The sequence below is a fragment of the Rhineura floridana genome, chromosome 3 (genome assembly GCF_030035675.1).
Source record: "Rhineura floridana isolate rRhiFlo1 chromosome 3, rRhiFlo1.hap2, whole genome shotgun sequence".
Lineage (NCBI taxonomy): Eukaryota > Metazoa > Chordata > Lepidosauria > Squamata > Rhineuridae > Rhineura > Rhineura floridana.
In genome coordinates, this window is record NC_084482.1 from 69,999,233 (window position 1) to 70,071,321 (window position 72,089).

General features: G+C 42.9%; 1 protein-coding gene across 2 annotated transcripts; it reads right to left on the reverse strand.

Moving 5' to 3' along the window:
* Positions 1-14,294: 14,294 nt before the first annotated feature.
* Positions 14,295-43,868, reverse strand: TEKT3 (tektin 3). 2 transcript variants are annotated; one of them, XM_061621842.1, is made up of 9 exons: positions 43,759-43,868; positions 34,663-34,710; positions 33,218-33,830; positions 31,124-31,207; positions 25,046-25,116; positions 22,015-22,158; positions 20,214-20,436; positions 17,191-17,345; positions 14,295-15,327 (listed from the first exon to the last, which is right to left on the reverse strand). In XM_061621842.1, the coding sequence occupies exons 3-9, from the start codon at positions 33,794-33,796 to the stop codon at positions 15,111-15,113; spliced, it is 1,473 nt and encodes a 490-aa protein (XP_061477826.1). In that variant the 5' UTR covers positions 33,797-33,830; positions 34,663-34,710; positions 43,759-43,868; the 3' UTR covers positions 14,295-15,110. The 2 variants fall into 2 exon arrangements, with proteins under 2 accessions (XP_061477826.1, XP_061477825.1); XM_061621841.1 differs by lacking the exon at positions 34,663-34,710.
* Between the last annotated feature and the right edge of the window lie 28,221 nt (positions 43,869-72,089).

Here is a 72,089-nt window from a genome sequence, read left to right on the forward strand (position 1 = left end):
CAGTCATTATCTTTCAGGTTAACCTTCCTCACAGGGTTGTTGTAAGGCTGAAAGGAGGGCAAACTATGTACAAAACTTTGATCTCTTAGGAGGAAGAGTGTGATATAAATGCAATTAATGAAAACAACACTGACCACTGTGAATGATTAATGGTGTGTTCCAAAAGTATTTATTATGAGAACTCAAGTCAAGGTAACTTAAATTTAGATTAGACTAAACCTTTCACTCTTCTTAAATTTTTCAGAATGCCAGCTTTCAAAAGCAGCGAAGCACTTCAAAGCTGACAGAAAACATAAAAATAATTTGGACAATTATTTATTTATTTATATATATATTTGCAATAGCAGGCAGCATCAACCTCTGTGATCGTTGTTGTTATGTGTGTAACCAATAAAACTACAGCAAAAATGAAGTTGATGCCAACTAATGAAGAGAAAAGAGATGGTGGTTTTCCATAGTAAAAGAAAAAACTTACAATATTAGGAAAAGGGGTAAGAAAGTGTCTTTTAGGGACAATGAGAGGGCAAGGGAGCATGGAATAAGAGAAGAGGAAATAACTATTAGCACACACACCCATTGTGCATGGAAGATGAAAAGTGAGGCTGTCTGTGTAACCTGCTCCTCTGTAGCTTAGCTTATCCGAGGCAAACGCCTGCTGAATAGATCTTCTTAAAAACAAAACATGGTGTATGGAGTTTTCTTTGGCAACTTGGCATGCATGGTGGTTTCAGTTAGGACATCACCTCAAAAAAATAACTAAATAGTTGTTTCTCAGTCGTGCCAGTTTGACTCCAGTCCTGTCAGTGGTCAATCAGCTGAGTTTGCTATTACAAGGAATGATGTCTAGGACTGAGTTCAACGGAAAATGCCTCAGTTCTTCTGCCCCATCCCTCAAAGTAACCAACTGGTCAAAAACTAAGCAGGTGGCAATCCTAAGTATGACATACTCATTGTATCTTTTTAAATAATAGCACCTATAATTTTCAGATGTTCTTTACGAGCTGTGGTTTCTATCCAATTCTCTCCCTCAATTTCTTTTACGATATCCTGAGCATATCCATAGGCAAAGAAGACTGCAACCCCCTTTCTGTTTATATGTGGCTTTGGGATCTTAGCCTGTGTATTCTTATGTGCCCAGCACATTTCAAACAGTTATCAGAGGAATTTTCTTTGCTCTGCTCACTATATAAAACAACAACAACAGTACAAGAATATACCAGAATGACACACAAAATATGCCAGCAGGAAGGGTGGGGATATTGTTCTAGGGATGAAAGGGAATTTCCACAAACTAATTATATCATCCTGGCTGGCTATTGAGAAAATTTACTGTCCTAGTGGCAATCAAAACAGCCTGGGAATTCCAGGAATTATGGCAACAAGGAAAACAGGAAAGATTAAAGAAAAGAGTTCTGAATGGAGAGGGAATGTAGAAGATCTGGAAAACTGAGCTAGGTGTACTTGAGGAAACATGAATCAGCTTAGCTTTTCTCGGAGTTGTTTGGGGACTAATCAACATGAGGAAACAGTGGTCAAATAAACACAGCCTAATTACTGAGAGGATGGCAAAGCAGATCTACTAATTTCTTATTTTCCCCTCTATTTATTTATTTCTTATTTTTCTCATTTTCCCCTCCATTTATTTATTTAATAAATTGATATCCCACCTTTCCTCCAAGGAACGCAAGGTGGTGTTCATGGTTTTCCTTCCTCTTCATTTTATTCTCACCACAATCCTGTGAGGTAGGCTAGACTGAGAGATAGTGACTGGCCCAGTGTCACCCAATGGGTTTCATGACTGAGTGGGGAGTTGAGCCTGGTCTCCCAAGTCCTAATCTTAAAACTCTAACCACTACACCACATTGACTCTCCATTCCTTCTTCCTCCATCCTTATTTGCAGTTGCTGGAGTGTGTGTGGGATGGTAGGTTGTAGAGATATGCTATACACCTCAGAGGATTTGGACTATGTTTACACTGGTACATGCTCTTCCTTTCCTAGAAATTGTTTGAGGATGGAAGGTGAAGTTTGGAAATGGGGTGTGAGATGTGCTGAATTTGTACTTGCAAAGTTTTAAAACTATCAATATGCAGTTTTTTAAACAAAAAGGTAAATAAAGATTTAAGGTATATGGTGCACAGGAGGGACATTTTCCCTTCCCTCCTTCCATAAGGTGTTTCTTCAGAGGATTGCTGTATCCATCACACTTCTCAATGAGTGGGATGTTTTCTAGGATTGGTGGCCCTAGGGTATGGTCTGAAGGTACACAAGGCCACCACCTTGCTGACACTAAGCAGGTCTGGGTCTGATCAGTGCCTGGGTGGGTGACTAACTAGAGAACTACATGTACACCACCTTGGGTTCTATGAAGGAAGAAAGGTGGGATATCATTGCAGAAATGTAAATAAATTCCAGGATCACAATGCTTACCTAGGTTTGGTTTCCCTGGGAAGAAATTCACTGGAGGCTTAGAGCATTTTGTAATATCTGAGGGTTTTTTGGTTTTTTTGCAAATATACAGGTTGAGCATAGGTAAAGGCAAAGTTTAAACACTCCAGCAGACAGCCAAAGTTCACTGTTTTCAAAGTTCCAGAGAGGGAGCCAGCACACCAAAAGATGGTTTTGGCTTATAGAGCCCAAGTCGGCTCTCTCTAGCCCAATCCAGGTATTCTGCTCATGTGTATTCCCTACATGTGAGCAAGGCAAGTGGGACTGAATGAGCTAAGCTCCATCCTTGTACCACTGTCCCCATTGCCCTTCAACTCATGGTGGGCAAAGTCTGAAGTGGGGAACTTCCTCTAATTGTGGAGGCTCCCTGTATGATTTAGAAGCCTGAATAATTGGAATAGTGATATGAGGGTGGAGCTTAGCATGCTCATCCCTGTTTGCCCTGCTCACGTGTAGGGTTTCAACTCATCAGAAAGCCCAATAAAGGGTTTCTGTCTCACTTAGGGTTCATGTACATGGTAGTTTACTGTGTGTTTGATGCTACTCACATCTCCTTTAAATTTGCATAGTTCACATGATGTTAACGGCAAACAGAAGCTATCACACATTTTTCCCTGTGTAAATCCATACTAACCTAATCCACTGATAATGCAAAAAGGGAAGGAAAAAAGTCTTCACTCCATTTCTCTAGTGCTTGCAGATGCTTTGCTCCAATGCTTTTAGGTGGGTGTGTCAGTCGGTCCCCTCTGTGCCCACTATCTCTTCCTCCCTTCTTTCATTTGGTTTCCTGTAGGCTGACAAGCAAGTTCCAGCTACTCTACTCCATTCTACTGGCCTTTTTCATGCTGCTGCAATGGTGCCTTTATTTTCTTTTTCCCTTAACTTGTCCACAAAAGCATAACACTGCTCAAACAAAGATTTGTATTTCAGCTGTATCCCACCAGAGAAAACACAGATATTCACACTTCTGTTGTTGTTTTTTAAAGGAACCTACTGCAGTTGGTTGAACAGACTGAGCATGCTCGGTCACCTAGAAACCAGAGGGATGGAAATGTATAATTAGACCGAGTGGCCACAAGAAAAAAGCAAGACTAATCCTCCCCAGAGGAATGCCTACTTGTGTGAATGGGAAAAAACAATTGGCAGCTAATTGCAATCAACCCACCTACCTAATTCAGCCTTTCCCAACCAGTGTGTCTCCAGATGTTGTTGGACCACAACTCCCATCAGCCTCAGCCAGCATTGCCAATGGTCAGGAAAGATGGGAGTTGTGGTCCAACAACATCTGGAGGCACACTGGTTGGGAAAGGCTGACCTAATGAAAGGGATTCTTGGCAATTTTGCCAGGACTATTACAGGAGTCTTTAGAAGAATGTTGGGCTCCACTAACCCTCTCCTGTTCAGACACCCTATCTCACAACCATGTGATTCTCACTTAAAAATAATCTGTCATATGCTGTTAATCTTTCCCTGCTTCCAGCATAGGCTATGACCCCATTTATAGACATCTAGTGGCATGGAAAGTAGCATAGAGAGGGAATGTACTGGTAGAAAGAGACAGACTCGACAAGTGATTGGTCCTAACCATGTGGTTAGAGTATTCACACACACTTCCTTAGAGTGTAGGATCACACCACAGGGAAAATGGCTGTTATGCCATGGAGTGACTGTATGAAGGAGAACTATTGGCCTCGAAAATGATAGTGACTTGGATTCTACATTCCCACGAACTCAAACTAAATGGGATACTCCTCATGGAAAACTCATTTTTTGCTGATTCCTTCTTTCCCTGAAGCCTTTTGTGCCCTCTGAAAATCTTCTCTGGAACATTGTGCAGGCCTCTTCAGAACGATGTGGTAGATCACTGGGAGACAAGGTAGCAGGACTTCTTTAGAAGGTGGTAGATTCTCCTTCATTATAGATTTTTAAACAGAAGCTGGATGGCCACCTATTGGGGCTGCTTTGGTAGTGGGCTTCCTGCATAATGTGAGAAATCTGCTCTGCTGGCAAGATCTCCCTTTGTTAGTCTAATAGAGTGGCCAGGTGAGTTAATGGGCTATCAAATGCCATCAAGTGCTGGGTGAATGAGCAAGGAGATCCTATTGTTATTGAAACTCTTCAGGAGAGCCCCCTCGCCTTCCTGAGGCCAAGAAGAGGCTTGCATTTTTAGTTGAGTCAGAAAAAAAGGCTGGGAGCTGGAGGCAGTCAGAGAGACTGGCTCTCTGCACCATGGCTTTGGGGTGCCTCCTGTAACCCTGGTGGAAAAGCTGGATATTGGACTGCTGATGCCTTGAACCCCTCCATCCCAAGCTCAGGTTGGAATGTGTGTAAATAAACAAACCATATTTCATAAATACACCACAGTCTCCGCTGACCTTCTTTCCAAGGAAACCAAACCCTGGGCGAGTGCAGGGACCCCTGGAAATCTCACTGCTCAGAGATTGGGGTGGCATGTAACAGTATGAATGCAAAGGAAAGTAATGACAGGATGATGGTGATTTATTTTTTAAGAGCATGGCTAGTGCTAAACCAAGAGATTCTGGCTTGGAAGGAATGTGAAATTCCCCCAAGGAATATGTGGATTTTATAATGGATGAGACATCTGCTGGAGAAAAGAGGCAGAGAATATTTGACAGAAGCGTGGGAGAAGATCACAAAAAGAAATAGAAGTGAATCTGAGAGCAGTGCAATGCAAAACATTTAAACAAGCATGAAGAACATTTGCTGCCATTTTGAAATCTTCAATTAGGTTATCAATCCCAGCTGTGAACAGAAATGGGGCATTCTGGTAGTAGCACTATCAAATGTTTAGGACGTCTCTATCACTCACTCATCCTGGAGAAAACGGGCAGGAAAATTTTACAGCTAGATAACCAGGACAGGGTTATTTGAGTTCACAATGATGCTAAAAGGAACATGGAAAGCTGCTTTGTACTGAGTCTGGCCCTTGGTCCATCTAGTTCAGTATTGCCCTCAATTATTGGGAGCAGCTCTCCAGGATTTCAAACACGGGTTTTTCCCAGCCCTACTTGGAGATGACAGGGATTGAACCTGTGACCTGCATACAGAGCATGTGCCATACCACAGAGCTATGGACCTCCATGGAGCATGTTTTCCAGGGACAGACATCTTGTTGTTCAAAATGGGATGAATAGCAATAGGGAAATGTACACTTTTGCACCCCTTTTCCCAAATGCTGGGGAAATTTCAAGGGTCAGCTTCCTTTGAAGATGTAGGGCTTTGTAGGGAGAAAGTATGATGATGAAAAATATATTTATTTACAAATGTATAGTTATTGGGGTTTCTTTAAAAAAAAACACCTATGGCAGTTAACACAAGTTCTGAAGTAATCTCAGAGGAACTCAATGAATGACAACGGACAACCTTTGCCTTCTGTGCATGTTCTCACCTGCTCAGTCAGATCAGGCAACAGTTTTCAGCCCTGTCCCCCTCCCCTACCTTGTGAGGGACTGTCAGGTGCAGGGAAGTTCTCTGCATTTCAGATGGCCAGGTGGTAGTAAGGGTTTCTTGTCAGAAACTAATGGTTCGCTTCCTAAACTGTAATTGTCCCCATCAATTAGAGCAGGCCTCAACCCCTTTTTCTGTTAGGGGCTCCCTTCCCTCAGGGTGGCAATGGGCTCCATTTCTGCAATAATTGGATTTGCCATCAAATTAATTATTATTTCTGATACTATCTATTTTTGCAGAGAGAAGCTTGAAGTAGCAACTCCCCATGCCTGGTTTCTGATTCATTCTTCTTTTTCCCCCTATTTGTTTTTTTAAAAAAATCTCTTTGAAATCATTGATAGTGTGAGTGATACTTTTATCAATCTGCTTTCTATATGACCTCTTCAAATGTGTATTCCCTTTCACTGATTTCATTGAAGTGTTGATTGTAACTGACAGATAAGCAGCACAGGGCAATGAGGTGTTGATTGTAACTGACAGGCAGAAAGGGAGTATTGATTGTGAGCAGTGGGGGGGGGAATGAGGTGTAAGCAGCAGGGGGGAAGACACTGACTTGTTTATTTGCCTTAATCTGCTCAATGCATTTGAAAAGGAATGTAAACAGGCAATCATTACAGAGTTCAGAATAAAGATCAATACCAGTGGAGACTCATGAATAAATAGTGATTATAATATTGATAATTCTCTGCAAAGCAAAAAATTCTTTTTGGAGGAGATTGGAAAAATGAAAAGATATCACAGGAAAAGGGAATCAGATTGTTAACTACCACCAGGGGGCCACACTTAAAAATGTAATGTGAAAAAGGAGAGGATTCCACCCCTACTTCAGGTGTAATTAATCTGTTGCAGGGGGAGTAGGCTGGAGTTGGGCAGGGCCAGATCTCTCTCTCTCTCTCTCTGTCTCATTACCACTCCAGTCTCGTTCTCTTTTTTCACACTTCCTCTCTCTCACAAAACCTCCACCCCATCTTTAGGATAGCCAGATGCAAAAGAGGACAGGACTCTTGCATGATTCATAGTTAAATATAATGGTGCTGCTTCCAGAGTGTCACTATATTTAGATGGGAACAGTGAAATTCAGGTTCCACAATTGTAGTTGATTGGGAGGTCTTGTGCAACAAACATGCTTCCCCCAAATATTGGACTTCTTGTAATAAGGAAGGTGATGGGTAAAATGCACTGGAAATGTGAAGTAACACTTGCTTTGACTCAGTATCATTAAGGGTAGAAACACACTCACTGTTCTGCCGGTTCCACCTCCCTCTTCTGAAAATGGGAGCACATGACACTAGTCAAACCCCACCCCATTTACTGTGAAACCTGGTGTGAACAGCTGGAGTGCATTTTTTTAAAATTAGCTTCAAAGAGATTTCTCAACTGATCAGTAGATCAACCCATGCCCCCTTCCAGGTGTGACTAATAGAAAACTGTGCTCTGGCAACTAGTGTGTTTACAGCCCTAATATCCCCACAAATAATTCAGAGTGAATGCTCATTAAATAGACAACAGAGGCTGTGAACGCACTAGTCACCAGAGCAAAGCATTTCCATTAGCCACATCTGGAGAGGGAACATATTCATCTGACAATCATTTCTGAAATATCTTTGAAGCCTATTTTTAAAAACAAAACACTGAAGCAGCTCCCACCAGGTTTTACAATAAAAAAGGGTGGGGTTTGACTAGTGTCGTGTGCTCCCGTTTTCAGAAGAGAGAGACGGAGACGCACTGGAATTGACAGAACAGTGAGTGTGTTTCTATCCGTATCCTAATCTCCCAGCAGACAAATCAGGATGAATGCTCAATAAACAAGGCACCTGGAAGTGCCTAAGAGGGAATTTCAGCAAGTCATACCAACTATACCAGCTGAAATCCCTCTTCTACACAATTATTGAAAGTTCTGAAGCTACACAGCAAGTGGATTGGACTATGAAAGACCAACCCAAATGGTGTTTGCATTTTGACCAATTTGTAGGGCAGTCCAATATCTCAGAGAGGAGGTCAGGTGTCCTGCTCCCCTGGTACATTCACTATAGTGCCCAATTTCCCTGCTTTTTAAAGTTTGATAGAAATAGCTGTGAGCTATAGGTACATTCTTAAACTGCAAGGTTTTTTGCCTATTAGTGAATTTCCCTGCTTTTTAATCTGGGAGGTAAGAAATGGGATCCTGTGCAAGTTAGCACCAGCAGTAACAGAAATAGTTCAGCAGTATATTTTAAATGTTATATTACCATCAAGAATGCCTTTATTTTTACAAGAGGGTCATCGCATCTCTCTCTCTCTCTCTCTCTCTCTCTCTCTCTCTCTCTCTCTCTCTCTCTCCCTCTCTCTCCCTCTCTCTCCCTCTCTCTCCCTCTCTCTCTCTCCCTCCCTCCCTCCCTCCCTCTCCTGACCATCGGGCTCTCCATTTCTTCCCTCATGCTTCCTCACACAGAGCATGAGGGAAGAGCAACACTGAGCAGAAGGCCAGTGTGAGTCACATATCTGTTGCCCACCAATCACAGGAGCAGAAGACTTCCCCTGCTTCAAGTAACTGGAAGGAGAGGGGGGAGGGCGAGTGAAACAAAAGAACTCCAGGTTTCTACTGCCCTGCGTAACATTATCATTCACGGTAATGCATTTTTTATCTATTAATTAAAAACAAACCATGCCGTTTTTTTACTTCAGACTTACTGAAGATGAAGCTCTATGTTTGGGACAAGCTCAGGGATTTGATTAGAGATACCTTACAGTCATCTCCAAGTTTTAATGAACATCAACAGATTATGAGAACTTCTCAACGAAAAAGTCAGAATGACTTCTTGTTTTTCCCTCTCCTGTTTTTCACTTTAACCTGTGAATTCTCCATGGGGGGGGGGGGTTGTGTATCACCAAGAAAACTTTCAGAGTTGTAGAGCAAGAGATTCTGAATCCAACAGTATAAGAATTGTAAGTTTTTGTTTTGAATTGGGACTATACAAAGCACCTGAAAGTTGTGTGTGTGTGTGGGGGGGTATTTTCATTTAACATGGTAGAACGTGAAAAATCCCTACTGGCTATAGTATACAGCCACTCTTGTGGCTGTATAATACCAGCTGAAATCCCTCTTCTACACAATTATTGAAAGTTCAGAAGCCCTGTCTTCCTTGTCATCTGGCCACTATACACACCGTCCCTATGCCCAAGAACAGAGCTTGGAAGTAACTAGTTACAAGTAACGAATTACTTGTAATTCATTACTTTTTTGAGTAACGAGTGGGTAATTCCTTTACAATTCGATTGTAATAGAACTAGGAGTAATTTTACTACTTTTGTGGAGTAATTGTAACGTTTCCAGAATTACTTTTGGGCATTACTTGGGGGGAGCAGGGGAAGTCTTCTACTCCTCTGATTTGTGGATGAAAATCATGTGCCTCAAACTGGGCTTCTGTGCAGTGTCGCTCTTTCCTCATGCTCTGTGGATGGGTAGGAGGCGACGAGGGAGGAGGCGGAGAGTGAGACAGGGTGGAGTGGAGAAAACAATTATTTAAAAAAACAGATAGTGGTGGTGAAGAATGGAGTGAAGGAAAAAAGGATCCGGAGGTCAAGAACATGAATAAAGGAGAAGGAGGCAGCAGCAGAATGGAGATAAAGAACTGTGGAGGTGAAAGATGACAACATGTGTGTGTGTGTGTGTGTGTGTGTGTGTGTGTGTGTGTGTGTGTGATACTGTGTGTGCACTTGGCACACAAAGTGGCCTCCACCACCCTCTCTGGCTACTGTGCTGCATTTGCAGTATTTTAACTTTTTTGCATCTCAGGGGAAAATGTTTGCTTGGGTGAGTGTCCCTTAGTTGGTGGCAGGGCAGGGTCTGGGAGGTGGGTAAGTGAGAGAGATTATGCTGGCTGGCTGAGGGGGGGGTTGCACTTGGTTTGACATGCAAAGATCTGAGTAGTGGCCTCAGCCTCCCTCCCCACCACCCTTACCAGCAGAGAGACCGCCATTGCTATCTTATGGATAAAAATAATTATTCTACTACCTCTGTATGTGTTTGTTTATTTTTAATGTTGTTTTAGGCTACTTAGATGTGCAGCAGCCAAGGCCAGCACATTGTAGGGTTTTTTTAAAGTAACTGAAATGTAATTGTAGTGATTACTTTGGAGGAAAAGTAATCATTTACTTTCAGAGCAATTGCAATTGTAACGGTAATTTCTACTTTTTGGGGCCATGTAACTGTAACTGTAATTTATTACTTTTTAAAAGTAATCTTCCAAGCTCTGCCCAAGAAGAATACACACACACACACACACACACACACAGAGAGAGAGAGAGAGAGAGAGAGAGAGAGCAATTGTTCCACCATAAGGCACCCTGGTCCATGCTAAGTTTGAGAGCTCTAGTCCCAAAGCAGTAGCAACCTCTTAAATTCTTGAACTAAGGAAACTTCAGTCAAAATAACCCCTGTCCAAAACAAACGAAAGGAAATACTGCCACATATTGCTCACGTAAGAAGATCAGCTATGAGGGATGTGAAAGGTCTAAATGAGTGTAGCCTTAGATTTACTTCTGTAGAGGCAAGGCATTCTGAAAGGTACTGAGGGAAACAGATAGACAGTAGGACGATCTTAATTCAAGGAAGGACATTCATATTGGATCAAACAACTTTAAAGAGAAAAATCTGCCATCAGTATGCACAATCCCTGATGTGTATAAAACAGAGGCAAGCTATTTTTAATCTACAGGGAACCCAACTGCTGGTGCAAAAGGTCACCAAGAATAACAATTTCCTGTTTGGACCTGCTGTCCTGATAGGACTCTCTGCCAAGTTGCAAAAATTGTGGGACAGGATCTTGCCAAGGGCAGTACTCTGGCATGTTGCCAGAGGAACAACAAGAAGAAATAAACAACAGAGGCATCCTTACAGACTAGACAACTAAATAAACATTTGTGGCTCTTCTAGGGTTTGGACTTTGTATGAGCTTTTGGCTTCTCTTTGAATTTGCTCAGTAAGACCTGTGAATTATTGGGTCTACACATGTTCTCCATGCGTGTAGTTGCCTTGTGTGTGTAATGTCCAGTACACATAAATAAGCTTGGAGAGGTTAACCTGGTTATCCCACCATGAACTAAATAAATATATCTTCATTCACGTACATTTAAGCAGGGCTAAAAATATTGGACACAAAGAGGGCTGTCTTAAAAGATCAGAAATCAATATGACCTGCCGGTGTGCTAATTCTGGACAAATTATAGTACCTGAGCATTTGATGTGGTCCTCCTCCTATACCATGGCTACAGAAATGCAAGTCAAGAAACAAAAACTGGCCTGTGCAAGGACACTAGATGGATGAAGGATAATATGGAATACTAATATTCTGGGTGCTTCCAGATGGGTATTTACTGTGGAATCAGTACTCCTCATGCATGTGGGTTTTCCTTAGCATCCACACAAAATGCCAGCCTATATTTCCACCCCCCTTCTTAATCTGGCTTTCGTCTTCCTGTAAAAAATCTGCTAAATTGAAAAAACCTGCACCAATGACCTTTGTGAGATCTGAAAGACCCATTTACAATATTAAGCCCCTGCCTGGAAGCACCCATGGTTCAGTATAGCCTGTTTACCTCCCCTCCCTCATACCTAATGGCTTCTCCATTCTAACTGTTGAAGCTCCAAAGTCTGTAATCTGTAACTACAAGATATGGAGAATATCCATATCTTAATAGAGAGTGGTGGTGTGGATAATTTGGGCTGTACTGTATACAACCCCAGTTTCTAGTTACCAACCCCACAGCCTCCAGTGTTCCTAGACTCCAGCTCCTCTCCCTTTGCAAACTCTGATATGATGAACTTCCTTCCCCAAATTTAATTTATTTATTTTGGTAGTACTCTGCTGAATTTCAGTCGCCATGTGTATTTTACATAAAATATATCCAACTTCTCTTAACTTTGCCAGGGGCCACATAGGGTAATTTAGGGAAGGGGAGGACAGAGGGGTGGCATTGTAGGGTTTCTGTAAATGACACTCATGAAACATATCAGAGAGATTTGTTCTCCTTTTTAAACTGATTTAGAAAGCTGCATTTTTTTTGTCAAGCAGACAGGGGAGAAGATGGATTGATTGTGTTCATGATATTGATTAAAATTCATAAATGCTTTCTGCTATTAATTGAAAAGGCTTCCTTTGTTATACAATTTAAATATACCTGAAGGCCATTTACTTCAGCCAGGTATTGTCTGAAAACACACGAGGCTACCATGTCTGGATCTGGTTAGTGCCTAGATAAGAGACTGCCTGGGAACCAATGGACGCTGCCATGAGGAACAAAAAGCAGGATAGAAATGTAAGTAAATAAATAAATAAGCTCCATTAAACCCTAACTCAGATCAGGAAAATTGTACCTTACAGATAAATTTAGATTGAGAGGCAGGGTAATGTGTTGGGGAGGACACTGTGTCACCTGAAGTACTGTGTCCATTTCTGGTCACTGCCGTTTAAGAAAGATATCTACAAATTGGAAAGAGTCCAAAGGAGAGTGACAAAGATGATCTGGAGCCTAGAGACCAAGTCCTATGAAGAAAGGTTGAAGGAGTAGGATATGTTTCCATTGGAAAAGAGGTGGTTAAGAGGTGACATTTAGCCATCTTCAAATATTTGAATAGATGACGGAATAAATTTGGGTGGTTTTTTTTCTCCAGAGAGAACCGGAACCAATGGGTTCAAATTACAAGAAAAAAGGTTGAGACTAAACATTGGGAATTCCTGAAGGTATGAGCTATTTGACAGTGGAACAGGCTGCCGTGGTGACGGCAGATTCTCCATTAGAGGTTTTTAAGCAGAGATTGGATGGTCACCTATCAGGGATATTTTAGTAATGGATTTCCTGCCCTGACAGGGAGCTGGAATGGGTGACTTTTAAAGGTTCATTCCAACTGTCTGCTTCAAACCGTGTGTGTGTGGAAGGCACTGCTGAAAGTAAGGAACCATTAAATGAACAAAAATTGGGAAAGGGACTGTGTTCCCCATGCCTCCAGTGCACCCTGGGCTGCAATTACTCTTGTTGGAAGAATAGGCTTAAGCCCCACTCATTAAACCCCTTTGTCTTCTGTGGTCTAGCTTCTGAAGTGTATCAGGCTTAGGAGCAGCTTGTGCTGAAAATTTCTCCCACATTTATTGTAATGTTCTCCAATTAATGAGAAATTGGAGGACAGGTTTTATCACGGCACTAGGTAGTTCACATGTTCGAAAATTCTGTGTGCATTGTTGGGAGCAGGCTGGTGCATTCCCTTGGCCTACCTGTAGCAAGTAATATGTGAAAAGAGCATTATGGATAATCTTTTATATGATCTGCTAGCCACCCCCCCTTTTTTTTAAAAAAAACATGCTTACATTTTCTCAGCAGAGAAAAGGGAGCCCCTGCACAAACCTAAGATTCATCACAACCTATAAACCCCCCAGCACTGAAGACTTCTGGAGGAGGTTCTGCTGTAGGTTCCATCTTATATAGAAGTTAGATTGACCTTTTCTACAAGCAGGGCCTTTTCCATGGCTGCCCAATGTTCTGGAACTCTCTCCCAAGAGAGAGCCGCCTCCTTACTGTAACATCGGAGACAGCTGAAGGCCATTCTTTTTCAAAGGGACTTTGATTTTTGATGCTATTCGCCTTTGTTCTGTTTGTTGGGCTGATTTAGTTACTGTATTTTATTGTATCCTTTATTGTTCTTTAAATTTGATTTGTCTTTCTTTACTGGATTCTTGCTATATATATATTTTAAGCAGCTGTGAAATTATTTAAAGTATAACCATCATTTAAATAAATAAATAACACTAAAAAATAAACACCCAGTGAAATGTCGAGGAAAGTGTGATACTTTTCATGAATCTGGAGGTGCTGCAAATGGCAGAAATCTTGAGATATGTAATGCAGAGTGATATACTGATTATAGGCTCATTGGGGAATGAGGGATTTGTTGATGATTAAATAGATTTCTAATTGTTTTATAACTGGAAGCTTTCAAGTTTCAAATTTATCTGTCCAAATCCACCAAAATAACTCTGGCTATGCTGTCCAAATGAGCTGGGCTTACAAGCCAAAGAAAGAGCTTATTTAAAGTAGGACTGGTCAGTTTATTATATCTTCAGCTCCCTTCTGAGGTGCCTCATTGTTTATACTAACATACTGAGTGCAAAATGTTTCCATGAGGAACCCAATTGATGTTTTGCTAAATTTACCTTGGTGCCTGTGCTGATGAGCTGCTGGGTATCATCTGCAGACATTGGCCACTGAAGTACATGTTTCTGCTGTGTTGTGGTGCACCAGCAATGCTGTAAATGTATCACATAAGACGTGCAGACACTAACATATCTCTCAAAGTGAAGAAAATGATAAAAAAACGACAGAAAAACCTGTTACCTTAGGACAGCATATATTGAGAATATTTTTTATTTGATGCCAAGTAATTCATGTTTATCCTTCCATGTGCCTACAAATACGCAATGAATATCAGCACCTAATTACACTAATTGCCAAAATGTTCAGACTCTTTTGTGCCATTTTTTCCCATTAGACTAAAGTAAAGGAACACTGCAATTTTAGCTACCTAAAATTTTAGGCTGAGATGGCAAAAATAAGAGCCCACTCTAAGAATGTGGTCCAGGAGCTAGGCCTGTACACATATAACAACAGAGTCAGATCATGTTCAGAACCATTCATTTGCATGGGTTGAGGCAAGGGGAACAAAGGTCTTGATTCAATCTGCCTTCATCAGTCCGCTCCATGAACAGGCAATTGCATTGAATATACTATCTGATTAGTTCCTGGATCAAGCTTTCAACTCAGGGAAAAAATGCACACAGTTGCCCTTATGCACAGACATTTCCTTGTATTTGGTCAGGACATAAGACATAATGCTATGCTCACTTATGAGGGAGTAAATTCCATTGCATAGGGTTCGGCTGCACCACACCATAGCCCACCCACAGCAAAATTTATGTGTATGTACATCCCATAAATGAGAGAACATTGATATAGAAAACAGAGGATACACTAGACACACCAAATAGGACATAGCTGAATTCCTGTGCAGAGCATACTTTAATATATGAGAACAGCCATATCTTCAAAAAAAACCACCCCAACATCTCATAAAAGTGCAACAGAGCAAACCTCCCCTAAACACATCTTTTTATTATTTAGTTAGATCCTAACCCTCCACCAAATGTCTTTGAGGTCAGCACCGGTTTATGTGTATCCCACCAGCCTCAGTGTGTTGGGGAAGGTCTTCCTCATCCCCATGCATTTCTCCTGGTCAATGAAAAGTGAATTTGCTTTGACAGCGAGGTCATGTTCCAAATTAGCTTTGGTGTGAACTAGGGCCTGGAGTGTATCTTCTGCATCTCTCAGCCTCTGCTGAAGATCCTGGATTGTGTCATCAATTTCATATACTTCATTAACAAGGCTGTATGGAACACAAGAAATAAGGTTAGCAAATTCTCCACTTTCTATTTTTCTTGTGAATACTCCTTCCATGTTTCTAGTCACAGGGATAGCCTACCTGGTGCCCACCTGATGCTGTTGGACTCCAACTCCCACCACTTCCATCAGCCCCAACCAGCATGGCCAATGGTCAGGGATGATGGGTGTTGTAGTCCAACAACACCTAGAGGGCACCGTGTTGGCTCTTCCTGTTGACGAGTGAATCTTCTGCGTGCTTGTTCAATATAGAATAAAATAGTTGTGAATTCTATGGATACCAATGATCATCTTGTTCGGAATGCTGTCTTTCCATAACGGAGCTAGCAAAATACTTTACCCTTTTCAGCAAAGTAGGAAGCATGTTCTTTTCCCGTGAAACTAGAAGACAAAACTTTAGAGTGAATTATGGAAAAGGCCCATGCGACAGGCAGCACCACTTAGTGGGGAAAAGGGGGGGGGGATGGAAAGTTGTGGTTTCCTGTTCTCATTTTGGTATTCTGGTTTGTCAGTTTTTTATGGTGTTCACATTCCTCTGTCAACTAATGTGAGTAGGCAAAACCCAGCAGAATTCACAAATTAAAGAGTGGTGAATAAATGGGAGGTAAAGAAAAGCTCTCAGGATGTCACTCTAAGGTGAGACCCATTTGTTTCCAGTTAGTGAACCTTGGAATATTAGTGTTGGTTTAGATGAACAATCTATTTAGCCCTGTTTCCTGTCTACAACTGTGGCTGGTAATAGGAGGTCAGAGAAAAAGTGCAAGAAGAAACAGTCATTCTTTGTCATTACTATATGTGATGGAGCCAGGTGACCTAGGATTCATTCACAGAATCTAACCAGTCAGAATTTCAGGTTAACCTGAATATGACATTGCATCATCTGCCAATGGGTTGAATCCCGATTAAGTTAGATGTCCATAGGCCCCACTGAAATCAATAGGAAAATTAACTTAAGTCTTTGCAACTATCAGAGTAGCCCTAAGAAGGATCAGGGAAGTACAGAGAAGCACACGTGCTAGTTCCACCACTGGCAGCTTCACTTGGGTGGAGCTCAGTCTTCTTCTATAGTGGAGCCACACACACACAACCAAAGTACTCTTCTCCACTGGTGGAGGCCAGTAGAAATATAACTGCACTGCATCCTAACCACCACCAAGCCATCAAAATCAGGGGTGGAGAGTGAGTTGCAGCTTAACTTAAGTTTGAGTCTAACCCTCTGTGTCTCCCTACATTGATTGCAAAGTTTGGGTCTGATTAATATCTGCCTGGTCTTTGCACAAATAAACATGTGCTGAAACTCAGGAAATGAACAATTAAGTTCTGCGGTTCAGAGGACAAGCTGTCTTTGTTGGCTATTAACCATCCAATTGTATTAATGGCAAATGGGGATCTATGAGCTAAATTAGAGGTTACATGCAGGTGCACATAACAGAAGAACAGGGAGCTAATTCCTCTGCAGATGATTTATGAATGCGCTTCCTCAGAATGTATGGCCAGGCACTTTACAAGCATGCAAGATTGTAGAAGTCAAAGCAGAACTGGATAGGAATGGAAGCACTACTTACTCAAGGAAGTAAGCTAAGTGGTAGAGCACATGCTTTATGTGCAGAATGTCACAAGTTTAGTCTACTGTCTGCAGTTAAAAGGATCAAGTGGTGGGAAAGAACCCTTGGAGAGCTGCTGCCGGTCAGAAAAGATAATACTGGGCAAGACGAACAAATTGTCTGACCCTGGTATAAAGCAGACTCCTATGTTCCTATTTTCAAAGGCATGGAAGGCCTTTGCTATTTATAAAAATTGCACAACATCGCATTCCTCCCAATGAAACAAGCTGGCTGACTTTCCTTACCGTAACTGGGCAGAGTCCCGGCAAAGTTCTACATTGGGTCTACGTGTGCGCTCATCCAGGCGTGTCTGGGCTACCTTCAAGGGAGGTGCTTTGTCCCTGATGGCCCTCCGAAGTGCTTCTATGGTCATCTCTGTCTCAAAGATTTCTTGTAGAGTCTGTAAGATGGGGAAAATAAGGGGGGTTGAAAATCCAAAAAAAAGTATGCCTGTCTTTTAATATAGAATATACGTTAGCAGAGATCTTCCCCTTTCCATTTTTCATTGTTGTACTTCTGTAACAGATCCTGAATCCATCCAGAAGCTGGTGTGTTAACCCAATAGTTCCCAAACTTTATCCAGTATGGTCACTCACTTACTCATTCATCTTCCATTCGAAGGCACCTTGTATGAATAACTCTCTAAAGGCAGCAGATCCCCATGAATAATGAGGACACTTATCTCACGAAAGGTATCACATAGAACAGCCTTATTCAACCTGGTGCTCTCCAGGTGTTGTTGGACTCCCAACTACGATCAGCACCAGCCAGCATGGTCAATGGTCAGGGATAATGGGAGTTGCAGTCCAAAACATCTGGAGGTCACCAGGTTGGGAAAGACTGGCATACAACTTCCCATTGTAAATGCTTTGGTGTAGGTTAATATGTCATCAAAGTAATCAGCACAGAGGAAGAGAATCTTGAACCTTTGCCTGGGTCATTTGGGGTAGATCTACACTTCCTGCTGCAGCACAAGCAGTAGAAGATGGAGCACCAGACATTGCCCCTGTGTTAACAGTGACATCATTCCTACCTGCAAGATGACTGTGCTAATCACAAGAATCCTGCTGTCATTCCCATCTACTTAACAGGTAGGTGAGAGGCCAGCAAAGACTCAAGACTGGTACACTGTGAAGTCCAAATGAGCACTCAGCCTCCCCATCCATCTCATGGAAAATTATTTATGCAGATGTGCCTTTGGCGATACATGTTCTGCTGCCCATGACAATTTTACATAGAGCTTCTAAAGAGGACCAAACATTGATATGAAGATGTAGCTCAGTGCACAACCTCTCACCATAACTTTGCTGCACTGAATTGTTCAAAGGGATCTAGGGACATACAGCCACTATGATTGAAGAATAGATACATATCACTCTGTTCACTTCAGTTGCTACCATTAGTGCACACCTCAGCTTGGAGATCAGGGGGGGCGTTGTTTGTTTTTTGAGGACAGCGTGAAATAATATGGCATGTTTAGCTTATCAGAAAGGAAGACTAGGGGAAAAGAGAGAGAGAAAATATCCTGCCTCTCAGGAAAGGATGAAAAAGAAGATTTATGTTGAACATTCAATAATAACTTTTAATTGCAAGAACAGATTTACTATGGAAAAAGTTGCCCAGAGAGGCTGTGGACTCTTCAACACTGGAGTTTTTAAGAGATATTCTAAATAGTATTCTCTTCTCCCTCTCCCCAACAACCTCCATGCTATGTGAAAGGAGAAGTCCAGCTTCAAGACATGGCTGAGCTGAGCTCTCGATGGACTCTTTCCAGCTCTGCATTTCTGAGATGAAACTATTTCCTAAGTACTGTAGAAAAGTAACATCAACACATCATTTCACTTTGCTTACTCAGGGAAAAAGTGGAGGACCTTCGTCAAGTGTTTCTGTCTCCGTTTTCTGCATGCAGCTTCCACAGCTCTGCTGGATCAGGCCAAAGGCCCATCAAGTCCAGCATCCAGTTCTCACAGTGGCCAACCAAAAGCCTGTGGGAAGCCCACAAGCAGGACCTGAGTGCAACAGTTGGTCCTGCTGTTGTTACCCAGCACTTGGTACACAGCATACTGACTTTCACTGTGGAGGTGGAACATAGCCATCATGGCTAATAGCCACTGATAGCCTTATCCTCTTTGAATCTTTCTGATACCCCTTTAAAGCAATCCAAGGTGGTGGCCATCAATACATCTTGTGTGATGAAATTCTACAATTTATAGGAATGTATCATCTATATTTTGGCTGCATCTTCTAATACATAGAACAAGCAGGTTACAGAGCCATTAAACAGAATGGGCAGCACCCCTTTATGCAATCTACTCTGAAAAATGTCTGGTTTCTTACAGTAATATTCAAGTAATAAAAAGTGCCATCCTATGTATGTCTACTTAGAAGTAAGCCCCATTGAGTTCAATGGCTCCGGGGTAACTATGTATAAATTTTATTTACTAGATTTTACATCTCATGTTTTCACAAAGCACCTCAAGGTCGCATACATTCTTCTACCCCACACTCACCCCTACCATTTTATTCCCACAACAACCCTGTGAGATGGGTTGGCCTGACAGCTAGTGAATACATGACAGTTTCATGGCTGAGCTGGGATCTGAACTTGAATCCTCCTAATTCTAGTCTGATACTGTAACCACCATGACACACTCAAATTCAACCTACATATTACAAACCCATACAGCAGCACACAAAAACATAAATCAGTTGAAACATGTTTTAAGTAGCCTGTAAACTAGTCATGCTGATAAGGGGCAGCGGGAGAAAAGGGCTGGATTTAGTCTGCTTGCTCCTCAGCTAAAACCATTTAGTATGTTTATAGCTTATTGTTCAGAGCCATGCATTTGCAGTCTTAGCTGTTGTATACATACATTGTTGCATGGGGGAGAAATGCCATGTAAGGCATTGTGCAATTCTTATGTCATTTATTGTGCTTTTTTAAATGTTGGGTTCATTGAATCAAAGATTTGCAGGCAATCTGAAGGTCATCAAGTTGGGGAGGCTGTGGTGTGTGCCACAAGCCGATGGCAGGCACATGGTAGAGCATTGGTAGCTAATATAGTGCCCTCCAGATGTTGGACTTGGACTCCCATTAACCCCAGCCAGCATGGGCAATGGTGATGGATGATGGAAGCTGTAATCCAGCAGCATTTGGAGGGCACCACATTGGCTACCCCAGTGGCAGAGTATATAGCTCCAGGTAATTCATGCAAGAGGGATGGGAAAGCCGTTAACCCCAAACAGAACGCTTAGAAATTAATTCCACCTTAGCCAGATGGGCCTGAATCTTGTTTTTGGCATCAGCAGTTTCAGAGATGCGATTGGTAAAGGCAACATTGGCTCTGTTAAATTGGTTCCACATCTCATTGGCAGTCGTCACGAGCAGCGTTTCAATATCATCCCTCAGTTTGGCGGAGGCAGCCCGCTCGCTCTGCGAGCGTAGAATGTTATCATCAGTAAACTTGGCCCAGGATTCTGGCACTGAAATCCTGGGAAAGCACAAGAAGAGACAAACAAAAGAGTTTGTACACATAGTTTGCATGGGTCTTCCTGAAATAATAAAGCTTAGATACAGAAAGAATACCAGCTATATTTGCAATATATTGCATGTTTAACATGTGTATGTGTACTATTTTGACATTCATTTTTTAAACACGTCTAACTCATTTTTTGTATATTTCTGGATGTTAATTTTGGAGCATCCTCCTAGATTACATATGGCATTCAGGGTGGGAAAGAAAAAAAGGGAGGGAGAAGGGTTTAAATGCAAGAAAATTAAGAATGGCAGTAGCCAGAAATGCTGAATTTCTGTTTGAGTCTGCCAAAATGTAGTCTTCTCACCATTTACACACCACAGTGTAGAGACACATTTATTGTTGTGGTTTCAGTGCATCTCTACCTCTGTTTTCTGAAAAGGGGGACATAAGATGCTAGTCAAACTCTGCCCCTTTTTACTCTAAAACTTGGTCAGATCAGCTCAAGTGTGTGTTTTTTTAATTCAGCTTCAGACAGACTTTGCAACTGATTGGTAAATCAACCAGTTGCCACTCCAGGTATGGCCAATGGAAATGCTTTGCAGTAGGCTCAGGCAGAGACAGTAATTGGCCCAGTACTGTGGACAGTCCTGAAAAATCTTAAGTCAGCAGTGGGGAAGAGAGGTGTGTCCAGCCGAGGGCAGAGTCACTTCAAAAGCATCCAAAAAAACCATTCTTGCTATTTTTGAAGTGACTAGAGACTTTCAAGAGTAGAATATCTGCAGCTATGCAATTGTTTTCCTGTATATTGTTTGTTCCCCCTTTGAAATAAAAGTCTGCATGATGAAATATAAATTGGAGAGAAGGGATGGGTTAGCAGAGGCATAACTCAATCATCATCCCATCTTATATCATCCCATCCTGGGTTTTCATAAAGGAGCATGAACAAGATCTCCACCATGCTGGATTGTTTCACAACACTGCTCCAATCTTGCAGATACAGCTGAATTGTAAGCTTTGTAACCCTCTTATTCTGTTAACAAAAGGAATGGGCTGCAACAAAATTTTACAGTATAGAATGCTCCTGTTCAATGTTCCAAACATGACCTTTCCCAGGATGCTTTATTATATTCTCCCTCTCACCACGTTTTCGGCTCCCCACCCCCATCAGCATTTTGTGCCTACTGGGGATGCTCAGTCCTTATTGGGCTGTTTTGGGCTTTCCCCACCTCTCACCTTAGGATCCTCCCACTTCTGCAAACCTGGGGTTCACCCAAGCTTGCTGACACTTCCCCTCTTGTGAATGGAAAGTGTTATGAGCAATAGCACTCATAGCCTGAAATTCAGAAAAAGAGGGAAATAACAAAGTAATGCTTACAAAAGCTTATGCAATGAAAAGTAATTTGGGACTCATACATGCATTGCCATCAGTATCAGGTGATCATTTATGTATCTGTAAATGAGCCAGAGGCTATTCACCATAGAGGAAATGTTAAATCACCTAATGTCAGCTGAAACACAGTATTTGTTTCCATTACTGCTCTTATGCCACAAGATTTGGTACTTGCACGCAAAGCTTCAGGCAACACTTACGAAGCATCAACTCGCTCGACACCTCGGTAATAGCCAATGCCATCAGATGTGTTCCTGAGATGATGGCACTTGTCATCGATTCGGTGAGCTGCTTGCTTGTCACTCATGTCTTTCTCCAGTTCATGCTGGGCTGCCCTATCAGCTCTGTAGTAAAACGGGTCAAAAGGTGAGGAGGGATTATGGCTCATGGAAAAAACTAAGTGGCTACAACATAATTAGCCCTCCTTAGACCACCTCATTATGATAACTTTCTATTTCCCCTTCATTACAACAGACAGATATTCAGCTGTTAGCAGATTAAAACCTTACTTCATCTTTAGGGCCTTCAGATGATAAATCCAGTCTTTTATTGGCAGATGCAACTGCATATATTGCCAACATATGTATTAGTACAGGCCAGAGTTTGTAGTACAGTAGGGCCCCACTCATACAGTGGGTTACACTCTGGACCCCCGCCTGAAAGTGAAACCCATCAAAAAGCAGAACTCATTCAATAGAATGGCACCCGATGCCAGAAAAACGCCATAAAAGTGGAACAAGAGCTGTATGAGTGGGGCTTTACTCTAATTGAAAGCTGCTGTATTAGCGGAACGCCGAAAAGTGGGCCGCCAAAAAGCGGGGCCCTACTGTACTGGCCTTGCACTGTGCTCTTGTCTCGTGTAGAGACTGCCCATTTTGCACTTGAAACTTAGATATGGTTTCACTATAGACTGTAGATCTTCTGTAAAAAAGTGAACATCAGAGACACTGACCATTAAGGCAGACGAGCTTAAGATGATTCCATACATTATTATTAGGGGTGAGCCAAAATGGGGGGGGGCAGATGGGTGAACTGTGAATAGGAACTAAAGTGACTGATTAGTTATACAATGTTTTCACAAAGACAAAGAAGCACTGAGCTCACTTTGGCTTTATGATGGGTGGAGACACTTTTTCAACCTGAGGGCCACGTTCCCTTCTGGGCAAACATAGAGGGGCCACATGCCAGTGGTGGGTGGGGCCAAGGTAAAACGGGGTGAAGAAATTAATGTAATTTTTACCACAGTGCTACATAGTCAATCAGTTCTGCCTATATGATGATATCATAAAGCCGGGGTGGGGAACCTCATACCTGGGGGCCAAATGCAGCCTTCCAAGCCTCTCTGTCTGGCGCTCAGGACTTTCCCCAGCCACACCTCCTAATGTCCCAACTTTGCACCCTTCTTTGGTGTTTTTGCCAGGCTTGAATATGTCCTTGAACTCTAAATATGCCTCTTTCTTCACTGGATGGAGGACAGAATGGTGTGTGTGTGTAGAAATTAGCCTACTGTACAAAGATGACAAATACCTGATCTCTGACTGCGTGGGATCACAAAGTCAGGAAGGAGGAAGAGGAGGAGTAAGGAAGCCTCAGTGTTTTAAAAATGACATTAAGAAGTTGCTAGCTGGGCAGCAAACAGCCTGTGAGTAGTAGCAATAAAGATGGTGGAGGTTATGGGACATTTCAGTTCCCCACAAATGCCAGTTTCACACCAAAGATGTATATAGGTGGACATTTGGCACAGCTGAAATTTTACTTGCTGCGGGAAACACAAGTGTATATGTAACGCGTAGCCATCAGATCAAGGACATGATACAGCTCAGGCTATGGCTTAACAGTCTCCAAACTCCAAGTACCAGCTTGCAGCAAATGCAAAATACTAATTCTAAAACATAGAGCTTGTCCGCATGTTTCATTGAATTTGATTTGATCAGATGCTGACCCTCCAGGTCTATGCCAAAGTTAAAATTAAATGCTGCACACATTTCAAATTTGACATCATTCTATAATTTGTATTTTTAATTAGAAGTATTGAAGGACTTCGAAGTTTAAGATGTTTTTAAAATCTTAAACTTGTTGACTAATTTTATGGCATCAATATCACTTTGAAAAATGTAGGGCCTGATGAATGGGACTATCAGCTGCTTTACATTTAACTAAAACAAGCTTCCTGAAGCTTCAATAATCTGCATGGGAGACCACTGGGAGCCCCATTAAGTGCAGGATATACTTATGAATAATGCTTTGAAAAATCAGTATTTTTGCCCTTCACGTTTTTCAACCTAATCCATAACTGGGAATGCTGAAAAACAGTTCACTTTAACAATGAGAGGCAGATGTCTCTTGTAAAAGTTAACAAATTCAATACATGCGGAGAGACATCTGGATCAAATCTGTCCACTGCCATCAAGGTAGTTCTAAGATCATTTATTATCATGTCATCCCTTGCCTTTCTCTCTGCTGTCTCTATGCCTTCTAACTGGTTGCATTCAGACATCGTGCTAAACTAGTTTAGTATGATGAGGACAAGCCTGTGTGAAACTTGGGTTTTTGTACTCCCCCACCCTCTACTCCTCAGCATAGCTTCAAGGAGGAAATCGGAAGCTTCTGCTTCCATTTTAGATTAAACACAGTTTAGTGTTATGTGCGAACCCAAAACTGTGGTTAATCTTCACACAGTTAGTGGGGGAAAGACAGCTTTATAAACCATGATTTGAAGTTAGGTTGTTTCCATTAACAACAGTTAGTTTGTTGAGTTCAGATGGCATGGCAAACTGCTGTTAATAAGTTTCCAAACTCCTCCTTGTAGCTGTGCCATAGAAGGAGGGAGAGTGTGCAAGCCCAAAGTTCACTCTAGCTTATTTTCATCATACTAAACTATGGGTTAGCATAAAGCAAGTGCATTTCCTTAGTTCGCTATCCGTGTGGCACACATATTGGATTTGGCAAGCTGCTCCCCCATATAGAATTGCTCCATAGGTAAAAGGCTAACTTCAGGAGTCCTCTTTTACCTTGTATGTTTGCCTTTTACTAAGCATGTTTAGAAGGCATTTTTGTAACTCTCCTAGACATTTGGTTTCTTTCTCGTTTTGCTGAACAAGAAGGCCAACAAAGATATTAGAGACATTTATCCCCTTCGAGTTCCACTATAGGGAAAACTGATGAGGTATTCATATCAAAATTTGTTTTTAAACCATTTTTGAGGAAAGTGGACATTAAATATTTCCTTACGCAAGTTGAGCCATTGCCTTATCCAGGTGTCTTCTCATTCTCTCTTGGCATGAGTGGATGACATCAACCTCCTGGTCAAGTTACAAAAACAAAAATCCTGTCAACATTTCCCTTGATTAATGAAGGCAACGTGACTTATAATTTAAAAGCCACCCCTATGTTGGCCTCCTCAAGTATTGTAACAAAAATGCAATTCAAACTGGCAAGTAGCTCTCCATCCCTGCAATGCAGGAGTAGCCAATGTGTTGCCCTTCAGGTACAAAACTGTGTGATCATTACTGACTGCTGGCCAGGCTGGCTAAGGCAGATGGGAATTGGGAGTCCAACATCTGGAGGGCACCACATTGGCTATCCCTGCTCTAGTATAATAGCAGTGTCTACTCTTTTAAGATGTTTTGGAAAGGCCTGAGTAAAATTCCACTCTTCCTGGTAGGTGGGCACAGCAGGGATTCATGTTTTGGAATTCCCTTCCTCAAGAGACCCAGTCTGCAGACTGGCAATACAGGACCACCTTAAACCACTACACAGACATCAAACGTGTTTCTAAAAGCCACTTTAACATAGTTTTGATCTTATTTATTTATTACATTTATATACCACCCCATAGCCAAAGCTCTCTGGGCTGTTTACAAAAATTAAGGACTTAAGGACTGGAGATCTTCCTTCATACAGTGAGCAAAGAAGGCTTGGTCCCAAACCCAGAAATGGTGAAAACTTTTCTTCATTTTGAATTCATTTATCATAGCTGATTTCTTGTTTGTGCAAAGAAATCAAAACTTTTAGCAGGCCAGGGTTTGTTAAGCAAATTTAGCTTATAGATCAATGCTGAGCAGTGCTGGTTTGTACAGGCCAGGGTGGAAAACCTTGCATACATACTCCTTCCTTTCCTATACCCTTGTCAATCACATATCATCACCAAACCAAAGTAGATTTTGTTCAGCTTTCGACTTGAAGACAGTCCATTTCCATTTTAGCTTCTAGAAAGACTTTTAATGCCTGAAGTTCTTCTGATACCCACATTTATTTTTTTTATTTATTATTTATTATTTGATTTATATCCCGCCTTTCCTCCCAGCAGGAGCCCAGGGCGGCAAACAGAAATGCTAAAAACACTTTAAAACATCATAAAAAGACCTTAAAATACATTAAAATAAAACAACATTTAAAACATTTTTTAAAAAAGCTTTAAAAACATCTTTTAAAAAAAGGGTTAAAAACATTATTAAAGAAAACATATTAAAAGCAATTCTAACACAGACACAGACTGGGATAGGTCCCAACTTAAAAGGCTTGTTGAAAGAGGAAAGTCTTCAAAAGGTGCTGAAAAGATAGCAGAGATGGCGCCTGCCTAATATTCAAGGGGAGGGAATTCCACAGGGTAGGTGCTGCCACACTAACGGTCCGTTTCCTATATTGTGCAGAACAAACCTCCTGATAAGATGGTATCTGCAGGAGGCCCTCACCTGCAGAGCGCAGTGATCGACTGGGTATATAAGGGGTAAGATGGTCTTTCAGGTATCCTGGTCCCGAGCTGAACTTGGCCCGGTAGCAAATGAGCAGCCAGTGCAATTCTTTCAGCAGTGGGGTGACATGTTGGTGATACCCTGCCCCAGTGAGCAGTCTCACTGCTGCATTTTGCACCAGCTGCAGCTTCTGGACCAACCTCAAGGGCAGCCCCACATAGAGCGCATTACAGTAATCCAGCCTAGAGGTTACCAGTGCGTGGACAACAGTGGTCAGGCTATCCCAGTCCAGAAACGGCCACAGCTGTCCTGTTAAAAGGCACTAGGATTCAGACTCAGTTTACTGGCCCTCATCCAGCCCACCACCGAGTCCAGGCAGCGGTCCAGGGCTTGCACGGCCTCTCCCAATTCAGATGTTATGGAGAAATAGAGCTGGGATCGTCAACATACTGCTGACACCTCACCCCAAAGCTCCTGATGACTGCTCCCAAGGGCTTCATATAGATGTTAAACAGCTCTGGGGACAAGATGGTACCCTGCAGCACCCCACAGCACAACTGCCAGGGGGCCAAAAGACAGTCACCCAATGCTATTCTCTGATAGCGACCGTGGAGATAGGATCGGAACCACTGTAAAACACCAGGTAGGCCCAGAAGGATACCATGGTCAATGGTATGAAAAGCCACTGAGAGATCAAGTAAGAATAACAGGGTCGCACTCCCCCTGTCCTTCTCCCGATAAAGGTCATCCATCAGGGCAACCAAGGCCGATTCAGTCCCATAACCAGGCCTGAACCGAGACTGGGATGGGTCAAGATAATCTGTTTCATCCAAGAGTACTTGCAATTGCTGCACCACAACCCTCTCAATCACTTTCCCTAAGAAGGCGGTATTTGCAACCGGTCTGTAGTTGTCACAAACCAATGGGTCCAGGGTGGGCTTTTTCAGGAGTGGTCAGATCACCGCCTCTTTCAAGGTGCCTGGAACCACTCCCTCCTGCAATGATGCTTTGACCACACCCTGGATCCACTCGGTGAAACCCCCTCGGCAAGCTTTAATAAGCCAAGAAGGGCAAGGGTTGAGAGGACATGTTGCTGGCCACATCATTGCAAGCACCTTGTCTATGTCATCAGGCCACATCAACTGAAACCGTTCCCAAGAAGTTGCAGGAGACGTTGCACTGGACACCTCATTGGGGACTACAATAGATGTAGAGGGGGCATCAAGACTGCTACGGAGGCGAACAACTTTACCCTCAAAGTGCCTTGCAAACAATTCACAGTGGGCCTCCAAAGGGTCTAAAACTCCATTGCTTGGAGTTGATGTCAACAAACTCCTGACAATACGGAAAAGCTCCACCAGACGGCTAGTTGAGGATGCGATGGAGGCAGAGAAGTGGGCCTTCTTTGCTGCCCTCACCGCCGCACAGTAGGCATGGTTATGATGTTTTACTCGTGACCGATCAGCTTCACAGCACATCTTTCACCATTTGTGCTCTAGCCATCGCCCAGCCTGTTTCATTCCCCTTAGCTCACTGATGTATCAAGGTGCAGACTGGGCTCCATAATGCTGGAGAGGGTGCTCAGGGGCAACCGTGTCAAGAGCCCGACGTGCCTCACTGTTCCACAGCGTGACAAGGGCTTCAACAGGGTCACCTGCTCTATCTACTGGGAACTCCCCCAGGGCATTCAGGAATCCACATGCCTTGGCTCTAGCAAATTAAGGGACACCCAGCTCTCAAGGACTGGATTTTTCCAATGTGGTGCTCTCTGTTGGAAATTCCTTATTTCCTTTGAACAAAAGTATTCTCCAGATAGCTTCTGGCATCTAGCTGTGCTGTAGGTCACTTGCCATCAGGAGCTAATAGCACCTTGGAACAAATGACAGTAGGACTTGGCCAGCACATTGCTACTGCACAGGGAACAAGATTTATGCTCTAGAAAGAGTGGCAGAAACATTGATGGCTTGGACATGGACATTGGAATGGGCTGGTTGCAACTCTTTTTGACGTCAGTGAGAAACTTTCCACTGATTATCATGGGAATTGAACCAGAAATTTAAAATGACGTTGTGAAAAAGTACTTTGCAATGCCCAGTTCACCAGTAAATGTTGTGATGTGGGAAATCAAAAAACAAAGGAGAGGTTCCCAATGTTACAAAATAAACACAAAGCAAAAATTCCGGAACCAATGACGAGGATGTGTGTGCAAGCCACAATTTATAAATCTTTTCTTTCTTTTATTACAAATTGCAGGGCCTTAGGCCCTCACAAAATAAATAAATAATATACAGCAAAATTTAATTATACAATTTAAAACAAATACTAATAAATTTTAAAATATAATAGAACAACAACTTCTATTATTCTAGAGAGCTTCTATTTCACATAACGTTCTGAGATAAATTTAGCTCGTAATTTCTGGGCTGCTATCGCAAACAGGGATACTCTATGAGTTACCTCTGGATTTAAGTCGGACATTAATAAAAATATATTATCAGCTTTGGTAAACAGCCCATTGTTGTCTAACCACATCTTTAAGAACTTAGTTCTAAGGTTCTGATAAATTGAACAGTAAAACAATATGTGTGGCAGATCCTCTTCCCCGTTAGGGCCGCAAATACATTTTCTTTGGTCCTTTGGGATACCAGATATCCGACCTTCTCTATCAGCATTAGGCAGAGTAAAAAAGCGTAATGCAGTAAATGCATGTCTAAAGCTGATGGGAAGGGGCTGTGTCAAGTAAGGAGAACAATTGTGATCCATTTTAAACCTCAAACAGTAATAAGTACAAAAATGCAAAACACAGATAACTGTGAACAAAACAATATGTAAATACAAAACAAATGGATGATAAGTGAAACAGAACTCCAAAGTATATCAGCAATGAGCTCTCCAAGATTGCAAACTCATTTTGTGCTTTCTCAAACAACGGATATAAGTGCAAGGAATATATCAAATGGCAGCCATCAATCCCTCAATGCCTCCGTTTCATTTTAAAGCAGATTATATTCTGCTATACTCCCTGGAAAATGTAATGGGCAAATTGTTTATTAAAATATGTTTACCTATTAATTAATACTATTACATAGAATAACAATATAAACATGTCTGGTGGATTCAATCAAATCAGTACAGATAATTGCAGTAGGATAGTTAATCTGTCCAACTGCTGCAAAATTATCTGTGTTTTGAATTTTTGTACTTATTACTGTTTGAGTGTTTTTCATTTATAAATTGAGGCTTGTGCACACATCCTCATTATTAGTTCTGACACTTTGGGCTTTATGTTTATTTTGGGATGTAGGAAATACCATGCAGAACCAGTAAATGTTGTAATGAAGGAAACTCCATGCAGAAGATCTGAAAAATCTCTTGAAGCAGCAGAGCACGCCACAACTCAGCTACATTGAGAAGTTCCCGATCCAGAACACGAGCTCAATAATATTCAGCAAGACCAGTACTGTGTATGCTTTGTGGAGATCACTAATTATAAGGCAATTTTTTATAAGACATCACAGGGAAAAGAAGTCACAGCCTTCATACGTGAGGAGGAAAGGCCGGGACTGGGAGAAGCACAAGGATTTATAGCCATAACCGGCAGTTCATGTGGCAAGGGGCGCTAATGGTGGTGGAGCTAGGCTGATGAAGAAATAAACACTGGAGAGAAGGAAGCACACATATTGTAGGACTAAGAGGCAGGATGTACAAAGCAAGGCAAGACCAGGAGGCACATCTAACGTAGCATTGAGAAATACAAAATTGTTCTTAGGAAACTTCCTGCCCCCTATAGCTCCAGCAAGATTCCTGAATACTGTCCAGAAACTACTGGAAGAACAGGAAAAAGTCAGGAGACAGGTAGCTGCTGAGCTGATTCAGATAGTGGAGAGGGCAGTCAGTACTCTGGCCACAACATATCATGAGTTTTTTTGTCCAGGAATGATTTGTACTGTCCTCCATTTCCAGATCAACTAGTTTTCTCTCTAGTCAAAACATATCAATATGTAGCATCATAGGAATACACAGGCTTTACATTTATTTATTGTTTTGGATGTTGGAAGTATTTATTTACTTACTAATTTCTCATAATTCCCCTCCCCCTCGACTTTCAGCCATTGTCGATTTGAAGGTATCTCTGTATAGCCAACAAAGGGCTGTTGTGGATATTCTTGACATACCTTTTCCCCCTTTGTATTTGTTCACAACCCTGAAGACAAGCATTTATGTGAAATATAGCAAAATGCTTCCCTGCCCCCCTTACCCCACCACACCATTATTTACAGCTGGAGAAAGAGATGAGGGGAACACCATGTAGAACACTTCAGTTTTTAGTCTCCTTGAGAACCCATCTCAGTTGAAGGTCAGGGTATAAACCAGGGATGAGGAACCTGTAGTTCTCCAGTTGTTGCTGGACAACAACTCCCCTCGTCTGTGACCACTGACCATGCTGGTTGAGGCTGATGGGAGTTGGAGTCCAATGACATCTGGAAGACCAAAGATTCCCCATCCTTAATATTATACCTGAATATATGCTCAAACCTACTATACAATGTACCACTAGCCAAGTCTATAGTTAGCAACTACAACTTTTCCTGTTTAGGGTATAACATGAACTCACTGTCATTAGTTGTTTTTCAACATCATCATGAACAAGATCAATGCCCATCCTCTTCTCTCGGTGAAGCAAGCATTCCTGGGCTACCTATTTACAGGAAAAAAATGTGAAAGTGATCTTTCTTCTTTCTTTTAATTTAAAGTGGTATATTATGGAACTACTGAAAATATTCCATGACAAAAAGTACTTTCCATATTAAAATGGATACTTATTCTAATGTGCTATTTGTGTCTGAACAATGGGAAGCTATATGAATAATTATACATACATATACATACATGTATTCATGCAGAGAAGGAGGGAATGAAGAATAGTGTTACATTTTATGTCATTATATAGTTCTTCTCACCTGGGCACATAATAGGTTAAAGAAAACAGCGGGGGGGGGCTATTTTTATTTCTCATGTACAAGATAGCCTCTTTGGCATAGACAACTTGTAATAGAGATGTGTATGTATTACCAATAGAGCTGATACAAGTTACTGAGACTGAATCTGTCCAAATTTTGACAAACATTTTTTCAACAAATATGGAAAACTAAACAATGGATAAAATATGGAAAACTAAACAATAATTTAAGATATGCAGATGATACCATACTACTAGCAGAAACCAGTAATGATTTGAAACAAATGCTGATGAAAGTTAAAGAGGAAAGCACAAAAGCAGGACTACAGCTGAACGTCAAGAAGACTAAAGTAATGACAACAGAAGATTTCTGTCACTTTAAAGTTGATAATGAAGTCATTGAACTTGTCAAGGATTATCAATACCTTGGCACAGTCATTAACCAAAATGGAGATAATAGTCAAGAAATCAGAAGGCGGCTAGGACTGGGGAGGGCAGCTATGAGAGAACTAGAAAAGGTCCTCAAATGCAAAGATGTATCACTGAACACTAAACTCAGGATCATTAAGACCATGGTATTCCCGATCTCTATGTATGGATGTGAAAGCTGGACAATGAAAAAGTGGATAAAAGAAAAATCAACTCATTTGAAATGTGGTATTGGAGGAGAGCTTTGCAGATACCATGGGCCATGAAAAAGACAAATAATTGGGTATTAGAACAAATTAAACCAGAACTATCACTAGAAGCTAAAATGACGAAACTGAGGTTATCATATTTTGGACACATAATGAGAAGACATGATTCACTAGAAAAGACAATAATGCTGGGAAAAACAGAAGGGAGTAGAAAAAGAGGAAGGCCAAACAAGAGATGGATTGATTCCATAAAGGAAGCCACAGACCTGAACTTACAAGATCTGAGCAGGGTGGTTTACAACAGATGCTATTGGAGGTCGCTGATTCTTATGGTCGCCATACGTCGTAATCAACTTGAAGGCACTTCAATAAATGTATTACCGAGCCACAAGTCTGGAATATTATGTAAGGCCTGGGTTCCTGAGAACCTTCCCTTTCATTAACAGCACATGTCTAGCCTTCATGGTTGTGGGGGGAAATTCTTCTAATGACAAGTTGTAGTGGTCACATATACTCCCTGACTCAGAGAGAATATGGAGCAGGCATTACTTTCTGATTGATTTTGCATCTATGAGATGACTGTGCGTGAGAACATGAATGAGGTGAAATGGATTACTGCTAAAGTTAACATGGGAACATATTACAGTGCTGGTATTTGGGAGGGGGAAGTAATTCTTAAGTCAAATGCAGCTCTGGTGTGCATCTTATTTCATGTCAGCCCATTTGCTGTCCCCGGTATCTTTTGGTCTTTTGGTGATTATTATAGGGGACCTGGGCAACAGGGCCTGAACTTTGGGCCCAAGGTCCAGCCATAGCTGCACCAGTAGTACTGGTGTTTGAAAAGGCAGGTTTCTTAAGCCAAATACAGCTCTGGTATGCTCATTTGCTAGGAGAGAGACCATATATTGACATTCTGGATTGTTACCAAGCAACCTCAAATGGGCTCAGATGAGCCCAAAGGAGAAATTTGCATGGCTGTATACTGACACCTAGTAGGCTGAAGCGCAACAGGTATTATCCATTGTTTTGGGTCTGTTTTGTGAAAAAAGCAACTAATAAATATAATAAATAAATATATATTATTACATATCAATAGACATGGCCTGTTTACCTGGAGTGGCCCTTCTGTTTCTGCCAGGGCTCTTTCGAGACGTTTCTTCATATCTGTAAGAGCATTTGTCTCCCCAATCATTCCATCTATTTCATGGTTGAGCTCAGATTTCCAAAATACTATGTCATTGACTCGTTCTCCCAGATCTTTTGTTGATTCTGTTTGGGTTTTCCTAGTCTGCTGATCCTTGTCTTGAATCATCCTGGAAGTGTCCACTCTCAATGTCTCGGCGTTGTGCCGTGACATCTCAGATTCCTTGTAGTTTGTCAGATTAGATCTATACCAGTCATTAGGAGTGTACCTAGTAAAGAGTGCTGTTCTGTTGGAAACATAGGGCAGCATGTTGCTTGGAGTGAGCCCCTGAGAACTCTTGGAGAAGGGTGCCAAAGTTGGATGGATGGCAGCAACTTTGTAATAAGCACTGGGTCTCCAAGGAAGGCTCAAGCTGTGGGTCAGGGCATAGTGAGGGAATCTGTTCCTGTAGCTTGATGCCATGGTGCTGATGGCTGGCAGAAAATTTGAGGGCGTTGGTCTTGGATGGGCATAGGTTGCGGTCAAGGTAGAGCCTGCAAGCTCCATGGTTGCAAATGTCTATCTGGTCAACTTTCCTACACTAAAAATGATGAAAAACAAGAATATATGTAAGGTAGTATTGAGGTTTCATACCTATGAGTGCCAACACAACCATGATCCCACATATTGTTTTGCTTACCACTGTATGTCCACTTATAGCAGGATTTTGCTTGCTATAATAACAGAAAGTTATAAATGTCATACAAACAATTACTACAAAGTAGGGTTGCCAGGTCGGAACCATCCAAAAACCTGGGAAAATGGGGGTGGGCCCTAGTGACATCAGGGGGCGGGCCCTAGTGACATCAGGGGGCGGGCCCTAGTGATATCATTAAACATGATACATTGTATCAACCACAGTTGCTTGGAGCATACCATTCAAAAAAAATTCTCTGGAGATTAAAATAGAAATCTTACCTAAAATAGGGTGTTCCTAGATCCATCTGAAGTGACAAGGTCATTCTTTCTCACAGGCTTAGGGTGATGCAAAATGGAAATGGACTGCCTTCAAGTTGATCCCAGATAGGGTCTTCATGGTAAGCAGTACTCAGACAGAGGTGGTTTACTATTGCCTTCCTCTGAGTCTGAGAGGCAGTGACTGGCCCAAGGTCATCCAGGGAGCTTCATGGCTGTGTGGGGATTCGAACCCTGGTGTGCCAGGTCACAGTTCAACGCCTTTAGGGAACATTTAATCTAGCTTACTTGCTTCTGGCAAGAAGGGTTTACGTGCCCTCAGGCCAGGCAATTATTGGAAGAAAGGAGCTTAGTGTTGCAGAGACGTTAGATGGGAGCACAGATAGATGCCCCTGAAGGCAGCAACTGTAAACATGCTTATTAAGGAACTAAGCCCCATAGAACTCAATAGGACTTACTTCTGAGTAGATATGGTTGCAGCCATGTTAAGTACAAGGGAAGGCATTCTAGGCAAAACAGACAAATAATTGGGTGTCAGAACAAATTAAACCAGAACTATCACTAGAAGCTAAAATGATGAAACTGAGGTTAACATACTTTGGACACATCATGAGAAGACATGATTCACTAGAAAAGACAATAATGCTGCGAAAAACAGAAGGGAATAGAAAAAGAGGAAGGCCAAACAAGAGATGGATTGATTCCATAAAGGAAGCCACAGACCTGAACTTACAAGATGTGAACAGGGTGGTTCATGACAGATGCTCTTGGAGGTCACTGATTCATAGGGTCGCTATAAGTTATAATCGACTTGAAGGCACATAACAACAACAACAAACCTCCCTGATAGACTGTGGGAATGCTGTGGACACAATATATTTCAACTTTAGCAAAGCTTTTGACAAAATGCCACATGATATTCTGATTAGCAAGCTAGTTGAATGTGGACTGGATGGAACAGCTATTGGGTGGATCCACAGTTGGCTACACAATCATATTCAGAGTGCTAATCAATGGTTTCTTCTCAACCTGGGGGGGGGTAACTAGCGGGCTACTATAGGGCTTGGTCTTGGACCCAGTGCTCTTTAACATTTTTATTAATGACTTGGATGAGGAGGGGCAGGGAATGCTTATCAAACTTGTAGATGATGCAAAATTGGGAGGAATACCTAATTCTCTGGAAGACAGAAACAAAATTCAAAGGGATCTTAATAGGCTGGAGCATTGGGCTAAAAACAGCAGAATGAAATTTAACAGGGATAAGTGTAAAGTTCTACACCTAGGAAAAAGAAACCAAATGCAGTTATTAAGATGGGGGATACTTGGCTCAGCAATACTACATGCAAGAAGGATCTTGGGATTGTTGTTGATCACAAACTGAATATGAGCCAACAGTGTGATGTGGCTGCAAAAAAGGCAAATGCTATTTGAAGCTGCATTAACATTTGGAGGCAATATGCCTCTGAAGGCCAGTTGCGCTTATTTATTTTATTTATCTATTAAACTGATATCCCGCCCTTCCTCCCAGAAGGGTCCTGCTTGCAGGCTTCCTATTACGGTTGGGGTGAGGAACTAGATGTTCTTATGTCCTTAAGGGAACCTGAAAACTACTGAAAGGTACCAGGAGAACAGATGGGCCCAACTCCTGCTGTGCAGCTCCCAGCACGGGCAGATGAAGCAAGGTGGCCAAGGCAAACTAAGACTCCGAGCCCTGGCCTGAGGCAGGATTGGACCAGATGCGAGGATCCGCTTCATTTACCCAGGAATGTTGGATGCAGACCCATGGGTGCTCTCTAGCCCAGTGCTGTCTGCACTGGCAGCGGCTCTCAGGGCTTCAGGCAGGGGTGTCTCTCAGCCCTACCTGGAGATGCCGCTGAGGACTGAACCTGGGCCCTTCTGCATGCGCAACAGTTTCCCTAAAAATAAAGTAAGATTCTAGTCCTTATGGTTCTGAATGAAGGGTGATTTAAACAGGGAGCTGCTTTATACTGAGTTAGGCCATTGGTCCATCTGGTTCAGCATCAGCACTGTCTACAGCGACTGGCAGCGACTGTCCATGTTCTCTGCCACTGAGTTACGGCCATCTTCCCTTGATTTAAAAGGGGGGGACGGGCTCTGGCCTGCAGGTCCCCCAATATCACCTGCTCCACAGGCTCTTCTCAGGCGGGAGGGTGTTCAGCACTGGGCAGTCTCTGCTTGAGGAGAATTTTGAAAGTGCACATTGGGCAGGCTGGCAGCTGACCCAAGGCATCTTCTCCTCAGGCCACTGACCCACAGACAAAGCCAGCTGGGGCCTCAGGTTGATTTGGCTGCTGGTGGTCAATGGCTCTTGACAGACAAAAAGAGGCTTCCTACTCTGCTGCGGGGGGCTTTGCACGCACACTGAGAGGTTTAACTTTCAGAGTCTTGAGTGGAGGGAACTCAATGCTGAAAAAAGACTAGAAACTTGTTAGCAGAGTTAGGTTTGGGATCAAGAGCAGACCCAGTGCTGATGTGTGTGTGTGTGTATGTGTGTGTGTGAGAGAGAGAGAGACTTTCCCTGTGAAGTAGCAGACTTTTACGCTGCAGCAATAACTGAGGATTCAGACTTAGTAAAATAAGGAACAGCTTGCTTCATTGAAGGAAATACACAATAGATAGGAAAGGGATTCTAGTTCTAGTAAACTACCTGCATTGGAGGTTCATGGACCTAACAAGGCCTTTGCCCTCATGCTGCAGGTGAGAGAGACAAAGCAAAGACATCTCTTCAAGAGACAGAGAAGAAGCAGGAAGGAGAGAGTTGGAAGGTGTGGTCGGCATTCCTAAGAGGTATCAGTTTTCAGGAAGGAAGATGAGCATATGACCAAAGGAAAGGCACAGCCTAGCAACCTGGAGGTCTCCTCTCTGTCTCCCTCCAGACGTGGAAACACCCAAATCGAGTTGCATTTCCACAATTCCAACACAAGTGATGCTTAAAATGGAAACTGTGATTTATCAGGGACAGGGATTAGGAAACAGACATTGTTCCTGGGGAACCTGGCCTGGTTTTCCCTGCCTTCCGTCTGCAAGATTCTTTCTTTATTTTAAGACCCACTCTGCACCCACCTGTTCCCTGGGCTGCCAGCTTTCTTTGGGTGGCAGCCAGAAATTCAAGACGTAGAACTTTCATTGTCACAGAGATGAGGGGATGGGCCTGTTCACCTGCTGAAGTTCCATACACACACAAACCCAGCTGGAAAAATCACATGGCAACCTCATCCTGCTATACATTTTGCTTATTTAAACATTTGGTTTTCAACAATCCAAGGAGCAGTGGCAGACATGGAACCACCAGCTTTCCACAATCAGAAAAGGAAGAGGGGGACCCCGGGGTGTGAGAGTGTGTGTGTGTGTGATGGAATTTCCTCCCCCAAGGTGTGGTGATGGCCAGAGACTGCTGAGCCCCATCTCTCAGGCCTCTCTCTCTCTCTCTCTCTCTGGCCTCTCTCTCTCTCTGGGGCCTCACTCTCTCTCTCTCTCTGGCCTCTCAGGCCTCTCTCTCTCTCTCTGGCCTCTCTCTCTCTCACTCTCTCTGGCCTCTCTCTCTCTCTGAGGCCTCTCTCTCTCAGGCCTCTCTCTCTCTCTCTCAGGCCTCTCTCTGCAATCAGCCGCAGTCCAACCTGCTCCTGGCCACCCAGCAGCCTTCTGCTTCCAAACGAGATTCCAAACTGCTCTATCGGCCGCGATGCAAACCGCAGCCAGAAACGCCCATCGCGGCCGCTCCTCCCACCCAGCAGCCATGCGTGTCAATCACGCATGCGTGCCTGAGGGGGAGGTCCAAAAGCTGGAGATCAGCCTCTTCACACCAAATATGGCCGGAGGCCGGAGACGGCCCACTTTTGCCGGAGACTCCGGCAGAAAACCAGAGACCTGACAACCCTACTACAAAGGGAACATACCCACTTATGGCCTAGCCCCAGTACAGCTCTAATGGCCACATACAATGTGGACAGACCCATGGTGTCCCCAAATTTTAAGGCAAATTCAAGGTTGGAGATAGAATGTGAGAGAGGGCCTCTCTTGCTTTTGGACACTGAATGAATACACCCATTTTACTAATCTCATTAGCTGGCCTTACATCTGACAGCTTACAGGGCCCCTGTGGTGGTATAGCAAGTTGAGTGTTAGACTTGAATGGGGGAAGCCCAGGTTCAAATTTCTGGTCAGCTGTGAAGCTTGCTAGGTGTCCTTGAACAAGTCACTATCTTAACTAACTATCTCATCGGTTTGTCATGATGCTAAAATGCTCCTTTGAATGCCTCAGAAGGAGGTCTATTAATCAAATTAATTAAGGCAGTTAAGAGTAAGCATAATGTTGCAGCCCATCCGCCTTATATATTTGACTTTCTTGAAAGTGCTGAAGCATATGTGTTTCCAAATAGAATCTCCCAGATAAAATCACCATTTTCTGACTAATCAATGGTGCAATCCTATACATACTTACTTCAAATGAAGCCCCATTGAATTCAGTAGGACTGCTTTCTAAGGAAACATGCATAGGATTGGGCTGCATTGTAGTTTGTCAAGTCGTTCTTCACCTACTTTTGTTTTGCTTTTGCTTACACGCTGATCCTGCTATTCCCAATAATGTGTACAATATACTCTGTACAATTATCTGAGGGACAAAAATACCTTGCACAAATTTTCACAATCATTCCACTATACCTCATCATTGCTTTCTATTGAAGTGGAATTGGCCATGTTTGGACAATTATTCAAGGTTTCACAGACCATGATTTATGAAGGTGTGGATGACCCCCATGACCTTGTGCTCCTCCTTTGCCTCTCTCCATTCACCTTCCCTCATTATGTGCCAGCTTTGGCATGAAGATTTAGACTTGTAGTTCCCTTTTGAGAAACAAAAGAGGCAATGGAGGGGCATGCAACCATGATGTTTGCCCATCTGAGTTACTACAAAGATCTGAACACAAAACTCTAAAACCAAGCAGCAGAGCTGCACAAAAATCTGATAAAAGGCAATGCAATGCTATGCATGTCTACTCAGAAGTAAGCCGTCTGAATTCAATGAGCCATATTCTCAGGTAAGTGTAGGATTTCAGGCAAATGCTTGTATTTTTAGATGAGTAACACTGGCTGAAAGGTTTTGTGTTTGTGTGTATTTGCAATTTTATTTGTGATTGCTTAAAGTAATGGGAGTAAAAAACCCTTGCCAACCCAGTGCAGATAATCAGTACCTACAGATCTCAGCCTATTACTGCAATGAGTTATACATGGGGCTGCCTTTGAAAATGGTTTGGAAATATCAGTGCAGGATGCAGTAAATAGAGTTTTAGACTCACACTGTTCATTATAGGCCACAACTTGTCAGTTTTGAGAGAACGTCACTAGCTGCCTATTCATTTCTGAGCCAAATTCAAAGTGGTGGTGCTTCGCTTTAAAGTACCTTGGGACCCAAGTGCTTGAAGGATTGTCTCTTCCTAAGCCAGCCTGCCTGCTTGCTGAGATCATCAGCCAGTGTCTACTCCATTTACTTCTTCCAGAGGTGAGGTTACATCACAAGAGAAAGGGCTTTTTCAGAAAGGGCACCCCAATTGTGGAATGCCTTCATGAGGGAGATTCACCTGGTACCAGCTCTGTTATCTTCCAATGGACTGCCTTGAAGTCAATCCCGACTTATGGCGACCCTATGAATAGCGATTTCATGGTAAGCGGTATTCAGAGGGGGTTTACCATTGCCTCCCTCTGAGGCTAGTCCTCCCCAGCTGGCTAGGGCCTGCTCAGCTTACCACAGCTGCACAAGCCAGCCCCTTCCTTGTCTGCAACTGCCAGCTGGGGGCAACTGGGCTCCTTGGGACTATGAAGCTTGCCCACGGCTGCACAGGTGGCAGGGCACTTAACCCTGAGCCACTCACTGTGGGGGTGATCTTTAGCTGACCCTTGACACCCAGAAGACACGAGCGGGGATTTGAACTCAACAGACTCTGCACTCCCAGCCAGGCTCTCCTCCCCACTATACCAGCTGTTATCTTTCAGTGCCAGGTGAAGACTTTAAAAAAAATTTAACTGGGCATTTTAAATGTGTGGTCTATTTTTTATTCTGTTTGTAATTAGTGCATCCATGGTTTTAGATTTGTATTATCATTTTGCTTTGTGTTTTTAATGTTCATAAACTGGCTAGAAATGTTTTGGACAAGAGGTACTATAGAAACCATTTAAATAAATAAATAAATCTACCTGCTGCTTGGCCCTGGTGGAAGGGTTAAGACTGCAATCCTATACCTACTCACCTGGGAGTCATTGGACAATGGGACTTTCTTCTGAATAGACATGTATGGCAGGGGTAGCCAATGAGGTGCCCTTTAGAAGCTGGGCTCCAACTCCCATCAGCCACAGCCATCATGCCAATGGTCAGGAATGAAGAGAGCTGTATCCTAACAATATCTGAAGAGCACACCATTTCCTATCTCTATTATATAGGATTGCTTTATATGCCTGTCAGAAGTAAGTGCCATTGGGTTCAATAGGGAAGAGAAATCCTATGTATGTTTACTCAGAACTAAGTCCCATTGGGACTTACTCTCAGGCAATGTGGACATAGGATTGCCGTCTCAATTACACAGGCTAATTAACTGAGTAGGAGGGTCATTGCCCCTCCTGTTGTAGACCTAGAATCATTTATCTGACAAGGTGTCCCTGTCTTAAAGTCTGTACTTGGTCTCCAACTAACAGGGGAAGACTATATTGATCATATGAGCACCCGGATGCACCTGGAGAGCTGCTGATGGATACATAGTGGTGAAGCAGATGGCCCTTGTTGCAGAGCAATTCTTACATTCTTAAAGTGAGCACATGCCCCCACATTGTCAGCTGTACTTAGTGAAAATGATTGTGGGGTAATAGGTATGAAATGAATACATACACACCATCAAATTATAATGAAGTGCATATGCAGATGTTTTCAAAATTCAAGAAGTGAGAAGTCTACAAGCAAATCCCAACACAGGGGCTCTTTCTGAGTACTCTGCTTATATATCTAGTGGGGAAACCCACTAGTTATACACATATAAATCACATGTATACCACACATATAATTCAAGACCTGTAATGTTGGCCCTAACTGATGGTGGTGACATAGAAAAGGAAAGTCAACATAACATAGCCAACTGTAATTCTGACCAGGTTTTTTTCCCCATCATACAAACAGAAATTATGTAGATGTCACCTGTTTGTAGCAAATATACTTAGAGAAAAAGATCACCCAAGGAAAGTTCTCTGACAGTGTCTTTTTAAAAACACAATAACATATTTGAAGTTATCTTAAAAGCTCACCTTGGAGAGTATAACCACATGAAGAGATTATTGGCTCAAGTAACCACAAGCTGACTTGCAATCCATTATCACTTACCTAATTGTATGCTGGTGGAAATCTAATATGCATGGCTATCTAATGTAAATACCTAGGTGTACCTAATACACAATCCAATAACAAACACAGAAGAATCAATTCATGTATACTTCAGTTTGGTTACTAGAGCACATCACTGGTAAAGCAATGCCTCTCTAACCTTGGCAGGCAGGGGAATCTTTAGTTTAAAATATATTAATTTTCAGCTTAAATCATTCCCTCTTCCTCTTTTTCTTGGCTACCCTCCTGGCCCATGGAGGACAAATGGTCCTAACATGCTTGTAACAGCACATACATATTTGAGAACTATCACATTCCCTTCTATGCTGGTTCCCGTTGATTACTGAATCACTTTTAAGAAATAGTTTCCTTTTTTGTGTCTCTTTTCTCACCATCTTCTTGCTTCACAGGAGTCCATACCCTTTCCCTTATCTCTCACATTTACTTGAGCACCCTCAGCCACACTCTTTCCTCATTCTCTAGCACCCCCTCTACACCATCCTGCTAATGAGCTAACTTCATCCTTTAAACTGCGGATATGGAGCCCGTGGCCCTTCAGATATTGTTGGACTCCAACCCCCATCAGCCCTGAGCCTGTATGGCTAAAGGGATGAGTTGTAGTCCAGGAACATTGAGAGGGCCACTGGTCCCCCAGTCCTGCTTTAACCTTCTTCTCAACAGTAATTTCCATTTGTACCTGTTCTGTGTGGTTTGCTACCCTTTAATCTTTCTCTATTCCATTCTTCTTACTCCCTTCTTCATCCTCTGTGTCCATTATGTAGTGTTTGTCCACTGGGCGCAGACCATTCCTACACTAAATATGTGTTATTAAAGAAATGTAAATGTAAATTGACAAAGAGTTATCTTTTGTTTTTGCACAAGAATTTATTGTTGGATTTTAGAAACAAATGCCCTTAGGAAATCTAAATAATGATAACCATACTGCTACAAAGACTACTATTACTGCTACTATTACTGCTGTACTAACAAGCTCCTTTATGCCTCCAGTATCCAGTTGCATTTTAAGAATGCATGGCTCTATTAGCTATACTGAAATCAGGCATACATTATTATTTTATATATTCCTTTTCAAATGTATACCCAGCCCAACAAGTCCCATATTACAAACTATGGTGAATCACTGGAAAGAAGAGAAAATGGGAAAAGCTGCTCCCTCTGATAGAGAAATGCATTATCCTGAAGGATCTTTTTTGTAAAAAGCATCCTCTGAATTCAGATAGTTGTGTTCAGGTGGCTAACCGCAATCATTATGCCCAGTATGCCAACTACCAAGATATCTTAAAAAAAAAAAGAGTTAAAGTTCCAGGAACTCAGTCTACACCTGAAGCACAGTTGTACAAACTTATGAACACCCCTCCCCTCAACTGTATACAGGATTAATGGGTGTGTTTTATGGTGCTTTTGCTGAAGTTTTAAAAAGAGAAGTCAGCTGCCCTACCCCAGACAAAACACTTTGTTCATTTTTAGATAGAGTGCATGTTTAGGACTTGGAAACAGAAGATTATGGGGAAAGGGGCTGAAGATGTTTGCATGGCATCAAAATCCCTCCCAAGTAAATGATATTCCTTCTGCTATTTAAACCCCACATCTCTCCCTTTGGCTATGACAGAAACTTAATAAAGATAATTAAAGACTGCTTTTCAGCACTCCTTCCACTTCCCTCTATTAATAAAATGAAATAAATAAATCCTATTTCCCCTTCCTTCTTTTCCCCCTTCGTCTCCCCCCCCCATTCCAGACATCTCACATTAACAGTATCACCACAAGTGGCTCCTTTGGGAACTGTGCAGTGGATTGTTTTGGGGGGAGGGGGAAGCAAGAATATATTTTCCTGGCTGCTTCTCACCATTAGCATCTGCATCCCTCTGTCTCATTTTCCAAAGGCAGCCACATCTATTTCTCTCTGAGGGAGCCATCGTTTGGAGGGGATAATTTGTCCTGCACCTGTACTGAGGTGAATGTCTTCTGACTACTTTTTAGTCACTCAGGGAGCAGGGTACAATGGCCAGGAACAGTGAAGCCAAGTGGCTTTGCCCAGGTAGTTGGTGTGTTCTGTGAAGCTGAAGCCTCCTTAGGAGAATGTTCTTTTTGTTTTGGCCCATTGCTGCCAGGAGGGGGCTCCTGAGTAGTCACGGTGACTGCTACTCACCTGTCTGGAGGCTGGTGCTGAGGAAGAGGCAAAGAAGGGATGGAAGGAGCCTCCTGTATCCACAGGCAGCTCTTCACCCAATGCCCAGGAGCAACATCTTCCTGTTCTTCCCTCCCACACAAGGCTTCTATCCCGCCCTCACCCTTTGTGACATACATCCTTCCAATACTTGCCATTGGTCAAAATGAGGGTGGCAGGGAAAGGAGGGGGAGAAGGGGGAGTGAGCGTTGTTAAGGACTCATTAGCTGCTTAGTAACTCTATTCCCTGACTGTTAAAGGGGGGGGGCAGAGCAAGGTTGAGAGGAGGAAAGGAATAAGGAGTGAAAAAGTTCTTCCCTGAACCTGCAGCTGTGGCCACACGCAGGCGAGATCTTGGGAATTGAGGAGAAGGTCTCCTCGCACAGCACTAGCAATAAACAACCACACTCTCTGAACAACTGTCATGCCTCTGTGCGTGTCCTCTGTGTGCTAACAGTGTCGTCCTCCATATGATGCAAATCTGCACAGATACAATGGGGGTCAGGGTTTCAGCAAGTTAAAGGCACGCTGCCATATTGTGCCATGATGTGAGTTTTGCACAGGCAAAATATTTGCAGGAAAACTCAACAAGGTAAGTAAGAAAGTAATTTTATTTCGGTCAGAGACCAGCAAAACTCAACAAGGTAATGCGTGCAGAAGGACTTCTAAGCAGGTATCGTGGATGCCAGTTTGAGCTGGTCCATCCTTTAGCATAAATCAAAATTAGTTCCGTTTTGTAAGAGTGCTCCGAATTTACTGTGTTTTCATCATCATCATCATCATCATTTTATGTTTTAACTATTTGTCAGCTTTAACCTTGAAAAACAGGGCTATCCTTACCAAAAATCTCAATTCTGATACCTTGGGAAAGGGTCATAATAATCACTCATCATCTCACATCTGGGGATGGGATGCATAGGCAGAGAAACTCAATCCTCCTTTGAATGAGCAACTAATAATCCACTGATCTTTTAATTCCACAATCCAGTAAATGTTTAGGATATGCAATGCAAATCGATACATGCTTGCAGGGGACAGTGCTCTTGCACTTAGGTCCTGATTGCGGGCTTCCTGCAGGCATCTGGTTGGCCACCGTGAGAACGGGGTGCTGGACTAGACGGCCTGTAGGTTTGATCCAGCAGACCTCTTCTTATGCTCTTAGAGCATGGTCTGAAGGTCAGTGGAGGATGGGCTATTTCGGTGAATTGAGCACTGCCCCACCACCACCCAGGCAGTCTGCCCTTAGCCAGCCCCCACTGGCCTGCCTTCTTACTTAAAGCCGTAGCACTGCCTGCCAGCTTCCTCCTCTAGTCTGTGTTGCTGCTGTAGAACTCAGTAGGGAGGGGGACTAAAATAGGCTTTGGCTATGGATGCACTTGTGGTTATAAGGGTTTCACTGCATCTCCACCTATGTTTTGTGAAAACAGGTGCACACAACATTAGTCAAACTCCACCTTTTTTTACTCCAAAATCTGGGATTTTTGAAATTGGATGCATTTTCCCTTCAAGCCAGCTTCACACCAACTTGAAAACTTTTTTTTACTATCAATCCATTGCGACTCTGAGGTGTGTCCAATGGAAATGCTTTGCTGTGGGTGTCCTAAAAGCTCTGACATCAGCAGTGGAGCCGAATCAAACAATAAGAATGTATATACCACCGGGTGCAGATTCATTTCAAACCTCACCCAGACAAAACAGTCTCATTGCTTTTAAAGGAACTCTTGTGCACATAGACTAAGTTTGATCTGCCTATCAATGGCTCTGGCTCCAATTACTGTTGGTGTCCCTGCTTTCTGACCTCCTAGCCCCAATGGCACCAGCTACTACTGAAGTACATGAAGTGACCACCTGCCCAAAGCTAAGCAGATCTGGGTCTGGGTTAGTGCCTAGATAGGTGACCACATGTACACTGCATTGGGTTCCATGATGGAAGAAAGGTGGGATTTAATTGGTAGAAAATAAAGAAAGAAAATAAGTAAAATGCATGTTTAGTCAAAAAAGCAAGTCCCATTGTGTTCAACAGGATTTACTGCCTAGCAACCAGAGCTTGGAAAAGTTACTTTTTTGAACTACAACTCCCATCAGCCCAATCCAGTGGCCATGATGGCTGGGGCTGATGGGAGTTGTAGTTCAAAAAAGTAACTTTTCCAAGCTCTGCAGCAACTAAGTTTAGGATTGCACCATAAACATATCCATATGACACCCAAGAATAAACATGTGCCATAGATTTGGGAATTACTCATAAAAGGTGTATGTAGGTGAATACATTTCAAACATTTTGAGGTTCTTTGGTCCCAGAAATGCAAACAAAAAATAAAACAAAAAATGTCACCAAAGCTGAGGTTAATTTTTAAAACTTGGCCAAAACTTTGCAGACAGCCTTCCTCCTTTGCTCCTTTCTTGCTTGAGGCCTACCTCTGTTGCCTTGGCAAACAAACTGACTGAAGCAAGAGCATTTTGATCTGCTGCTGTGCAAGAATCTTTGGAGAGAGAATATGTGCAGCTCCCTGTTTCAGGACTTCTCTATTATTAATAATGAGCTTCAGGGTTTTTATTTATTTATGTTACTCAGGGATGAAATCAAAGTGAACTTTCAGGGACGAGACAGACGTGCAGTGAGTGTCCTAGACAAGGCTTTGACTGGCAAATCTATGAGACTTTCCAAGGCTTTACTTTGCTTGAGTGAGATTTTATTGGGAGATTATAAAATGTATGTTGCTGGACCTCTTAAATATGTGCGCTTGGGAGAAGCTCATATCACCCGCTGATATGAAGATGTGCTAACCTGGAAAATATAGTATCTATATTCATAAGATGGAACACTCAAGATGAAAAAATGAGGACCTTAAATGCAGTGATGCAAATAAGTAACTCTAGACTCTGGATTTAACACTCTTACCCCACCCCAGCCCTTTAGATGGCAATGTGCATTACTTCCCTTACAAAACATAGTAAGCCAGGCCTGCTGTGTTGAGGGAAAGAAGCACCTTGGACAGCTCCTTGAAAGTTTGGATTAAAACCTGGAGCAGATTCCACTGTCCCACTGACATGAAGCCACTAGCTGCCACTGGGCCCCTCTGCTAATGTTGCAAACTGTGGGATGGATTTCTGCCACTCACAAGATGGGCATGTACTTCAGGAAAGGGGGCTGTCTCAGTGTTAACTGCTGCTGGGTTTTGCCCAGGTTTGCTCACCTCCACTGTGAGATGATGCACATGCATGGGGGGGCAGGGATGAGGAAGACATGTCCTGTTCACCTGGACATGGCGGAGGACATTGGGCAGTCTTAAAAGTGACAGGCTGTAATGGGGCAGAGCTGCACCACAGGCACAACAGTAGGCAGGGTGGAACCCCAAGGTTTCTAGACGTACAAAAAATATATGAAAAGAAATATCAGAAGTGAGCAATCCCCCCCCCAAAAAAACCCAGCCCAATGAGGGCTGAGCATGCTCAGTGGTCATCGGGAGTCATGGAATATTGCGTGTCAGTTGGGAAGGGGCAAAGTGCATTGGCTTGCTTGAATCTCTTACAGATTGAATCATGGAAGAAGAAGCTGTCTGCAACCCTGTTAGGGGATGATATACTGTCCCACTTGCTGATCTTCAATTCCCATGCTGTCTTGGTGAAAAACAGATAAGTAGCAACCTTTTTTGGAATCAGGACATTGCAAAATAAATTAATAAGGGGCTTTCAGCCATATGTAACAGAGGAGAGACTGGCACTCAGGCAGTGGTCCTTAGAATAAAGGTGTGCCTGATCTTCATCTGTGAATGGGTACAGGAACAACAGAGCAACAGAATAGATTATATGGATAAATATAAAACAATGTACACTGGAAGAATATGTACACACATTGAGGGGTTCCAGATGAACTCTTCTTGCCATTTGGGAATAAGTTCCTGGAAGACATGTGGATAGCTTCCAGCTTCCAGCAAACACCAGCTTGGAAACGATCCAAAAAGCAAACAGAATGTTAGAGGCAGGCAGTAGGGAACATTACATCATTTAGTGGCCTATCCTTTGTGTATGTGTGTGTGTGTTTGTTAAAGTATACCTCACAGAGCTTTTCTGCATGCAAGAAATTAATGTAGTTCAAGGTGCTGGTTTTGACCTTTAAGGCCCTTCATGACCAGGGAATGGAATACCTTAGAAATACTTGCACTGCATTGAAATGAGAATGATCAAACAGTATATGTCTTAAATAAATAAATTCCTGAATTAGTGCTTCTCTCCACATGTAACTATGCAGACCTTTAGATTTTTGGAGGCCCTTCCTTGAGTGTCCCAACCAAGTGATTCTCTGACATTTGGCCATGGTCTTGGCTGCTGCTATAGCTAAAGCCCCATTGGCTCTATGGTTGGTGCAGGCCACATTGTCTGGGAACCATCACAGAAGAGACCAATATATACACTTCTTCCCCTTCCCAGATGGTGGGAGTTTAGGATAGAAAGTCTTCTCAGGACCTAACTAGATGAGATATTGGATATCTTCTAGAAGCAGCTGCAGGAGGGCAAAAGTCAGATCAGACTTTGGTGCTCAGGAAGGGGAGTTAACCTTTTCCTCCCAGCATCATTTTCTCAATGAAACTGACCCTCTTTACCTCATTAGGACTGAAACTGAAGCCGCTCTTTACCTCATTAGGATTGCATGGATTTCACCATGGCAATGTGTTGGATGAGACTCATTGAGTTTGAGATTGATTAGATAACTGTGAGTTAAATGCATTAGATATTTTACATTTGCATTTCTCTGTCCTTTTGTGCTTGGTCCAGGTTCATTTTTGGGAGAGAAGTCCTGTTAGAACCTTCCATTTTGGGGTCATGTGTTCACATGTGAAGTTTTTAAGTGAAGTTTTAGTTTGTATTACGTTCCATCCCAGTTGTCCCTTTTTCCTTATTGATTGTAGCTTCTGTAAGTCAGTGTTCAGCATATTACAGAATTGTTCATTTTTAACAGATTAATGTATAGACATATTATTTATAGTATGTTTGAATTGATTTTAATGCTGTTTATGTGTATGCTTTTACAGATTGCCCTTGATAAAGGGTCTTTGTCACCCAAATGCATGAGGCAGCAATAAAACCACTTGTTTTTATTTTTGGCTGTTTGCTGGCTATGCACTTGGAAGGTTTTCCCTCTTTTTGTCAGTGGTACTTTGGGCTGTCTCCCTCCTTGCTTTCCTGTGATATTTAGAGGCACAATATCTCAGATCCTGGAGGCAGCATAGAGTCATCATGACACAAATGGCTATAAGGAAAGACCTGTAGCAGTGGGATGACGTTCAGAATTTAACAGATGAGATGAGCCATCATGTGATGCTCTATGGAGCAATTCAAAGCAGCTCCTGCACGGAGGGTTAACTGGCTGCAAGGGTGGGTTTATTGACAAGCAGCCAAAGAGTACATTGGGGGAGGCCATTAAGCATAAAAGGATAAAAATAGATCTGAATGAACTAAAACCGTTTTTTATTTACAAAGTAACACTAGAAAAGGAATTCTCGATATACAAGAGTCCGCACAGGCACTGCTGTTAGCAGAATCTATGCAGGCCTCAGGCTCAATAAACTGTGAGCGTGTGAGGAGAAACTCCATCTTAAGCTTTCTTCCCAGCATGTAATGTATCCAGAATCAGCTGCATTTACACACACACGTGCACACACACACACACACAGAGATACAAACACAGGTGTTGGATGGGGGAGAGCCTTCCAAGAAGGCAATGATTTCCAGGAAATCCCCTTATCCTGGACAGAAAGATTTGCTCCTGCTCCTGAGGGGCCCATTCAATTAACCTGAGTGTCTTTAGTTTCAGCAACAGGTCTTACTCTGCTGCAGGGAGAAAACAGGTCAGTGTCTCATACTTATCCATGACGTGAGAGACAATTTGGCCCCTACCCATGCATCCACTGTGACCTGACGTTTGCATCCACTAGCAGATTTTGTGAACAACATTGTAATGACATGTTAACAGGGCTTCAAATTCAGCAGAGAGCTGTTCTGCAATATGGTAGGATCTGTTAGGGGCCTTCATTTGACCACCACTGCGCTGAAGCAGTAGGTATAGCTGCAGAAATCTCATCTGGATAACATTTTGGTATATGGATCAATCCACCAGTGTGACTAAGCATTTTATCTGAACCCCGGCCCTGGAGCCAAAGGGCCAAAAGACTAGGCAGTCCCTGCCTGCAGTCCAGCACACATGCAGGGTATTGAGAGAGATGGGAGTAAAGTAAACTGTGCAGCGTTTCCAGGTTTATTCATTACATTTATATCTCACCTTTCCTCCAAGGAGCTCAAGGTGGCATACATGGTTCTCTTTCTCCCTGTTCTTATCCTCACAACAACCCCATGAGGCTGAGAGGCCCGAGGGCACCCAGTGAGCTTTATAACTGATTGGGGATTTTGAACCCTAGTCTTCCAGGTCCTAGTCCAGCACACGTCACACTGGCTTAGTTCAGCTTGTGGGATCAATAAGGACACAGGTATAGTTCAGCCTTAGACATAGTACCCTGTTCGCTACAAGCCAGGAAACCAGAGAGCAGCCTTCTTTCCACACTACCCTGCAGAGCCTCCTGCCTCTGGTGTGGCTGCAGAGCAGCACCTCTTGCTGCGCTGCCTGCTTCTCAGCATTAAAGCCATCAGTTCCTCACATTAATTTGCAGCTGGATTGAGACCAGCAAACTGCTCAGTTTCATCCTCACAGCAGAAGCCACCCAGGCAGCCACTGCAGGAGATGAAGTAAATACATTTGCCTCATTATTGCACACAAAGTTCAGGGCTAAAGAGAACTCTGCTATAGGTTTTGCCAAATGATCCATCAAAGCTTGTTCCCCTCTTTTCAGCTGTCCTTGTACACTATAGATTTACAGTTCAAATCCCACTGAGTTCTTAGGGGCTTACTCCCAAGTATGCTTTGCATAGGACTGTGGCGTTAGATTGGACAAACTAGACTGGAACCTTTCCGCCAGCATCATTTATCATATACAACTATTGGTATCAGTACTGTACAATCCATGTGCATGATGCTTTACAACCAATGAGAGAATAGGTCCCTATCCCAGGGAGCTTACAGTTTTTGCCACCTGAGGAGGCAGGGATAATCAGAGGAAGAAAATATGATTATTTTCCAGTTACATGTAAGGCCTCATCTACATGGTGGTTTACTATGTGTTTGGTGCTACTCACATCTCCTTTAAATTTTCATGGTTCACATGGCATTAATGGCAAACAGAAGCTATCACACACTTTTCTCCATGTAAATCCATACTAACCTAATCCACTGATAATACTAAAAGAGAAGAAAAAAAATCTTCACTGCATTTCTCTAGTGCTTGCAGACACTTTGCTCCAATGCTTTTAGATGGGTTTGTCAATTGTTCCCCTCCCCACGCCCACTCCCTCCTTGTCTTTTCGTTTTCTTTCCTGTAGACCAACAAGCAAGTTCTGGTTGCTCTCCTCTGTTCTGATGATCTTTTTTATGTTGCTGCAAATGGTGCCTTTATTTTATTTTCTCACTAACTTGTGTACAAAAGTATAACACTGCTGAGACAAAGATTTGTATTTCAGCTATATCTTACTAGGGGAAAAACAGATATTTGCACTTTCAGATTTTTTTGTAAGGAACCTACTATAGCTGGTACAACAGACCCAGTCACCTAGCAACCAGAGGGAGTGGAAATGTATAGTTAGAGGGCAAGGCCACAGGGAAAAAGCAAGACAAATCCTCCCGAGAGAAATGCCTACTTGTGTGAATGGGGAAAAGCGATTGGCAGCTACCTTTGAGCAGGAACTGTGGAGAAATGAAAAGTGAAGGTAAAATAAGTGTATTTCCTATGAAAAAATGATCCCATGTAGATGAGCCCTAAGCCCTGTTCAGGCATTCTGCTTCGCACAATTCACTCCACCCATGATTTTTCATCCAGCACCTGCCACAATCAGGATTCTAAATCACAGGGAGAGCTACATCATGCATAGAGCAGGCTCCCCTCTACAGACCTTCCTCTGAATGTGTGGACACTGTGGTGGGGAGGGGAAGGGGGCTACTGAGCCATGATGCAGCATCTCCTGCCTCTGATGTGGCAGCATAGTAGCACCTCTTTGCTCAGTTAGGGCCAGGAGGCGGGCCCTGCTCTCCTGCATCACATGATGTAAATTGTGTGGAGCAGAATGTCCAAAGAGGGCTCCCCTTAGGCTGAGTTACAGTAGGGCAGAGTTAGTCAACATGGTGCCTTGTAAATGCTGTTGGACTCCAGTTCCAATCAGTCCTACCTAACATGGCCAATGGCTGTGGATGATGGGAATTGTAATCCAACAATAACTGGAACTCACCACATTAGCTGCCCCTGCCAGTAATATAGTATGGAGAGTAAAGGTGTACCAAAAGCATCAAAGAAACAAGTGGGCTTATGTGCTGGAGTCTTTTTAAGGAGAAAACACATGAATAGTACACTCCACAGAAAAATGAACTACATGATTCTGCTATGTATATAATCTGTTATACCAACAATAATCTATGTATTGAAACAGGCAAAAATAGGTTGGCAAAAATGATTACACTGTATTTTATTTCATTTTTGCCTATGACATCTTAACGGGGAAATCCCAAATTCAACATATCCTTGTTGTGATGGTGAATCCTAGAGATCAGCAAATGGGGATGGAGGAGAAATTCAATTCCATTTGCATTTAAAGCTGAATCTATCAAATTCACACTTTCCAAAACAATATGAGAACTGAAACACAGCCATCCTTCAAAATACGCACTTATAGAAATTTTGTGGTGCAGTTCTGAAAAACAATCAATGTTTACAAACATGCATATATTGGTGAAAACATGCATAAAAATGAGTGTATTAGTGAAACTTACAAAAATGCATTATATTAGGAGAAATTGCTTGCAAAAATGTGTACATTAGGCCAAACTGCATATAAAAATGTTTTTTTTTAGCAAAAACCCACTAAAATGCTGAAGAATTTTCATGAGGATTTTTTAAAAAAGCAAATTGCTGCAGAAATTTGGAGAACTGAATTTAAGACTGGAAAAATTAGAAACAGAGAGAGCCAAAACTGTCAGATCCTTTCATCCCTATCAGGAAGGGGCCAGTGATAGGGGAAGATGGGAGCAGATTTATGGCATTCAGATCCCTCTAAAAATCACAAAATAAACACATTTTTGAGACATATATTTACTTCTCATACGTGAATGAAAGTCATTTCCCTGTTAACAGTCACCTCAATCAGGACAAGTTAATACCGTCATCCTTCTGCACTTGGCAGTAATTCTTCTCAACATCCAAGCATCTTTAGCCAAAGCCGCAGCCGCAAGATTGCCCCAGCAGTGTAGAATTTTACAGTGGATTTTATAAAAGACACTTGGCTTTGCATAAACATTCCCATTTTTCAGCATCAGACCCGTTTGCTTCTTGCATATGTTTCCACTAAAAACACATATATAGCTCAAATCTGCAACTGGAGTTCTCCAGGATAACATCTGCATGCCCCAACCAGACCTCCTGTGGGATGATGAGTGGATTCAAAGGTTACTTTCCGCCTCGGGCCTCTTTCTTTCAACAGGCCTCTCCTCCAGCAAGCTTAGTGAAGTGTTAGTGTGGGCAACGAAAGCTAGCCTCCCTCAAAACCCGAGGCCAACATCTCTTGTTATGTTTCCTGCCACCTTGAATAAGAAAGAGTCAACAGACACAGGGCCCTAATTAGAAAAATACAGCTGTGTTGCATTTTCAAATGTGTACATTAATAACACACTCCGCAGAATTTTGAACCAATGCACTCTTACAAGTCCTGGTTTCCATAGAGTTGGATACTATACGTTTGGCTTTTTGTTTAAATCTAAATGAGCCCATACTTTCCAGGAAATCCAAAAGGTTGAAAGTAAATTAGTGTAGAACTTGCAGCCAGCCACTGTACTATATTGTTTGATATTCTGATCTGCGTGGCAGGAGGGAAGAAAACTGCCTACAGAAACTTGCCTCAGGATCCCAATGTCCCTTGAAGGTTATCATGTGCTCTCTGAGGAAGCCATACCTGATGTGGGGATGCCCATTGCCAGTGGTGGCTAGGGATGGGGGAGAAATTTGATTCAGTTCACATTTAAAACTATATTTATTCATTCATTTATTATTTGATTTATATCCTGCCCTTCCTCCCAGCAGGAGCCCAGGGCGGCAAACAGAAGTGCGAAAATCTATCAAATGTTCACTTTCTGAAACAATATGAGAACCTGAAGATAGACATCATTTAAATTTGCACTTATCTGAATTTTGTGATGAAAACAATGTTTACAGAAATGCATATATTAGGGAAATTGTTCATAAAAATGAATACTTTAGAGAAAATATACAAAAATGCATGATACTAGGAGAAATTGCTTGCAAAGATATGTATGTTAGTAAAAACTGCATACAAAGATTTGTTTACTAGGAGAAACTCGCAGTAAAATGCTGAAGAATTTTCATGAGTTTTTTGGAACAATGAGAAACTGAGAGAACTGAAACACACAGATCCTTCCTGCCCTTAGTGGTTGCCAATCCTGTTAACAAATATGCCATGACAAATATGCCACTTCTACCTGTGCTTTGGTTCGATGTTGCCAAGGAAACAGGTAATGCAGTGACAGGCTGTATTGTAGCCCTGGTGTCATAGCCTAGCCCACAAATCCTCCTGCTCCTTTTGGTGTCATTACGGCCAGACTCAGAGCCTAAGTCCAGGCACCTAAACCCTGGCCCCCTGAATAAGCACCAGAGATAATGGTCTCTTGCCACAACATCTCTTTAAAAAATGGTCAGGTGGGTGCACTGTGCAGCAAAGCACCTGCTGAGGCTTTGGGCCCAGAGACACTCTGATAAAATGAAAATGGTTGGTAAGCCTGGAAGCTTGGCAGGTGCTTTGTTGCACAGCTCGTCCACCCAACTAAATGTTAAAAAGGGACTCCTTCACACTTCTTGTCACCTGATAAGCATGAGGAGAAGAGAGCGGCCACAGTGGAGGGGGAGAAATTGGCATGTGAGGAGCACCCAGGGCAGAGGGGAGGCAAAAGTGGGACGGCAATGGGTGGCGTTTTGAAAGAAAATTGTAAGGATGGAGCCAGAGAAAATAATGATATGACATGAAAGGGGTGAACAAACAGTCTCCCCTCCTGTGCTGATAGATTGTAGGCACGCTATACTTGACAGTAAGTCTCCAGAGTGTTCAAAAGGGATTCAGAGTACAGTCTATAGGAACACACTCCTTCCTCAAAGGAGTTACCAGACTGGCTGGCTGTGTTCAAGAATTGGTGCCTTGGTGTGAAGCTCCAAGAAATTAGATTTTGCACAAAAATAGTCTCTGAAGGCATCTGGAATCACAGGATTAGAGTTCAATGGGTTTGTAAGACCAGAGTGCCAGGGGAGGGTAAAGCCTGGCCAGAGTGGTGTAGCCCCTTCCCCCATGACAGCTTACCTAAGGCCCTCTCAAACCTTTCTGCCTGCTCGTGTCTTCTTATGTGTGTTAAAGGATCTACTTTATTTAATCTAGGATATTAGTAAATGTGTACCTGTATAGAGAATAGCCTGTGCAGGGATGCCACAAGCCCCCTGCTACACATGTGCCTTGATGAAGTTATACTTACAGGCTGTCCACCTGTGCTTCCTTTGATTGGGCCCATTCAACTTTGTTTGTAAAGTTGCCCCCATGCAGGTGCATTTTTCAGTAACCACCTGTGGGCCATAACATTTGAATCTGGCCTCCATGTGCAAATCTGAAAAGATTCACATTCTCAGAGATCCTTGGAGAGGCACAGAGTGTGTTGCTGCTGCTGCTGCTGCTGATGTTATAAACTAGCTATTACTTTGTGCTTCAAATACAAAGCTGAATTTTGTGTATAGGGGACCTTCTCATGGTCACAATATGGACGTTTAATTTTTAAGCAAACAGTTAATGTCTGTCCTGCTTTATAAACTGACCAGCTTACCGAAAACAGCCTTGTGGTGGCTTCTCATGGATGTGATATTAGAATGTACATTGCCAGAAAGGATGAAGCATTGCCATCTTGCACATGTGCCCACAGCATGGGCAACTAGCCCATGGGCCAAATCCAGCCCACCAAGCTGTGGATAGTTGCCATCAACTCTTGCAGCTTTACTCCAGATCTGATCTTGTGATAAAGCTGTTATTTATTGTTCGGGAGGGAGGGAGGGAGAAAGAGAGAGAGAGAGATGTCTACAGAGCAGGCCAAACTCTTTATCTCCAGTTGGGGAGATAAAAGTTGCCTCTGGCTGACCTTTAAAGATGATCTGTCCTAACAAACGTCAGGAGCCAAGTCTCCAAATATACCACCACAATCATTTCTGACAGCAATAAATACTGTGGATAATCAGGGACATCATATGCATGCGCTTCCACATCTTCTTCATTAATGGTTAATGCCATTAAGAAAACTGTTTACATTGTCATGGAAAAGTCGTCTTGGCCAGAACATGTGCAGCTTGATGTTAGGGGAATTTAGCAGGGAGGAAATGCCTTTTTTTTAAGTAAAGAAAAATGGATCCGCGTTTCCTCTTTTCACTCAAAGCCTATCTTGCTACAATGTTAGGATTCCAGCATCCTTCCCTGCTCAGCATTCTTCACATGAAAGCTGCTACTCTGTAGGGAGCAGCCAAATGGGCTTCCTGGTGCATGCATTGTGGCCACTGGCACTTTACCATACACTTTTTTAAAGTAAGTCCATATATATCTTAGGGTCAAAGTAGTTGTGACATAGGAGGTCCATGATTGGTCATGTCAACTTTTTATTCTTCTTAAAAGCAACTACATGCAGGGGTTGGGGGCAAATCAGATCAGGATCCTGGTGCTGGTGAGGGTTTTTAAGGCTTTTCTCTGTGCCCATTCCCCAATCTTAATAAGCCACTGGTGGAGGGCCAAGACAATAATCTGGGTACCTGGCTTTCACTGTCCATGGCTAATAGCAGCTTCAGGAGAAGATATAAATTAGGGAACTCTCACAGGGGAAAGGCTATTCACCAATCCAACCCTCATGTACTCACACTTACTTTTAAGTCACATCCAAGAAAAGTTGGGTGTTCCAATCGGGGATCTCCCACATTACATCTAGTTTGGCCCTCAGAACATGAAAGGTTTCATGAAGACCAATCTGTACCAGATGCTCTTCGCAATTATCTGCTGGCAAGACCGACATTAGTTCATACATGTGCATCTTCTATTAGCAGCAATGAAGTCAAATGGCCCATTCACCATGGATGGAGACCTTCCATAATCACCAGACAAAACCAGCAGCCTCTGTGACAAGCAGGGCTTTTGTTGTGACAGTACTCACCAATATGGAGTACTATCACCTCTTCTTTTTTTGCTGCCCATGGCAGCTATTTTGTGCTGGGACCCACAGCACTTTTATCAAGGTATGAATACCTGCACCTCTTTTTTTTTTTTACCAAAAGAAGCACTGGTGTCAGATATTGTTTGAAACAGGTTTTAGGACCTCTACATGCACCCTTTTAATTGAGCATTCATCATGATTTGTGCTCATGATGTTATCAGGGCGGTTACACACAATTGTGTTTTTAGTATCATTTCCACCTGCAGGAGTTTTGGGGTGGTCATACTGCTTCATTTGCAATAGGTGCATGTTCCATAGTTTCCTGCTAAAATAATGCAAGGGCACTTCCAGACAATCACTATTTTAGGGTGGGATTCAATCACATACCATCAAATTCAGGCTACACAATTAAAACTAATTTGTAACTCTTGCAAACAAGCTTCCCCAAAAGATCCGACTTTTTGCAATAAGAGAAGTGAGGGGGGAAAGCACTGGAAAGTGTGGGGTAACACTTGCTTGACAGAATATCGTCTAATGTCTCCTCAAACAAATCAGGATGAATCCTCAATAAACAGGTCATCTGGATATGACCAAACTTTTCATACCATAAACAGTCCATGGCTTTTTTATCCTGCTTTTATTGCACTATTGTGCAAGAGTGTCCCTGAAAATGGCAGTGATGCAGTAACTCTGAGGAAGCATTGCAGTACAATGCAGAATGTTGTGCAGGCAGTCTAGTATAAATCTATTTCTAATGCACTATTAGAATGTTTTAAACTGTTTTAGAATGCTTTTTCTTTTTCTTCTTTTGTCGATATGTTTGCTGCCCTGGGTTCCTTCAAATCATCATCATCACTACCATCATTTAAATGACATGTTGTAGGATCAGTGCTTGGAAAGTTCATGTTTAAAAGGAACTTGTTCTAGTTGAAGTTCATCCTGTCCCAAAAGTAACTAGTTCCAGTTAAAGTTCGTCCTTTGACAAAACAAACTAGTTCCATTTGTTTATACAAATAAAAGTTCATCCTTGGCAAAACACTTTCAGCACTCAGAATGTTATACGCTGCTGTGTTAAAGTATAGGGGGCCACTAGGGTTGCCAGGTCAGAAGCATCCCAAACTCTGAGATCTCAGGGACGGGCCCTAGTGATGTCACGGGACAGACCCTAGTGATGCCATTAAGCATGATACACTAAGCATCAACCACAGTTGCTTGGAGCATACCAAAAATTCTGATTGGAAATTAAGAAAGAAATTCTAGCTAAATTAGGGTGTTCCCAGGTCCAGCTGAAGTGATGGGATCATTCCTTCGCACTCACTTAGGAAGCCTGGGTGAAATGGAAATGGACTGCCTTCAAGTTGATTCTGACTATGAATAGGGCTTTCATGGTAAGCGGTATTCAGAGGTGGTTTACCGTTGCCTTCCTCTGAGGCTGAGAGGCAGTGACTGGCCCAAGGTCACCCAGTGAGCTTCATGGCTTGTGGGGATTCAAACCCTGCATAGGGAACATTTAATCTAGCCTACTTGCTTCTGGCAAGCAGAGTTTAAGTGCCTTCAGTCCAGTCCAGTCACCAGAAGGCCATTGTAGGAAGAAGGTAGTCTAGTGTTGTGGAAATGTTAGATGGGATCACTCAGGAGTAAAGATGGATACCCCTGGAGGCTGCAATTCTAAGCACACTTACTAAGGGCCTAAACCCCATAGAACTTAACAGGACTTACTTCTGAGTAGATATGGTTAGGATTGTGCTGTTGGTAAGACTCGACTAGGGATCCTCTGCAAAGATATCCATATCCAAGCAGGGTTGGCAACCCCCTGCCTAGAATGCCCTGCCTGCCTTTTAACATGGCTGCTCCAAACATCTTTACAGATTTGACCCTTCACTGCTGAGAGAGGTTTGAGAAATGAGTAAGAAGATTCTCTACTCATTTGCTGCCTACCCTGTGGGCTGCTATAAACTCACTTTGACAGCCAACCCATTTCCAGTGAGTAATAATAGACAGAAAGCAGAGCTTGGAAAAGTTACTTTTTTGAACTACAACTCCCATCAGCCCCAGCCAGCATGGCCACTGGATTGGGCTGATGGGAGTTGTAGTTCAAAAAAGTAACTTTTCTAAGCTCTGACAGAAAGAATACACACATGGTTTGGTCTACTTTCACAGGCAGCAGCTTGGGAACAACATCATTGAAACCACACTTCCCAGTATGTGAATTATCTTTTACCATTATTGGGCAAGACACAAATCATTATACAAGCAACAAGATGAATCAGTGTCTTTAAGGGGGTTGAGCTGAGCACATGGAACCACTGTTGTTGCTTCCATGGATGTAAGGGAGTGAGGTCAGAGGTAAATGAAAGGCAAATAGAAAAAGAAAAGACAGTAATGATTTCCTAAATGCAACACCATACCAACCGCCACAAGATTCCTGTGAGTAAGGCAGAAAACTCAGCATTCCACAGCCAGTCAGGATTCCTAAACAAAACTAAAAAAATCCTGTCAGCCAGTCAGCCAAGATCACAGAAATTCCTATGCAGCACAGTCTGACCCGGGCACTGCAGTTAGTGCAGAATGCTGTGGCACAGTTGCTGACATGAGTGAGACCCTATCAACACATAATACCTTTGCTCTGAAATCTGTACTAGTTGCTGATTTGCTACCAGGCCAAGTTCAAGGTGTGCTTTCCATATTACAGGTCCCATGCAGTACTTGTTCTGCTCTTGTAAGAAATCAGTCTTTAGTGTGGCAGCATCTATGCTTTGGACCTCCCTGCCTATTGACATTAGACAGGCGCCTTCATTGTAGTCTTTTTGGGCACCTACTAAAAACATGTTTTCTTTAGGCAAGCCTACCCAGGCATATAGAAGCTATTATGTTTTTTACAGAGCTGGCACCAGAGGGCGGCCAGGTCAGGCCCTGGCTGCGGGCCCCTGAAGGGTGTGCCCCTGGGTGGGTAGCAATAGCTTCAGAGGGAGTTCTGAGGCACCCCCCCATTGCAGTGCAGACCCACAATGGCTGCCTGCAACATGCTCCACCTACCTCTCGAAGTAAATGCTGGTCGCCAGGGCCAGGCATGCCAGGGCGCATCGTGCTGCAGGTGAAAATCTGCCATCAACCAAGATGGCAGCCAAGGTTTCCCTAAGGGCCTGATGCCTCTGCCACCATCTTGGTTGATTTTATTTTAATTTTTAAAAATTATTGTATTTATTTATTATTTGATTTATATCCCGCCCTTCCTCCCAGCAGGAGCCTAGGGCAGCAGGGGTGTGTGTGTGTAGCCCTGGCGACCAGCTTTTGCTTTGAGAGGTAGGCAGAGCATGTTGCAGGTGGCCGTTGCGGCCCTGTGTGGCCCTACCTTTGACCTCTCTGACTCGCATTATAAAACCTTTGGGCAGAGATTATGCCACTCCTGTGTTCTGTGCAGAGCCTGGCACACCGTTGGCATGACATTCATATTAAAGTCTGATTGGAGTGATGTGGTAGTTTTCTTTGGGAAAAACGTTCCTAAACCCCATGGATACATGTCCAGATCTCTGCAATAAACCTAAACTAATGCTCTTTTTAAAGCTAAAAAGCACCTTCTCCCCCCCCCCCCACTAAAAAAGCAGATTTGGGGTGGGGTGATGGTAGCGGCAGTCTTGCTGTTCATTTTCCAAACACCTTAACAGCACCTTAATCATGTCACTATAAAACATGGCACTTCTGCTAAGTGAAATGTAAAGCTGAGATTTGACCATTTATGCATACAGAGGTCAGGATATGTGGAAAGTTATTTCTGCCCATCATACCCAATTACTTGGTCAATTACAATGGCCAGTTACAATTATACTAAGGGAATAATGATCCATGAGAGGGTGTGTCAGGGGCCAAAAGATGATTGGATCTCTCCACCCCCCCTTCTGATATCAGAGACAGAGCTCTAATGCCAGTGTTGGATGTCTCTGTCCCATGGCACCAGTTCCTCTGATGACCTGGTCCAACCAAGATTGAAGCTCCAATCAATGTCAGAAAGGCCAAAGTCCAGGGATCGGGATAGTCTGAGAAATGGCTGGGATTTCTTAACATGCCTCAAAACAAGGAGGAAACAGGCTTCTAAGTGTGTCTAAAGCTCTCCCTCCCTTTCCCTCCATTTGGAAACAATGGAAGAGAAAACATTTTTAAAGCTTAAAAAAAATCTGGAAAAGCCTGGAAACAGATAGAGGAACACAGAGCATTGCTCCCCCTCACTTCTGCCCTGTTGGTGAGAGCACAAGCAAGGCAAATGTGCAGGATCAAACATTTCTTCTGCTAATTCTCTCTCTGTCTCTCTCTCTCTCTCTCTCTCTCTCACACACACACACACACACAGAGAGAGAGAGAGAGAGAGAGAGAGAGAGAGAGAGAGAGAGCCTGATATACTGTATTTCTGAGTATTTTATTTTTTGTTCTTGTAAACCTTGGAGAGCATTTGTTAGGGCCAAAAGGTGACATAAAATATATTTTTCTCAAATATAAATTAAAATATTTATGGACAATAAAAATTTAAGCATCTGATGTGTGAAACCTATGTGTCTCCAAGGACCATCCTGAAAATTATATCACATGTCAAAGGAACCATAAAAATGAGCCATTTGTGTTGTAATACCCTAATCCATTGATCTCACTATGGTGAGCATACACTGCTGTCAAAGCAGGGAGAATCCATTATACTTTCCCTGTGTAAAATACATGCTACTTCCAACTGTGTGGAAACCGTTTGGTAATAATTTCCTTCCAATAATTTCCCCCACTCCTCCTCATAGCAAACTCAGCTGGTTAGTGCCAGCAGGACTATAGCCAAAACAGGGGACACTTAGCTACAATAGGGAAGTGTCGGGGTGCTCAGGAAGCTGGAATCACCCAGAGAAAAGCATCAAAAGACGACCTTAGAGGACAAGCAGGTTAATACAGGATGCAGTAGTCCTTTAGGTACCCTGATCCCAAGCAACTTAGGGCTTTAGAAGTTAAAACCAGTACTTTGAATTGACCCCAGAAACAAGTTGGTAATCAGTATAGACCTTTTAGTACTGGTGAGATATATTCAACATCCATGAAAGACGGGTGGGGAACTTGTGGCCCTCCAGATGTTGTAGGACTGCAACTCCGATCACCTCTAGTCAGTGTGGCCAATGATCAGTACTGATGAGAGTTGTAGTCCAACAGGTCTATATCTGTAGGCCATCCCTAATATACAACAAAAGTCTCTCCCAGACTCTTCCTCTCCCTGCTCTTCCATCTCTCCCCACTTGCACACCGGTGCTAACAGCAGGCATAGGAGTGTCAGATCATAACACAGATGGGACTGTGCTGCACGTAGAAACAAACTCAAGATTCGGTGAATATTCACACAGCTAGAGAATGTGAAGATTATCTGCCATCACAATTCACAGAAAATAATTTTAAGGAGAATTGAGCGGGGGGGGAGTACTTGTTTGGCTCTATGTTGTGACAATGTCAGGTGATGTGATTCTGCTCTGTGGTGGTGAGAATTTTCCTGCTGCCAAGTGTTACTAGTACTAGATTCCCCACAGTGAAGATCTGACAAGTCTTGCACAATGGAATTCATCATAGCAATGTGAACGAAATACCATTTTTGTTACATTGAGAACAGGTGCATTTGACAATGGGTGAGAGGAGAGATGCTGGAGGTCTCCTCTGGATACCGTGGAGAAGGCCCACTGGCCAAATGTGGAAATGACTCCACACTTGGTTGATGGAACTGTTCCGTAACATCCAAAGCCATCCTTTATCCCTAGCTTTAAGTTCAGCTTCTGGGGCCTTTCTCTCTGACCTGCTGCCATTGAGAAATGTCAGACTGATGACAAGTACCAGGGACAGGATGTCAGGGAGCCCTGTAAACACATCCATCCCGCAAGGGATATAGCACCGCCCATGGCTCCAACCTTTAGGAAATGCTGCCACTACCCTGCTTATATAAGCCTCTAAACTAATGGGTTGCAGAGACACCTGCAGCCTTCAGATGCCTTTTTCTGTGAATAGAGAAACTGTCAGCAGTCTCTCACCGGTTGCTGCTGGAAGTCAGTCTGTCCCCTCCCATTTCCCTGTTATTCCAAACCTTGGAGCATGATGCTGATGGGAGATAATCAGCAGTGATCCAAAGCAATCAGCTGACCTCCAGTATTCCAGAATGACAAAGAGTTTATTTTAACAAGCAAGGACGGGAAGGGGGGGTGAGTGTAGGGGAGGTGAAGAGAGAGAAACCAGTAAAGTACTAGACAAAATAAAGCATAAACTTAGCATCAAGCTATGAGGTTCAAGTTACGTGCCTGGAGGATGAATGGCTTTTGAAGATGTTCTAGTGAAGACAAAGACTTATAAAACAAACCACTTCACCTTTGTCTCGGGTGGCAGAGGGGTGGATGGAGGGAACCAGTGGGGAAGGGGCGTGTGACAGCAAGAGTCAGGTCATGTATTCAAGAAACTGTTAAAGGTGAGTTCCTGCTGCCTGGGGAAATTATCATCTTGCCCAGAGAGGAGAAGAGGTGTAAATAAGAAGGATCTCTTCTTGAACTCCTCTTAAATAAAAAGAAAATACTGTTGTGTGTATTTTTTGGGAAGATGCAAGAAATGTGCCTCTCCAGTCTTTGATCAATGGAGTCTTCGATATAAGGAAAGTGGAGGTTGAATAGGCAGGGGTTTGTGCTGGCCTTCATGACACAGGACCTTTCTGGTTGTGGCCCCAGAGTTGTGAAATTCCATCCCTCAGGAAATCTGCATGGCCCCACCATCTTGGTTTTAATATATTTTTTAATCTGCCTTTTAATAATTGCTGTGCTTTGCTAAATTCTCACTGCTTGTTTGAAGAAGAGTATAATTGGGATATAATTTTATGGTTTTACATATTATCATGTTTTATTGTGAAGGCAATGTGCCTTGAAAAGTGGTTTAAAATATATTAATAACTAAAAATAGCTTTTAAAATCCTACTACTCACAGTACTTGTGACTAAACCCTGAAGATGTTTGGCAGAGAATTTATGTTTCTGGAAAAGTAACAGACTACATAAAAAAAACTGATCTCATGAATATGTGCATGTTACACACACATACTTCAGATGTTCAGTGCCAAACATGAGTGGGAAATCCGCTATGTCTGGGTTGCCCAGTCCTCTCACTCTCCATGCATTGAAGATCAAAGGTCTGGAGTGGGAGCCTGCCCAACACATATAGAAGACTCCCATGCAATTTAGAATCCTGATCATGCAAGGGTCTAAAGCATGCCTAGAGCCTACGTTGCATACAGTAAGCTCCCTGATGCAGATGTTCTCCTCTAATGCAAGCAGGGCAACATGACAGTTAATGGGACATGATGGAGGGGGAGGGGCCAGCAAGTGCACCTCCATTCTTCCCCTTATGCAGTGGTAATTGTGTGAGGGCATAATGCCTGAATAGGGCTACACAGTGCTGAATAAACAGCACTAAATGAGAGCAAGCTAATGTCTGGAAGCGGACTACACTTCTAAAAATTGGGGATGGAGCAGCCACATCAAATTCCACTGAATGTGAATACTCTCAGATATGGGATACAACATTGCTCATCCTAAAACACCTGGAGCCTGATTGCTCCCTGTGTGGTCTTCACTTATCACTTTGTAACTGAGGAGTGGCCAAGTTGCCCTTTTTTGTATGACAGATCTTTCCACCTCTATCTCTCTAGTTTTGTTCTGAAGTTTGAAGAAGGCATTAGAGAATTGGGTGAGGCATGGGGAGTGGACCAGTTAAGAGAGTGAAGATGTAAAATGTCACTTCCTCCTTCACAGTTCAGTAGAGACGCTCCATTTCTACCTTTCAGAGTGAGATCAGACTTAAAAAGCAATGACCCGTGTAAATATACATAAGGAACCTGTTTTTAAAGGTGCAGTGCAAATTCTGCACAGAAGAGGAGAGCGGAAGAAAGGGAGTTGTATTATCTAGGTGGTTCTTTCTCCCCACCATCCAAACTCTACATTATTGGATTATTCTCTCTGTACCACAGAGGGTCACCAATCAAATGAAAGCCTCCAATGTAACACTATCAAAGTCTCTCAAATACCAAATGTAGCTGACCAGCTCTATGTAACCGTCTCCTTGATCATTCTTCTCCACTTGTAACATAATAGTTGCTTCCTTATCATGACTTGGGAAGAGCCCACCAAGTTATCAACTGTGTGGAACTGTCCAATTCCTGCCATCATGCTGAGCACATTTCAGGAGCATGACAATGCAAGTAATTAGTCACAATGGGAGGTGCATGTGCATCATGTACATGACTGCATTTTAATGAGCCTGTGTGTACAAATGCACAAAAATATGGCTCAGCACAGGCCTGGTTAGCACTGGTTAGGCCTCATCTTGAATACTGCGTCCAGTTCTGGTCTCTGCACTTCAACAAGGATGCAGACGAACTGGAACGGGTTCAGAGGAAGGCAACAAAGATTATCAGGGGACTGGAAACAAAGCCCTATGAGGAGAGACTGGAAGAACTGGGCATGTTTAGCCTGGAGAAGAGAAGACTGAGGGGAGATATGATAGCACTCTTCAAGTACAGGAAAGGTTGTCACACAGAGGAGGGCCAGGATCTCTTCTCGATTGTCCCAGAGTGCAGGACACGAAATAATGGGCACAAGTTGCAGGAAGCCAGATTTTGACTGAACTTTAGAAAAAACTTCCTAACTGTTAGAGCCATACGACAATGGAACAAATTGCCTAGAGAGGTAGTGGGCTCTCTGACACTGGAGGCATTCAAGAGGCAGCTGGACAGCCATCTGTCGGGAATGCTTTGATTTAGATTCCTGCATTGTGCAGGTGGTTGGACTCGATGGCCTTGTAGGCCCCTTCCAACTCTACTATTCTATGATTCTATAAGGCCCCAACAGTCTTTCTATTGATGAGGAGACGGAAACTGAACCTGCAGGACTGCTGCATTCCAGTACCAGCCACATAGCAGACTTTTTCATATCTGGCATGCTAGAGTGATTTGACTAGAACCAAGGAGACCTGTGTTCAAACCCTTACTCAGCAATGATGCACACTAGCAGACCTTGAAACAGTCACTCTTCCTAAGCCAAACTTAACTCCCAGGGTAAAATTAGCGCAGGGAATGTGCATGTACACTGCCCTCAGCTTCTTCAAGAAAGAGTGGTAAAAATAATGTGGTGGAAAGGGAATTCTGATCAAGAAAAGCAAAATCCCCAAACCCCCAACCATTGGAGGTGCAACCCAGAATGTTTCTACTTGTTCAATTTCTCCTGCTGAGCCTCTTGCAGACATTGTCCAAGGGTTTCCAAATCCTTTTTCACAACTATCTGTCTTCATAACTTTCAGAAAGGTCTGACTACTATGCGTGTTGGACAACCTGACTGAAGTTTTTTTAGCCAGATTGCAACCAAAGGTGAATACTGGATAAGCCCATAGGAAAGAAACAGAGAATTTCCTTGCCTGAGGAGGTCAAGAGGCTGCATCACTTTAAAAAAATAATAATAACCTATTGGTTTTATTGCAGTTGTAGGTCTTTTTGTAATTCTCCATGTTCTCCATGAGCATTGGCCATCACTGGTTCAGCAGCTAGAGCAGCCTTTCCCAACCAGTGTGCCTCCAGATGTTGTTGGACCACAATCCCCATCTTTCCTGACCATTGGCAATGCTGCCTGAGGCTGATGGGAGTTGTGGTCCAACAGCATCTGGAGGCACACTGGTTGGGAAAGGCTGAGCTAGAGAGCCTAAGACACAGGTCCAGTTCAGACACTTACTCAGGCTGTGATGGTCTTCACATGTTGACGGAGTATATGTACACCTCTCCCATGTACCATGAGAGCCAGTGTGGTGTAGTAGTTAAGGTGTTGAACTATGACCTGGGAGACCAGGGTTCGAATCCCCACACAGCCATGAAGCTCACTGGGTGACCTTGGGCCAGTCACTGCCTCTCAGCCTCAGGGGGAGGCAATGGTAAACCCCCTCTGAATACCACTTACCATGAAAATCCTATTCATAGGGTCGCCATAAGTCGGGATCGACTTGAAGGCAGTCCATTTCCATTTCCAATCTACCATGTGCATTGCTTGTGACATGGCCCTCCGGGTGGAGGCCTTTACATGTGGCTGTTGAATTAATGCAATTCTTTCCCACACCAAATGGTGATTTTTGTAAATAAGAATTTCATGCCTACAGACCTATGTGTGAAGCTACAGTGTCACATGTTATTTTAGTTGCAAAGAGGAGAGCAGAGGCATGTGCACGCTCATACAACAAGCCAATACTTTTTACTGGGTAAGTGGAGGTGCTAGGCTACTGTGTGACTTATCCTGCCTATGCCAACTGTAGCTGTTGGTCAGAACAGAAATAAATCCCAAACTCTTTTCCCAGGGCCTGTGTTCTGCTGCTGGGTACACTGTACGTGTAGGGCTGCCATCAACCAAGATGGCAGCGGAGGCTTCTCTAAGAGGCTGATGCCCCCGCTGCCATCTTGGTTGATGGCACACATGCAGAGTATGCTATGTGCGTGCACATGCCTGCCATCAACCAAGATGGCAGGAGGGGCATCAAGAAGCTTCCATCACCATATTGGTTGAGAGGTAGGTAGAGCAAGTGAATGGGTAGGTGGCCTGGAAGCTCCGTCTGGATTGCAGAAGGGGAGCTCTACTCTCCCACCCTAATGAGGGGCTCTTCAGGGGCCCCTCTGGGCCACAGGAGCCCTCGGCCAGAGGCCAACCTGGCCACCCTTTGGCGCTGGCCCTGTTTGTTCCTCAAATTGAAATCATAAGAACCAGCAATAATTTGTGAGAATCCCAACGTCTTGTTTGTGAAGCAAGTCTATTTCTACAGGGCCAGCCCAACACATTTTGTTGCCTGAGGTGAAGGACAAAATGACCCCCATTCCATGTACAGAAGTGAACTGGACTGCAGTGGCAGGGCCCAGCATTAAGGGTCAGCATATTTGGACACCTCCCAAGGGCCCACACACCAGCAGGGGACCCTACTCCTCCTCTTCCATATGGCAACCAGCTTGTTCACCTGCCTCTTGCTATAGCCCAGGGGGTTGAGCAAGCAAAGAACAACAGTGGTGGTGAGGAGCAGAAGGAAGAGGAGGAGCTTCAACTGCCTGCTCCAACTTGCTCATTGGCTCTGGCAAATAATGATGAGGCAGAGAAGGAACAGTTGCCAACAATGGCAGGGAGGTGGTGGGCTAAATTGAGGCATGAGGGCCCATTGAGGGTGTTTTGCCCAAACTCCACCCCTCCACTCCAAAATACCAGGAGCCTACATTGGGCATTTGAACTCTACTTCCACAGTGGTGATGAGGCAGGGTCCTACACCACATGTAAGAATAGCAGGGCAGTTAGGGGGTGCAGGTCAGACCACATGGCACACAGAGTTCTGTTGTCTAAAATCTCGCCTCCAAGCATCTGCCGTCTGAGATGGATGCCTCACTCTGCCAAATGGGAGGGCTGGCCTTCAAGGCCAGCTTGTTAAGAAAAAGTTTGTCAAGAAAAATGACTGAAGTTGCTGCCCGCTTAAGCTAACTGGAGTCTCAGTGATTGCACACATGTGCTTGGATAACAGCCAACACCAAAGTTGTCCTTCTTCAGAGCTGATGTTTTCCTGATAAAGGGAGAAGCTTTTCAAAGGCTCAAGAAAGCACTCAGAGACAGGGCAACTCTTACTGCTCCCGCAGGGACTATGAACTCTCAATAAATTATCCTCAGAATGTTTTTTGATGTCAGTGTTACCTCGAGGCCCTACCACAGCTGCGGCTAGCATATGATAAAGTAACATTGTAAGGAGCCAGTCCTCCTGAGATACTGAAAGAGCCATGCAGTAGAATGGTGGTCTACTGAAACCACGCAGTGTAATGGACAGGAAGCAGGGTGGTGGTGGGGTTGTTTTGTTTTGTTGTTGTTTTGCTGATTGTGCAAGTCCCTGGTTCTGAGGGTATTCTTTTGTTGAAACAAGCATATTTCATGGTACTGACAGCATCAGAGTTTGATAGATTATGGATCTGGAAAGCAGGTTCTTTCCCTCCTCCCCTCAAAACATCTTAGGGCAGAATGAGTAATCATTTTGGTCTCTAACTTGTGACATTATTAATGACCTACAGAGATAATCACACCTTCTGGCTGGTCTCCATAGACATAATGGGCAATAATGCCCTCTCTTCAATTGGATATTTTAAAAATAGAATTTGTGCAAGTATGTCAATTTGTGCAAAAAAAAAATGTGAAAAATAGAATTGTGCAAGATGTTTTTTAAAAGCCATACATGCCCTAGACTTTCCTGGACTGTCCCATGAGCATCAGTCTAGTAGAGGCATTCATAAAAGAAATTAGCAGTAGAGGCATTCATAAAAGAAAGCCTCTTGCACTAACCCTTGATTATGTGTACTCCAAAACATGATGGAATGCTGACAGTTTACTGATTTATTTCAGATTGATAGATCCAATTGTGGTTTTTTGAGTTGTTTTCTTTTCTTTCTTCCTTATCATTGTAGAAGCTGCAAAATGGCAAGTGCTTCCAACTGTGATAATCATGTTCTTTGCCCTGTCAGCAGCCCACACAGACCTCAAGAGAGAACCAAGGGACAGCTCCATTTCTTTTTAAAACCACCAAATGCTTTACAGCTTGATGGATCTAATGACACCTCAACTGTTATTCTCTTGCTACACATAAGAGTGGTGGGAAAACCCAGGACCCATGAATTTTTGCCAAGGTTCATGTAAACCTTTGTTTCACTTTCAGTTCATGTAACTTTGCTCCACACCCACCTCCAATTTTGTTGAGTAGATCCAAACATGCAACATGAAACAAGAAATTTAAACTCAACCAGCTTTGCCCGGCATTAGGCCAGACTCCTTCAAAACTGTGTGAAAATATAAATTGCCACAACTGCAATGTTGTAAGAAAGGAGGAGAGAGTTGAAGCATATTTTTCAGATCTACAGCGGAAGCAGAATGCATAGATTGGTGGTGTAGACCCAGTGTAGATCATTCTGGTCCATTGGGGTCCAGAAGATAGTCTGATGTGCAGTCTGCTCCTGACACAAATACAGAGATTCATATCTAAGGGTCAGGTCTAGACACGTCTTTCTCAGAGCTATTAGAATGAGCACGTTTGTAATGTACCAAACAATGACCTATGCTTCAGTATTTTTAAAAACAGCAACTGTTTCATGCATTTGTGCAGATCTATTGCATATGGTCTGAACGTGGAACTTGAGGGACTAGTGAAGAAAGGATTACTGTTGTTTCCACCCTGCACTTTAGTCCATTATTCCTATGATTTCTTACCTAGTTATTTGTTCATTTTATTGGGCCAGCGCATCACATGAAAGGTTAGAGTTCATCAAAGCTGATATAATAAAATATGGAAGCAATATCAAATATTAAAACAAACATACCACTGAAAAGAGTTGAGATGAATTGGCTCTCAGATGTTGTCATAGAAAAGCTATGTTTCTATAAGCCTAAGCTCCCGGTCCAGTCCCTGACAGGAATGAAGAGTGACTGCAGCCACCTTTAAGATGCCAAATTGTTTGGAGGTTCTGTATCAAAGACGGACGTTCGGGCCATGTGAGTGAGAAGAGCTCCCTGTGTGTTGCTTGTGGAACCAGGGACCTGGTTAGGTTTACACAGGGCTCATCAAACATTCAAAATGTGTGTCCAGCTCCTGGCCACCCCGATTATTGTTGAGAGTGTTTCCCTGGAGACAACGTCATTCTTCATGGACAAAAGCTGTGTGTACATGGAAGAGATCAGTGAATGGGAAGAATCAAAAGCTTCTTCAGCTTTTCATGTGTTTTTGTTGTTGTTTTAATAAGTCTTCCTTCTCTGTGTGCATGGAAATATCCCCCTGCCTCTGGTGGGAATTGGAAGAGCTCAGAAAATGCCAGGAATTTGCAACAAGAGAGGATAAGATAAAAATTCTTCTCAGGGGTTGGATAGAGGTTGAGAAATGTGATATATGGCCTATGTATTTGCGTTAAGTCAACTGTATAAACCAAACTTTATAGAAGGATCTGACAGGGAGGGGGCAAATCATATAATGGATTGCGCTTAATATAATATTTAAACGTACTCCTGGTCACTTTAGTAAATGCTGCAAAAATTGTAATGTTCATGTTTGGGGAAGGGCATTTAGGGCAGCAACAGGCTAATTAGGTCAGAGACTCAGACCACTTCCAGACTGTTCCTATTTGTTGATGGGATTCAATCACATATCAGCAAATTCAGGTTGTGCAATTAAAATGTATTTGGCACTTTTGTGCAACAAACCCACTTCCAAAATATTCAGATATTTTGAAGTAAGGAAAGGGACTGGAAAATGCACTGGAAAGTGTGGTATAACAATTGATTGGCATGAAGTATTGTTGTTGTTGTTGTTGTTGTTTGATTTATATCCCGCCCTTCCTCCCAGTAGGAGCCCAGGGCAGTATTATAACCTCCCTGCAAACATATCAGAATTAATGCTTAATAAACTGTGGATGTCGTATAAATTCCCAACAAACTTTGTGCTAACAAATCAGAATGAATGGTCAACAAACAGGCAATCTGGAACTGACCTCTGACAAACTCAGGAGTGCAATCCTGAGACAAAGAGGAAGGAAGAGCTTGTGAAACCAGAATATCATAGGTGCATATAAATGCACTTTACCCAGAATGGGATTCACCATGTCCCCTTCCTTACAATGGATTTGACAAAAGTACTTACCAAAAATTCAAATGTTGATTTGGATAGGATGCTTACCTTTTGGTTTATAAAATCTTAAGTGTCTCATGTATATTTATCCAATTAAACATCATATATACAAATACAGACTCAGGTCACCAAATGCCAGTCCTCCAAGCAGTAGCTAGACCTTATTGCAAGGCCAGAAAACAGTTGCTTTTTTCTGCTTATCTGAAGATCTCATAAACTGAGTAAGTATATAGCTTTCAGTCTGTTTCTCTCTTGTGTGCAGGAGTCAAACAAGTTTAAATTTT

Bases quoted from the DNA above. Each gene is read 5' to 3' on its own strand.
- TEKT3 (XM_061621841.1), bottom strand. From the start codon at position 33,796: ATGGAGCTTGCAGGCTCTACCTTGACCGCAACCTATGCCCATCCAAGA. The intron at 20,437-22,014 runs GTAAGTGTTGCC...GTGCTTTCCCAG, and splicing joins GTCGAGCGAGTTGATGCTTC to GATTTCAGTGCCAGAATCCT. The intron at 15,328-17,190 runs GTAAGGAAAGTC...TGTTCCATACAG, and splicing joins CGGGACTCTGCCCAGTTACG to CCTTGTTAATGAAGTATATG.